Below are 72089 nucleotides of genomic sequence, written 5' to 3' on the forward strand. Positions count from 1 at the left end.
ATAATTATTGTTTATTTTTTTATTAAACGATAAATTTGTTAAATTAGACATTAAATTAAAAAATTTACGGAATAAATTTCACACCGTGTGATGTAAGAATAATTTCCTTCTTCACTATTGTAGTAGAAGGCCATTTGTTAAATGGAAATTGGAATGGGAGTAAGTGAGTGACGAATGAGTCAGAGAGATTGTAGGTTCTGCACCGTTTGATACCCCCAACTTCCTTTTTGGGGCTCAAAACATTTTTTCGTTGGCGGCAAATCCAAATATTTCTAATAAAAGTTAATAAATGAATTCTGATTTGACCAAAAATAAATAAAAAATTGAAATTAATTAAAAGAATGACACCTCATTTCTTTTGGGTTTTTATTTCAATTTATTTCAACGGAATCCATTTAACTTTCCATCCATTTATGGTTGTATCATATATATATACTAAATTTATATAGGAAGGTTAAGTGAATTGAATTTTGCCTGGAAGCCATTGTAGCGATTTAATTCGATGGAATTTCTACTTCTAATTTCTAACGTTAGGTGAGTTTTTTAATTTGAATTTTCTTCCCGTTGCTAAAAAAAGGATATTATTTTGTGATGGAGTCAATAATTACCTACTACTTTTTGAAATCTTTGTGAGTGAACCAAAACCTCTAAACTCCTGTCTTTTTAATTGCCTTTTTTATATAGTATCTGCTAGTTTTGTGAATTCTCATCGTTTGCGAAAATTTCTCATAAAACATGAAAAGATAATTGGATCGGCTAGTTATTTGAACTTATATTTTAGCGGGTAGACTAAATTTGTAAATTAAATGTTATGTCACTAATTAAAAGTAAGCACGTTAATCAACAGTTAAGTAATACTCCAATCATCAACTTCTATGTCGTTTATTTTATAAAATTTCATCTATACATTTAATCTTCCTAACATTATCAATTAAGTAATTCCTTTTCAACGCATTTATGTCTAGGGTGTTAATTTGTTCTATTGACATATAATATGTGTCACAACCCGTCCCGGAATTTTAATTCCGAGGACGTGAAGTTATGAAAATGCCCTTAAACGGGACTAAGGGGCGTAAAATGTGTTGTAACTTGATGATTTGGGGATTGGGTAGGATCCCACCTCCCTCAAATCCCTCCCTCATTCCCGTGCCTTGTCTCTCTCTCTCTCCTCCCTCACAAATCTCTCATTCTCTGAGAGTTCTCTCTCTCTCCTTCGAACTCACACAGACCACCCACAAACCACCCCAAAATTATACCAACGAAGGATCTAAGACCACCATCGTACTCCTGAAGACCACACGAACACGATGGTACCAATTTCAGGTGAGTTTCACTTCGGAAAACCTGGATTTCAATTTCACTGTGCGTGTGCACTGTTCATGCACACGTAAAACTTGATGTTTTCTGGGATTTTGAAGCTTGTAGGAAGCTTGGTGAGGTCCTAAGGAAGCTCGGAGTGCTTCGTTTGAAGGATTTGGACATCGGGATCACGAACTGTAAGTTTGGCCGAATTTTCGTATTTTTGGAAAAGTTTGATTCCGTTGTTTTTAGGCCATAAAACTAGTCCAACGTGGTAGATTATGATTAGGGCTTCATTTTGGTATAAATTACGTGAAAAATGGACGTAGGAACACGGAGAACGATAAGTTCAAAGTTTGGCCGGAGCTGTCGGGGCTTTTTCCGGCGAAACCACGGCGAGTTAGGGGTCGAGACAGGTATGGATGTGTTCGTCTCGTCAATACCTTCATTTTGATATATAGTACGTTGAAAATGGTTAAGAAATGAAGAAGTTATGACACTTTGAAATTTACCCAGAAATTCCGGCAAAACACCATCTCCGGCGAAACCAGTCCGACGACGCGAGGAAGAAGACGCGCGCGTGGGCAGCGCGTGAACAGTGCGCGTGGGGGCGCGTGAGAGCTCCAAATTGAGTTCTGAAAATTGTCACGCGTTCGTGATGTCGTGTAGATCACCGTGGTATATTCATACACCCAAATTGAGCAACGTATGAGAAAGTTATGGACGAATGTTTGGTGTATGTGCGTTAAATAACGTCAATTTGGTTACTTTTTGTATAGGTGAAAATTGTACAGAGGAAGAATGTAACCAAGCTAGGGGAGGTTCAGGGACCTATGAGACGTCGATGTGATCAGTGAGTGGGCAGTTATTTTTCAGTATATATATATATACGTATGCTTGACGTATTTCCCAGAAAACGTATTTTAAAAGAAATACGAATTAAATATCTTGTCATATATGCATCATATTTTAATATGTGCATTACCATAATTATGCATACTGTTGCATGGTGCTGAGGAGGCCCAGGTAAGCTACGATTGAAATACTATCATCACATGCATTAGTAGTGGCATACATTTATATATGTGTATTTGGTGTTGTGGACGCACAGGTAAGTGCCAGGTAAGTGGTATTCATGTTGTTATGCAGTAGTAGTTTGAGATGTTTAGAGAGCTCATAATCTGCACCCCCGGTGTTAGTGCTCCCGCCCAGGGCCAGGGCACAGTCCTTCACGTGATGTTCACCAGCACCACACGCTCGCCTTGGATCCAAGTAGGTGCAAGCCTTGTCGTACAGACCACATTAGGTGGTTCCGACTCGTAGGTGACCCGCGATTATTCGCACAGTCTTCACGTGATCGTAGCACTAGAGCGTATATATTACACCCAGTCCTGTCGTACAGACCACATTAGGTGGTTCCGACTCGTGTGCAGATTCAGATATTGAGTTGAGATTGGAGCTCTAGATGCAGCCGTACAGGTCACGTTAGGTGACTCCCGGCTACTAGATTATATGTTATTGATGTGAATTACGCTTGAGCATTTATATTTGATTATGAGATTCTGTTGTGGCATATTCTCAAGCATGAATGGCATATTGTGAGCATGAATGGCATATCGTGAGCATGAATGGCATATCATGGAGCATGATTGACATATCTATACATACGTATATATGTTTATTTTCTGGGAAACTATATTTGTTTTACGGCGAGGGGTTAGTATATTCAAAGAGAAAAGAAGGTTTTGAATACGTACGTTTTGCTGACCCACTCAACTTTGTTTTGCGCCCCTCCAGGTTCAAGAATTGCAAATGTGTGGTGACTACGAGGAAGTTCAACGGTGTTCTGACAGAATGGACCAAATGAGGACTCACCTTCGGGTGTTTCATCTTAGAAGTTGTATATTTTAAAGCTTCCGAACTGTGCAAATGGTTACGTCACTCTCACGTGACGGCCAGCATGCCCTCCTTCGGGACGGGGTGTGTCAAGTTGGTATCAGAGCCTAGTTTCAATCTTGGACATCTTGAGAAGTTCTAGTGAATTCTGTCAGAACTACACCGCCTCGTAGCAAACCACGTAGTTAGAGGAACTTAGTCTCCCTGATTTAGCTATTAGGGGAAACTATTATTTTGGTGATTCAGTATATTATCAAAAAGGGACATTTTAAGATGGGTTATGAGTTGAATTTGAATCACCTTATGAAATGATGAACCTGAGGGAGCAAAGTGATGGATTAACCAATTGGAAAAGATGTTTTAGATTATGCAAGTCAAAGGAATCTTCCTTTTGACAGAAGGGTTGAGACGACTACCTGGTTTGAGTTATGAACTTGTATCCTGGTGGAAACAGGAGTATAATTTGTTGTCACCGGAGGAAACAGCCGGTTGAGAATTGTTTAAGGACTTGTTTAAAGAAAAGAATTATTTCCTTCGGCATCTTATGATGGTAGAAAGCAAGAATTTGCAAATGTGAGACAAGGAAAGCTGATGATCAATGAGTATTATAGAAAGTTCTCAGACTTGCCTCGTCCCATTCAAATATTGCTGCTATTTTGATTGAAGTGTTATATTGTGTTAGGATGGGTGGCATAAGGCAGTGGTATTTTGGGTGACCACTATCCATTGTAATTCTTACCAGGAGTATACAAGATGTTGTTGAGTCTTGAGGACTCTGAGAACATGTTCAGCGAGAGTGAAGAAGAATAAAGGAATGGGAATCAGAGGAATGATGACAAGGATAAAGACCAGTCATCTCGAGAACCTCGAAAGATTCGGAACTTCAAAAGAAGTGAAGCTAATTCTAGTTCTTTTGGCAAGGGTTTTAATGCCATTGATCAGAGGTGAAGTGATAGATGTATTGGTAATCCCAGATCTCAGAGACAAGGTGATTTTGGTAAAGGAAATGTACCTTTGGGCTGTAGGTACAATAATGGACACCTTTGAGAATGTAGGCAAGAAAGCAGTGGACACTTTACAAGTGGATAGATGGGACATAGAACTGCAAATTATGTCCAAAACCAACAGAAGCCCTAGCAGTTTTCTTTGCCATAACTGGCGCCGATCCAGCAAGTTCCTGGATCTATTAATTATGGTCAGTTAGGCCGTGGTGTACACGAGCGAAGTATTTACACTAATAAAGGTTGTGGGAGACGACAATAAGCCCAGGGATGTGTTAACCACACATCACTGCAAGATACTCAGAATTATTTGGATTTGATTAGGAGTACGATAATTATTCTTAATGACTTAGCTAGAGTCTATTTGGTAATAATGTAGAAATTTTACGTTATTAATGTTATTGCCTAGAAAGTATTAATTAAACGCGGTTGAGACGTGTGTATGTATTTCCCAATGAGTGGCAAAATAGTAATACTACACCCTCGAGAGTTGTTGCTTACTTATCGAGACAACGATGATTTATCAGTATTGCGGGCTGCAGACCGTAATATTAATAACTTATTCGTGGATTCGTTAAGCAAGTAAACCGATAGGTTATCCTATGTTAGTATCGTACTTATTTAGAGTGCTCAGTATTAGTAGAGTATGTATTGTTGCCAGCTATTTTTGTTTCATTAGATTGTAGATTTCGATGTTATTCTAGAGCATATTATGTTATATACATGATATGATGAGTTATATATGCAGCCGAGGGCTGAGTTGATTAGAATGAAAGAGTATGAGCTATGTTTATAGCCGAATGTTGAATTGATTATATGTTATTTTCCATCGGTCTGGATGACTAGAGATTACTTTTGTTAGTATGCAAAGTGAAGTGAGGCAGACCGTTAATTATGCTGTGAGAGCAAAGAGATTATTATCAAAAGGCTGCCAAGGATACTTATCTCATGTGGTGCTAAGAGATGTCACTTTTAGTAGTGTGGAAGAAGTGGGAGTAGTCAAACATTTACCGGACGTTTTCCCTGAGAATTTACCTGGATGGCCGCCAGTTAAAGATGTAGAGTTCACTATGGATTTGTCTCCAGGTACAAACCATATATTATAGAATGTTACCTTTTGAACTAAGAGAATTGGAAATTGGTTGATAAAGGTTTTTATTCAACCTAGTACATTACGTTGGGGGAACCTCAGTTTATTGGTGAGAAAGAAAATGGACGTTAAGACTGTGCTTTGATTATAAGCAGTTGAATCGAGTAACAATTGAAAACCGTTATTCGTAACCTCACATTGATGGTTGTTTGATCAGCTTCTAGGTGGTTGTATATTTTCTAAGATGGACTTGAGGTCTGGATATTATTAGCTGAAGATTATCGGTGAGGATGCCCTTATGATAACTTTCAGGACTCGTTAAGGTCATTTCAAGTTTTGGTGATGCCATTCGGAGTGACGAATGCATCTACTACTTTATGAATTTGATGAATGAAGTATTCCAATGATATCTAGACCGATTTGTTGTTGTTGCTATTGAAAAGATTGATAAGACTAGAGCAAAGTATGCTAAACATCTTAAATCGATATTGCAAAGATCGAGGGAATGTCGATTGTATGCTAAGTTTAGCAAATGCCAATGTTGGATGAATCAAGTAGCATTTTTGAGATATATTATATCTGCTTCAGGTATTCAAGTGAATTCATAAAAGGTAGCAGAAATTGAGAATTTAGAACAACCACGAATCGTGATTGGGATTTGGAGTTATCCTAGCTTAACAAGCTATCATGGACGGTTCGTGAAAGATTTTTCAGTCATTGCTTTGTCATTGACGAGATTGTTGAGAAAAGAGGTTATGTATGAGTGGGAAGGAAATTGTGAGCAAAGGATTCAACAACTGAAGTATTTCCTCACTCATGCACGTATTTTAGTATTCCCAGAGAATAGTGGTAATCATAAATTTTTAGTGATGTTTCTTGAATGGTATTGGATGCATGTTGATGCAAATGTTAGGGTGATTACATACGTTTCACGACAAAAGGAACCTCATGAAATGAATTACCCTACTGGTGCTTTGGAAGTCATGATTACCATTCTTGCTGTGAAGTTATGAAGACATTATATTTGGTAAGAATGCAAGATTTTTACGAATCCAAAAAGTCTCCAATATCCATTACTTGGAAGGATTTTGATATAAGGCAGCGAAGGTGGATTGAATTGTTTAATGAACATGATTGTACGACCAGGGTGATCGTAAAATTGTTCTAGCTGATGCACTTGGTGAAAAGACGGTGGTAAGAGTTGATGTCTGGCACGCTTGCCAAGATTGTCTTCTTGTGGATTGGAAATCAACTGAAGTAAAGTTGAGAATGGAAGATTGAGAAGAAGTTGTAATTGCTAATTTTCAAGTTAAGTCTTTTTAGTAAGGTCGTACTCAAGACTCAAATGGTTAACGAAGAAAATTAAGAATTAACCAAGGCAAAGAAAGAAGGGAAAAAGAAAGATTGCTGAGTTCGAGAATAGGATGGTTATGATTGAACTTGAAGTGATAGTTGATCAATGTACCAAGTTAGTACATTTACTCCAGTGTTGAGTAACAACCACAGTGCAACAATACTTATATGTTTTATGGAGAAGAGATTTGGGTTACGGAACTGCTGAGTTTCTTAAGTATGTTGGTTGCACAGTTTCCAAAGTAACGCCATAAGGACCATGAAATGTGTCGATTTTTGTTGATTTGTGGAAGAAATACTTCTGGATAGAGAAGATTCGATCACGAAAGAGTTTTGGTAGGCCCTGAAACTATGGATGAGTCTTCTCAAAGTATTCAGGTGATTAAGTTTAACCTGAAAATAGCCAGGAATGGCAAAAGAGATTAATAGTTGAACATGTCACTAATCGAGTGTTTAACGTAGATGATCTTATAATTTTGAAGTTTTCACTTTAGAAAAGTATGATACGGCTTGGAAAGGAAAGCAAATTAAGTCCTAAGTACATCGGACTTTATGTGATCATCGAAGAGTAAGCGAAGTTGCTTGAATTACTTCCAGAGTTATTGTAAGAGCATGATGTGTTTCATGATTCAACATTTTTTAGAAATTTCATCACGAAAAGAAATAGTGAGATTTGGAAAGGAGACAAAATAAGTCTTAAACACATCAGACCGTTTTTGACCACTAAAGGAATCGATGAAGTTGCATACAAGTGGTGATGTCTTCAGAATTGGCTAAGGTGCATAATGTATTATATTTCGATGCGTTGTCACTAGGTGGCAGATTCGTCACATGGAGTTCCGGTGCAACTGTTGAGAATTAATCCGGATTAAACTGGTTGAGGAACCAAGGACGACTTTGGATTGGAAAAAGAATGTATTGAGAATTAAGACAGTGTAATTGGTGAAAGTTTTGTGGAGGAATCATTCAGTCGAGGAAGTTACATGGGAGACAGAAGATTGGATAAGGGATTTGTATCCTAGATTGTTCTTTGACCACTAGGGGTTGTTGATTGGATGTTTTGGAATTTCGAGGACGAAATTCTATAAGGAGGGAAGGTTGTCACAACCCGTCCCGGAATTTTAATTCCGAGGACGTGAAGTTATGAAAATGCCCTTAAACGGGACTAAGGGGCGTAAAATGTGTTGTAACTTGATGATTTGGGGATTGGGTAGGATCCCACCTCCCTCAAATCCCTCCCTCATTCCCGTGCCTTGTCTCTCTCTCTCTCCTCCCTCACAAATCTCTCATTCTCTGAGAGTTCTCTCTCTCTCCTTCGAACTCACACAGACCACCCACAAACCACCCCAAAATTATACCAACGAAGGATCTAAGACCACCATCGTACTCCTGAAGACCACACGAACACGATGGTACCAATTTCAGGTGAGTTTCACTTCGGAAAACCTGGATTTCAATTTCACTGTGCGTGTGCACTGTTCATGCACACGTAAAACTTGATGTTTTCTGGGATTTTGAAGCTTGTAGGAAGCTTGGTGAGGTCCTAAGGAAGCTCGGAGTGCTTCGTTTGAAGGATTTGGACATCGGGATCACGAACTGTAAGTTTGGCCGAATTTTCGTATTTTTGGAAAAGTTTGATTCCGTTGTTTTTAGGCCATAAAACTAGTCCAACGTGGTAGATTATGATTAGGGCTTCATTTTGGTATAAATTACGTGAAAAATGGACGTAGGAACACGGAGAACGATAAGTTCAAAGTTTGGCCGGAGCTGTCGGGGCTTTTTCCGGCGAAACCACGGCGAGTTAGGGGTCGAGACAGGTATGGATGTGTTCGTCTCGTCAATACCTTCATTTTGATATATAGTACGTTGAAAATGGTTAAGAAATGAAGAAGTTATGACACTTTGAAATTTACCCAGAAATTCCGGCAAAACACCATCTCCGGCGAAACCAGTCCGGCGACGCGAGGAAGAAGACGCGCGCGTGGGCAGCGCGTGAACAGTGCGCGTGGGGGCGCGTGAGAGCTCCAAATTGAGTTCTGAAAATTGTCACGCGTTCGTGATGTCGTGTAGATCACCGTGGTATATTCATACACCCAAATTGAGCAACGTATGAGAAAGTTATGGACGAATGTTTGGTGTATGTGCGTTAAATAACGTCAATTTGGTTACTTTTTGTATAGGTGAAAATTGTACAGAGGAAGAATGTAACCAAGCTAGGGGAGGTTCAGGGACCTATGAGACGTCGATGTGATCAGTGAGTGGGCAGTTATTTTTCAGTATATATATATATACGTATGCTTGACGTATTTCCCAGAAAACGTATTTTAAAAGAAATACGAATTAAATATCTTGTCATATATGCATCATATTTTAATATGTGCATTACCATAATTATGCATACTGTTGCATGGTGCTGAGGAGGCCCAGGTAAGCTACGATTGAAATACTATCATCACATGCATTAGTAGTGGCATACATTTATATATGTGTATTTGGTGTTGTGGACGCACAGGTAAGTGCCAGGTAAGTGGTATTCATGTTGTTATGCAGTAGTAGTTTGAGATGTTTAGAGAGCTCATAATCTGCACCCCCGGTGTTAGTGCTCCCGCCCAGGGCCAGGGCACAGTCCTTCACGTGATGTTCACCAGCACCACACGCTCGCCTTGGATCCAAGTAGGTGCAAGCCTTGTCGTACAGACCACATTAGGTGGTTCCGACTCGTAGGTGACCCGCGATTATTCGCACAGTCTTCACGTGATCGTAGCACTAGAGCGTATATATTACACCCAGTCCTGTCGTACAGACCACATTAGGTGGTTCCGACTCGTGTGCAGATTCAGATATTGAGTTGAGATTGGAGCTCTAGATGCAGCCGTACAGGTCACGTTAGGTGACTCCCGGCTACTAGATTATATGTTATTGATGTGAATTACGCTTGAGCATTTATATTTGATTATGAGATTCTGTTGTGGCATATTCTCAAGCATGAATGGCATATTGTGAGCATGAATGGCATATCGTGAGCATGAATGGCATATCATGGAGCATGATTGACATATCTATACATACGTATATATGTTTATTTTCTGGGAAACTATATTTGTTTTACGGCGAGGGGTTAGTATATTCAAAGAGAAAAGAAGGTTTTGAATACGTACGTTTTGCTGACCCACTCAACTTTGTTTTGCGCCCCTCCAGGTTCAAGAATTGCAAATGTGTGGTGACTACGAGGAAGTTCAACGGTGTTCTGACAGAATGGACCAAATGAGGACTCACCTTCGGGTGTTTCATCTTAGAAGTTGTATATTTTAAAGCTTCCGAACTGTGCAAATGGTTACGTCACTCTCACGTGACGGCCAGCATGCCCTCCTTCGGGACGGGGTGTGTCAATATGTGCATGTCGATTAATTTTCTAAAATATTATATATAAATTATATGCATTAGATATCGCGTACTATTACATATAAATGCGATCTAAAAACATGATATCCGTAATAGTACTATCAAACCTAATACATTTTTTTTTTTCCTTTTTGGAAAAGGGTTGAGGAGTTTGAAGAGCCATAGGAGTTAGGGGTGGGCATAAAAACCGCAAAACCGCATCGAATCGTAAGAAAAAAAACCGAAAAAAACCGTGTTGACCGGAAAAGTCAACTTTGAGTGAAAAACCGAACCGAACCGTTCAAACCGGTTCCTGTTCCGGTTTCGAATGACCAAGAACCGGCCGAACTGAACCGAACCGTTTTATTAATAATAAATAAATAAATTATATATACACACACATGTCATGGTATAATAGGTTGAAAAATTGTGTACAAGAGCTGCTGCTTCTTGCTTGCTCTCTGAAGTCTGAAAACTTGCAATTTGTTTCATCATTTTTTTGTTTGTTGACTGATTGACCAGTGCATATGTATTTTAGTTGTCTCTTTTTGTTGACTTGGTGCCACTACCAAAGACATTTGCATTAAAAAAGATGTGTTGTATGCAACTTTATGTAATCAGTTTTAGAAGATGTATTTGAATGCATAATGATTTGGTGTTCAAATAATTTATTATTAGGAACCGTAAACCGGCAAGAACCGAATCGGAACCGGTGTAGACCGAACCGTAATGTTCTAGTCATAAATTTAAGTGGAACCGCACCGAATCGAACCGTTAATATATTTCGGTTCCGGTTCCAATTTAGGGGTGGAACCGCACCGAACCGCACCGTGCCCACCCCTAATAGGAGTACATGTAGAAGTAGCTCCCTCAAAGTGAAAGCCACACATGAAAGATGAGCTTTATTATCCTCTAAATCTCATCCCATTACCACCCTAATCACAAACCAAAACTCACCCTAACACACAAGCCAATATAAAAGGATTGGACTGAAAAGACCAAAGAGGGCCTCTCAAACTCTTTGCCTCTTGATCCGTAGCCGCTATTCGTGAGGTTTGCATTTGTAAAATTTTAATTGTATAGATAGATAGGAAGGAAACAAGAGACAAAAATTTGCCAGAGAGACAGTGATATGATATTGCAAAGGAAAATGAGAGCTCATGGTGATGGCCCACCTTTTGCTTCTGTCCCCACCACAATCCCAATAATAACCCTGGACCACATTGTGATATTACAAAGTGTCATCTCCCACAAGACATGGCCCAAATTTGTCACATATCCCAAAATACAAAGGTTAAAATGTAATTTTCCCAATTAATATATCACAGAATTAACACGCCTGCTGCGCCGCGCTGCGCTGCGCTGCTATATGTTAAATCCTCAAATTTCAATGATGTTCATATCATACAAAATTTATTTATTTTACCAGTCTGAGAAAATCAGAGGTTTTTATTACTGATCTTCTTTCCCGCAAATTGCAAAAATAAAAATAAAAACCGGAAAAGTTGGGCTTCTAAAAGAGGAAGGGAAAGAACATGAAAACAATTCACATGCGCGCAAAAAGATAAAAAGCGAAAAAGCATGAAAATTGCGGCAATATATCGATTTGCTGGTCAAAAAATGTGAAACATCGTTTTCCCAAGTGTGGATTTGTTCCGTTACTCCCAAAACCCTAAAAATCCTTTTGGTTGGTTTTTGTGTAAATCGATGCCCTTCCTTCAGTTTTATCTTGATATCTACAGTGTAACCACTTGTGTATTATAAAACATACACATGGTATTGTTTCATGTTTTACTTTTACCTCATCATCTAATTACCTCCTCTTTTTACTGTCTTCGTATGTCGAATCACTTACAAGGCCCAGTCCATTGACTAAATGCCCCAGTAGATTTATGGAACAAATAGGGTGGGTAGGCCCAACCTAAACAAAAATAGCCCAGCCCCGACGGGCCGTACAAATGGCTTTCTTCCTAAAAAAACAGTTGGTGATTGAATAAATCAGACGAGATCAACAGACACGGTTAAACAAACCCAAGTGAGACAAATACGGAGTAAAAAACCAGAGGTGAAACTTTAAACTACACTCCAGGTGTAAAAATTGGAAATATGGGGAAAAATAGAATACAACAATCACAAGGTCATATTACTAAAACACCACTAATCATTTTCCTTGCAATACACCAGAAAATGACTTCACCTCTATATTCACTTGACAAGGCAAAACAAATCCCCGACTCTTCAGAAAAATTAAATTACTCGTACAAACCATTGACTCCAAATTATAAAACTCGATGCTGCATTCGAGCAAACCCTCACCAGCACATTCGTTCAAGGGCCCTGTTCATGCAGCAACGAGCCTCTACGACACTTCCATAGTATTTCACCACTCCCATAGTATTTCACGGTAAGAGGCAGTGATGATGACCCCTGCCGACCAAACTTCATGTGCCACAACTGAACCCACCCATGTCTTCTTATTCGGTCATAGTAGAATAAACTGACCCACCTTGTCATCTCTGACGACAATGGACACCGGACCAGACTGAAACCAGACACACGAGATGCCCCCGACCCACTCCAACTTGACCTCAACTTGACCCCAAACTTGACCCTCATCAGAAACTTCTGCTCCATTCAATCAAAAGCTCCTGCAATTTTTGGAAACCAAAACGGTAAATAACAGGGACACAATTACGTCTGAACCTGTCGCGGTATTTAGGATAACCATCTATCTCAGACTGGTTTTGCATACCTTCAGCTAAAGTTGAATCCACCAGATGGAACCTGAACCTCACTCCCTCCAAAGCGGAAGCCTGGCTGGGTTCCGTCTCCTGCTGGTAATGTCTCTTCGTCTTCCTCCAACCAATATGTCTCCAGAATTTTTACAGACTTCTCATAGATCTCAGTGTTGTCGTGACTCTGTAGATTTTCAATCTTTTCTAGACCCTCAGCATCATCAACCAGCTGGGCATACAAATTAACTTCACTGTTACCCACAGCTTTTTCAGCTTCCCCAACCTTCAGAATGTTCTCCAACCCCTCTAAACAAACAGTGACGATCCTTGGATCAGGGCATACAAGAAGATCACACAATGGTTTTATACAGCCTTCGCCAACCAGGTACCTGAGACCCATTAAGAAAAATCAAACATAATAAGAACCCATACAGCTAGGGAACCAGAGGACCAAAAGAAGGCAATTACGAGATCACTCACTTGATTTGATCAGGAGTGCCACCAGACGTAGCATTTGAGATTGCCCATGCAGCTTCTTTCTTTATGTCAAACTCCGCATGTTGGAGTAAGTTGACCAGAGGACCAATCAAACCAGCTTCAATTACAGACTGCGTCATTTTAAAATGTATTAGTAAACATGGGTAACTAATTTTCATGAACACAAATTTAAATGATAGCTTTTCAAAGGATTCACTTCTATAAGAGATGACCTTTGCATATTTGCAGCAAGTTATATAATTAAAGTTCCCACATAAACTGAGAATCTCATATTTAGTTAAATAATAGTATGATGAACTTTTCCTCCAAACTTGAACGGAAAAGTTGATACTAGTAAAACAAAACCATCAGTTTCAATGTTAGAGGGACATGTCATGTTCAGCACTCAGGACAGCAGATACTGACAAAATGCTAGAATGTCCACACAGAAAACCCCAATATTTTAACAAGAGATCTATTGTAACAACTAACATGCATAAAGCAATAATACACAAGAATATTCTCAAAACATACAATAATAGAGTGTAAAGACATCAGTAGCCAATATTAGCAATGAGGATAATCAATACAATAACTTATTTTACAATGATTACCTGTATTTGATCCCTGTTTCCAGCTGTAATGTTTGAGATTGTCCAGCAAGCTTCTTTCTTGATGCTCTTTTTATGATTATGAGTCAGCAGGCTCAGAAGGCATGGGAGCGAACCATTGTTGATGATACACTGAAGAAAAGAGTTACTTGTCATGGTCATAAAAAATAAAAATAAAAATGGGTCACATAATGAGAACAAGATGACATTACATAATGGTAAAATCAGATTTAGTAATTAGTACAAAATTAATAACCTTACAATCACCATGATTCAACCACAAAGGGATTTCTTTTTCATTATAAAGGTTTAAACTTAAAACGAAAAATCCTTCAGATTCACATGTTGAACACACATAAGATGTAAATAAGTTATTCAGAATTTCAGATTCTAGACATGATCAACTAGCACCCAATTTTGTATGACATGACCAACAGAGTTTTCCAATTAGGTTCTCTCTTTACCATAATTTCGAATTACCGAAAAATGCTTAACATTTTCCTGACATAAAAGAAAAATTCATAGTTTAACGCTGTCAGGTAATAGCCTTGACCAAACAATCATTGCTGTATGATTCTAAAACAAAGTTTAAATAACACAAGTAATGAAAATGTAAGTGAAAAAGAAATTCAAGGTCCGGATACCTGAGTCTGAAGATCATCTCCAGTCACAATATTACCAACAGTGCGAAGTGCAGGAATGAGAACAGAAGGAGATGGGTGTCTGGAACAACAGAACAAACCATCAGTATCATGGGCGAATAAAAGATAAGTAAAAGCACAAAGATGAAGAGTGTAACACTCACAAGAGGAGCTGCACAAGTCGGACACAGACACCTGCCTCAATCACAGCTTGGATTTTGTCATTCGTGCCATCCGAGAGATACGAGAGTGCCCAGCAGGCATCTGTCAAGACTTCTTCATCATTGGAATGAACTAAACGTTCAAGGGCTGGAAGTGCTGGCTTCACCTGATAACGAGACCCTAAAGTTTATAAAACGCCAGAAAGATAAAACAAAGAATTGTTGAATTCCAAACAGTGGGCAGTACAAGGCACAAACCTGGTCAAATGGAGGCTGTGGCTTGCCCCTGCAAAAGTTAGACAGTGTCCATGTTGCATTTCTCAGCATTGAAAGCTTTGCATGCTCATTCAACTGAGCTAGCAACGGCATCAAGGCTCCACTGCTGAGGACAAGATCACGACATCTAGGGGAATCACCAGCAACATTTCCCAATGCCCACACAGCCTACAATTTCGGAACAGAATTTCAAAAACAGTTTAGTATAACTATAATCTATGTGGTAAAATACAATCTATACATTGACCAACAGACAGCGCCAATAAGTATTAACATATACCTGCTCCCTAACATCATCACTCGGAGAAGCAAGAAGCTTTACAAAGATTGGGACTGCCCCCTGCTCAATCACCACCTTGGTGTTCTCTGAGGTTCCTGACGCTATGTTGGTAAGAGCCCAAGCAGCCTCGAACTAGACAAAATCAAATACATCAGCAACACAACTAAACAAAACACAGACAATCATAAATAACAATGCAACAGAGAAAAGAATTCGGACCTGAAGTTGCGGAAAATCCTCCCTCATGAGGAATGCCACAAAGCGGGGAACAACTCCTGATTGGATAACTTCCTCAATCGGAGGGCTTCGTTCTACAAGTTAAAAATTTAGATTATATCAGTACTACAAATTTTTCATGTAAACTAAAAACATTAAACACAAACACAAAGGGAAAAAAAACTCAAAAAAATCTTAATCACGTATATTACCAATCGAAAGCAGTTTTCGGAACTGCGTAGTGGACTCCAGCTGCAAACTGTTGTCGTCAGACCAAACCCCAGCAACCATGGCAGGTAGACTCTCTAACTGCAATCATATACAAACCCACATAAGTACCGATAAGTTGAATTTTACCCTAACCTATTGCTCAAAACATCAAATCAAACCCTAAATGTCCAATATCGGATCCATTCAAAGCCACAATTGAAGAGATCGGCGACAAAAAACCCCTAGCAAAATTGTTACCTTCTTCTCGAGATTTGATGGCTGGAGAGATGGCGCGAATTGTTGGGCTTGGAGGCCTTCGCGACGCTTCTTCAGCAAGCTCTCTTCGCGCTTGCTCTTCCGGATCTCCACCATGTTGTCCTCTCTCCTGCGACGACCCTCATCGGCGTCCACCGCCACCTTGTAGCGGTTCCGGCGGACCTCGGTCCTCGCGCTCGGCCTCAGCGACATGTCGTATGATTTGATTACGTCTAAGGGAGATTGATCGTGATCCCCAATGGGTCGGAGACGGAGAAGGAGAGCAACAGAAAACCCTAGAAATTGGACTTCTCTGAGTATTCGAAAGAGAGAGAGGGACTGAGGAAAAGAGAAGGGTTTCTATAGGCCCCCCCAATCGGGTGTTTGAAATTATATTATTTTTTTCTTTTCGGGATTTTATAACCGCCGGTTACTTAACTAATTATGGTTTTTCATAATTGTAAAATAATTTTTTATTACTCCAAAATAGTTAAATTTATGCTAGTAAACAATTTCACATTTCATTCTTCTATTTTCTGACGAATAAATTTTTTCACCAACTAAGAAATCGTTGGAAGTGTTTTTAAAATGATAAAAAAACGCCTTTAAAAATTTATATTTTTGAGGTCCAGAAGCATTAAGTATTTTAAGTGTTTGTTAATAATTTACTTTCATTTTTACTAAACATTAGTTTTAAAATCATTTCATCAAAAACACTTCAATCATTTTAAAAACATTCTCAAATGAGCTAAAAAGTCAATGTCACTTGTTAATATTTTTTTGTTACTAAAATGCACAAAATATTAATTGACTTGATTTTATTTTAGTGTTTAAAATATTTTGTATTTTCAAACAATTTATCCCCCGTTACAAATAAGAGAGAAATTTATGACACTCTTCACTTCTTTAATTATAAATACGTGTATTCTAAACAAAATTATAAATACGTGTATAGCTGAAGCTCTTATAATTAACTCTCGGGGTGAGAAATGATAAGGTATTAAATAAGTCAATAATTAGATTGTAATTTCATAAAATTTAACAAAAGAAAATTACCTTTTTATAAAAGAACAAAATATAATTGAAAGTGTGGGCTGCCAGCTATAAAATAATTCATACTTTGATATTATACATGCATATTTTATTCACTAGATTTGAGAGACATTTGTACATCGAACGGCAATTGGCAGAGCCGCAGAGTCATCAAATTTATGCAAATACCAGATTTTGATCTGATCAAAATCAAACTGCATCCGATAGTAATGTACCCGAGTTTGAATTTCACTCTTTGTAAATTAAAGAAGCATTTTTTTTAATGCAAAACTATATTGCGACATTTTCTTTTGTCAACAACTGTCGTTCACGAAATTTTTACTCACGATACCGGAAACGAAGTGCTGTGGGCCGATTGGTCATATACATTGGTTTTCACCAACATCAAATTATCTAGATTAAAAATTTAACTGTTTGCTAAGAGCCGTCGGATTCACAATCAAGGGCGGCTGATCAATGTGACTTTCTCTAAACAAGGAGTTCTCCCTAGGAATGGTTGTGAGAGGAGGTGACGTTGGCGGAGATGCATAAAGTACGGAGGCCTCGATCGCCCCTCTCCCCACAGTTTCTTGGTGTTGGGAGATTCTTTGTGCTCTCAATGCAGTCAAGTATAACCCAGCAGCAAGGAAAACTGTTGTCAAAGCAAACACCCCGGCAGCAGATAACACGCCGTCTCTGAGGACAAGGCAACTGGGTCTTGGTGTGGACCAATTTCTCAAGTGCCCTGACTCCACACTCACCCCGATCAATAGCAAGATCTCTCCAGTAGCAAAACAAACCCTAATTAACACAACCACCCACATATGCAGTTATAAGCTATAACTAGTGAATTTGAGACGGTGTTTAAAATATCAGTATCGGTGGAAATATCTATATGCAAATTTGTTGAAATATCGTTGGATGTATCGATATCGGGTGTTTATAATGGAAATTATAAAGATTTAAAATGAAACTTTAAGGAATGTCAAACACTATTAGACAATATATAATAGTTTCTCTGATATTTAACTGCTGGAAATATTGACGAATCTGTCTATTTTAGCCGAAATTTAAGAGTTTATTTGATAGGTAGTGACTTTTAGACTTCACCCCTCCTTTTCATATCTTTTTCTGATTTTTCAGATATTTCCACAGAAATATCTACAGCATCGAAGAAATTTCAAACATGGATTTGAGAGAAGTAAATAAAGAAAAATGAATTTGTTTGACATGTCCAACTTTGTTTTGGACCTTATGGTTATGTTGATGACGGTTTTAACTAATGGATGTATGGGAGAAGTTATTAAATTGGCCTGATAGGCCTCATATTGTATTGGATCTAGTGTTTATGTTGACGACAATATTGGAGCAATTCCTACAATTAGAGAAGAGCCAAGTGGAAGTGAGGCAAAATTGAAATATGAAGGACTAAGAATCAGAGGCATACCAAGTTGCAACAAAGAAAAAGGCAGCTTGCCATTTCAAGCTCTTTGCAGGACCAGAATAATTAGGCTCCCAAAAAACCAAGGCTGATGGAGGTGAGTTACTAATTACAAACAACATGTATCCATGTTCCACCGCCATGATAACCGAAAGTCCCAGAAATGCAATGATCGCACATAGCAGCGGCGTTTTCCCGCTGCCGCTGTATACACATTCATTTACGCCGCCCCCCTCCCCTTCATCACTGCTCAACCATGTTACCTACAAAATCATCATCAACCAGCAAAATTTGCTTAGTTTTTTTCATAGTTGGTAATGATATTGTTATGTCTGAACGCATTTTTTTCGGCGTACCTTGGAACGGGTAGCTTCAGCAATTAGAGATAGGATGAAGCAGAAGAGGCCGCAGAGAATGGTTAAGACCATGATGAAAGCGCCGGTTTTGCTACCTAAACCGGTGGTTGGACGACTTGGTGAGAGGTCTGCATGTGTGACTGCCATTCTCTTCGGCATTTTGGAGTCTACAATTATTCATGCAGGCTCAGGAAGTGGAAGAGAAATAAGAAGTTTAAGTTTTGGAATGTATGAGAGAGGGATGGATGGAATTGTTTGGAGCAAAGGTTGCTTTAAGAGCTCAAGATTCTTGGGTTCTTGAAAGACCTCATGGGAAAGGTATCCTGCTCGTTTGTTCATATTTGAACTGATGTGGAATTGCATTTTGAGTTGTTCATTAAATGGATTAGAAAGCCAAAAGCGCGTTTGCATGAGCATTATATAGTGCTTTTAGAAGAAATACCACAACTAATTTTATGATTGTATTTGATTGAAAAAATTAAAATGCTTCTAAGTCATAGAAGCGTTAAAAAAATCAACATTTTTCTACACACTTCTAGTAAAAATGCCTATAAGCAGAAGTGCTTTTGCATAAGTGCTTCTTACAGAAGCATTCCCAAATGGACCAAATATACTAGGTGCTTCGCTAGAATGTACTTTAAAGTGATTTTCTAAATCGAAAAAGCACTTGAATTTTTAATTATTGCATTATAACACTTGTTTTAGCTAAACTCGTACATTACTGATGTGGAACAAACTCTTCACACACCATTAACTCTCAACAATAGATCCTCCACTAAATCCATGAAAAGTTATTTATTTCTCAAATGTGAAATTAATACTCTCAACAGTATAAGTGTTTTTTACATAATCATTTTCAAATAACCTAATTTTATTATAACAACTAATCTGTCATCAACCACACACTATTTATAGTACTTTTAGCATCTACAAAATTAATTCTAACCATATATATGTGAGAGAGACATGTTCAATAACTTTAATTTATTATAGGGTAAAAACGAAAACGATTTGGTTCTTTTTCTTTTTCTTTTTCTTTTTTCCCGAAAGATGTTTGTATATATTTTTGGCTAATCATTTAATATTGTTTCATTTCTTTAGACCCAAAAAAGCCTTTACGTTAATTAAATTAATTGATGCCAATGCCAATATGTCATGTCGGTCGATTAAGTATATATTCTTCCACACATTGTTTCTGCATGGCAATGGAAATGGAACACCGACTAGCTTCATCCTATTATTATATTTGTCATAAGCTTTGAAATTCTTTTATTTTTCAAATAATATTCCTTAAAAAAAAAATATATTCCTCATTAGCATTGAAATTCTTTGATTTTTCAGCCATCAAATATTGACAAAGAAGAAGGGCATCAAAACTCCAAAGTTGGAAAAGCCAAAATCCAAAAGTACTTGCTAGTAAAGAAAAGGAAGAATATTTGGATGTTGGTTGGCAATCGCATTATGCGATGTGTTTTATTTAAAGATAATGTTAGAGAGATTAAAATTTTAAACTAAATAATGTGTCATCAATAATAAACAAGCATTGTTAATTGACACTTAATTAATAATCCAATTATGTATAACCACATTATTTGGTTTTTAAATTTGATTTAAAATTTTTAGCATTCCCTTTATTTATTTATTTTATCTAATGTTAGGGAGACTAAATTTATAAATTAAATTTGCAAACTAAATGATGTGTCACTAATAAGAAATGAACACGTTTACCAATATTTAAGTAATAATCCAATCATCGACTTCCATATCATTTAATGTACAAAATTTAGTCTCTCTAGCATTAATGTGATTCAAATTCGCCTTTAGCGGGAATTGAACATAATACCTCTCACTTACAAGTGAAATGAATACTACTAAACCGTAGTACTAAATGACATCATTCCCTTTTTTTTAAATCAAAGAAAGTAACTATTCCTTTTAAACTTTTAGGTGTGAATGGTAAGACCTGTTGTTTTGATTTTAACTTAACACTTTTTTTGTTCTTTTCTTTTTATCGGCCACGCTGGCCTTTGTAAAAAGCATAGCCTTTTCTTCTGGCGATGCAAGATAAAATACAAAGCTTTTGCTTGAACAAAGTTTTTGTTTTGTTTTCTTTATTTAATTAGTCTCTTGGACACGCGTGCAAATAGATTTTTTCTTACCGCATAAAATACGATTCGATGAATGTTTTTATTTTGTCCAAAATATTAATTTCAGTTAGCGTTAGTCAAATGAATTTAATCGAAGTGCAGATAACCTATAGTCCATGAATGTTACTCATGTGTGTATGGTAAGAGTACCTGATTACAAACTTCCATTTTGTTTCTTTAGGCATAAGGTGTCCCCCTTATTAGGGAACATTACGGTAACTTTATCACACAAGATGAGACCAACGTGGCACCTCATAAAATTAAAATTTAGAATCTCCCATTTTTGCATAAGGCGACCTCAGACAATGTGATTAGGCCATCTATCCAAGTTTTCTCGGCTCTTAGCTTAGTTCCGCAATCCACATTGATGGCTAACAGATTCTTGTCATCGTCGTTTGTCTTCGACTGACATTTGGTTCACCAAAACAAAAATACAAAGTTGCTCCACAAGAATGGACACAAGTAAAGAAGGTTGGGAAAAGTATAATGATATTCCTTTGTTACACGTTTCCTAGTATTTCCGATCTTTTACTCTACAAGTACCCTACCATTGTAACTCCATTCAACATATTAAGCAAACCTCTCACTGCTGGACGATCAGACAGCAAGGCCCTGAGCAATGCCGTCGCTTTTTACTAATTTCAACCATATCTCTTGGCCTTCTTTCCTTGAGCTTCCCTAGAGTAACGGATTCATGAGAATTACCAATCGTGAAACGAACGATTCCATCACCGTGATCTTCCACATCCGGCAGAATCAATGAATCGGATGGACAATTATATGCAATGTCGATTGCATTATGTGTTGTCCTGGGCAGGTCTTTAATGCGCGATAATACCATTGCAATTTGCTCGCAGGCAGCATTGAGGCGTTCCTCCGTTTCAACTGACTCCGTAATAAGTGTTGAAGCCATGGACTCCAATAACTGAATCTTCTCAGAATTGTCTGTAATGGTAGCAGTCTCAAAGGTGTTGGTGGAAGATGAACTGACAGAACACCAACGGGTGGGTAGATATTGGTTCGGAATATGAAAACAATTATTAGTTGACAAGACACGAAGAACATGCCTGCAAAGGATGCCTGAGAACTCGAACTGATAGCAGGTACAGCTAATGTGCTCTTGACAAGGAATCCAAACCACTTTGCAGCCTCCATCTGCCTCAGTATGGTGTCTGACCTGGAAACAACCTTCATCTACCGCAAGAGATGCATATTGTGGAGCCGATACAAGTTCCTCTTGAAGTTTTCCAAATGCATAAGGAGTAAGAACAGAGGCAGCGTGTGATTCAATTGGTGAACCTGTCTTAAGGCAAACTCTCTGCAGTTTCCTTTCGATCTTTTGCTTTGCCCCAACCCGATCATTATAATCAACGACATCAGCTGCCTGTAAAAGTGTTTAGCATGGTAAGAATTTCTACTGAATGTATGAACCAAAAGGCCAGAAAAATAAAACATATAAGAAAAGTTTACAGACTTGCTCTACAAAACGGTCTAGTTGAGACTGTGCACTCAAAAAGCGTTGGATAAAAGCATTAATCGACTCTGACTGACTTGTACTCATGATTCCTGCAAAAAAGTAATTCCTCAAATATGCTAGAGCCCAAAAATTCCGCAGTGCGTATAAGCTGATTACATGCTTATTTGCCTGCAGTCCATATTCATTAACCATTTCCCTCCATCTATCTTCAAAATCTTCCGCCAAGTCCAGATTAAACAGCTGGTGAAACTCCGCTTTCCAATCATCATAACGAGGACCAAGAAGTACAGAAAACCAATCTGAGAACTTTGCGACGATGTGCCATATGCAAAAGGCGTGCTTCGACCGAGGCATTTCAATAGCAACAGCCTCTTTCAGCCACATGTTATGGTCAGTTAACATTGTCTGTGGAGCCTTTCCTTTCATGAAGCCCAAAAATGTCTGTTTAAATGCAACAGGTATTAGGAACAAATAGAAACCATAAACAAGACAAAGTCAGTAAGAAAAGGGTACAAACTCGGTTACAAATTAGTTTGTGAGCCAAAGACTGTCGATGTTCATATGTGCTGGAGAGAATAAAAAGATTATGAAGATCATTCCATAATGAATATGCCAATAAGATTCTTACCTTCAATGCCCAGGAAAAGGACTGCATATTTTCATCCCGCAGAAGCGCACACCCAAAGAAACAAGTCATTCCATGATTATCCACTCCAAGCCAAATGCCTAATAGCATATCATAGGCGTCCAACCGATGAGTTGTGTCAAAAACCACTGAGTCTCCAAATTCCTCGTACAATTGAACTGATGAAGAATAAGACCATGCAATATGTTCCAGTCTGTTGTGACCATCTATTTTAAATTCATACTTGAAATTAGGGCTTTCATCTTTCATCTTTTTGCACATTGCTATAAGATCAATTGCATCATTATCTCTATTAACATTTCTAAAAGACTGTAGTAGGTTTCTCACGTCTATCTCAGTAAATGGCAAGCAACCTAGTTTAACACCTTTCTCCATCTCCATCAATCTTAACATTTGCCGCACTGACATCCCAGCTTTTGCAAACATGCAAATCCGACTCTTGTCATCAGTAGACATGGAACAGTAGGCGGGAAGGAGACGCACTTCATTGGATTTCAATAATTCGTGGTTATGGATGTTGCTAAAGCCTGTAACACGCCATTCAGGGACATCAAAGTCTGCCCGCTTAACAATCCGCATGTATGCTTGACAACCACATCGTGATGATTTACGATTTCTTTGCATCTTTCCATCTTCGGATGGCTTCATCTGTGGATATCCACCACGATGACAAGTAAAATCCCTCCTTGTCACTCCCCGACCAACACCATCCTTGCCTCGTGTACGATGGCGCCTAATTGAAAAGCCACACTGTTTTGCAAAACTGCAATAAAATTCATAAGCAGCTTCTTGGGAAACAAATCTTTGTCCGACAAAGGGAACAAGATTCACCGAAGTCTGTCGTGACAAAATCGTGTCTTCAGCAGTTTCCTCTATTGTGCCAATGTCATCCTGGGATAAATCTTCCATCCCTAGACTTGTACCTTCTGACGTTTCTTTACCCAATCCACGAATTAAACTTCAGTTATAAACCTGCAAGAAAAACTTCAATTGCTTAACAGAATGAATAGATGTAATCCAAAAATAGCGCGGTCACAAAACCTAAGTCATGCTACCCTAAACCCTTCTACTCCTAAGGATGTAGGTGATATCATAGCAAAATGATAAAGTTCTGGTAGAGACGAACATATAAAAAGCATTTTCAAAAGAGGATGATACTTCAATGGCTTCCATAAACCAACTTAAAGACATACAAACCCATACACAAACACATAAAGGTCTGCTATTACTCGATCAACTTTTCTTTCTTCGTATCTGATATTTTCGCCTAATTATTCATCTTTACCAATGTTATGACTAGGCAGGCAAGAAACTCAAGCTCAACAAAGTACTCAATTTCTGCTTTTTCTATCGGTTAAACGGCTGTAATCTGCATGAGTTCAATCTGCAAGATGTATACACCATGGCAAATGCAGCAGCGGAGAGTTCAAATGAAACTCCATAAGAAAAAGCAATAACACTTGCAACAAATAATTATGCTCAACAAAATCAAATTAAGAACCCAAAGCCAAAGTAGCATGATCTTGATTCAGTACATCAATTTGAATCAAATTTGATGATTACCAAACTCAGACACGGGCTTAGCCAAGTTGGCTAGCGCAGTGTGCTCCTCTCTCTAAACACAAGTTCGAATTCTCATCCCCCTAGTTTAGATGAATTTAGTGCAGATTATCGCTTGTATCAAAAAACAAAATTGTTGATTACCAAATAAACTTACCTGGAGCTATGATCTCCTACTCAATTAAATTTCTCCAAACTCCCAAGAATCTCAAACGGGTCTCTTCAAAAAATTTCATCCCACACATACAAGCTGCTCATCTTCCACCTCACCAACACCCAATCATATCTCCAATGCACCTGAATCCAACAGAAAATTTTAATCACGTTTTACCCATGAAAAGTAAAGCCACCAAATTACAAAAAATTCAATCAAATTTATGACCTCGAGATGCATTCGTATACGAAATAGCTTTACTTCATCAATCGAATATAATTTAATTTAATAAAATTGGGGAAAATATATAAGTAAATACCTGAAATATGAATGTAACGGTCAATAACTAACTGAAAATTAAAAGAGCGATAGTGAAAAGAAGAAAGTGGCGGGGAGGCAAGGCAGGGGAGAATAGAGCGCATCCAAGGGAGAACGATAACCATTTAGGCGGAGACAAGCTATCGTGCGCTGTGTGGATGCACGAGGTTATCGAGCGCATACGGCGGTTCTCAAGCCGTTAGATTGGCGAGCGATTGAATGGGCTTGTCGTAGGTCCATGATTTGCGCGGGTTTTGTGTGCTTTCGTGCGCACCGTGGTGGGGGGGAACGGAACCAACGGCTGGTACGACGAGCCTACGAGATGTGCGTGTTTTAGTGTGCGCTTTATTGTATTCGGCGTATGTTAGAATAAACCCTAGATGTTTGGTAATCTCTTATGGGCCTCATTGAAGGCCTGGCCTTGCATGTTTTTATTTTAGTTTATTTGTACCATGAAAAGCGATTAAGGCCCGGTTTAGTATTATTTTATTTTTTTTAACAAAAAACTACTCCACTTTAAGGCTAAGTAATAAAAAGTGTTTGGTAAAACTAAAATGTCTTACTTATTTTAAAAGCAATAGTATCTAGACATCAGCTTTTGAAAGCACTCTGTAAATTGCTTTTAAAAATTTCTTTTATTAAAAAAAAGGAATTGAGCCTTTAATAAATATATTCAATTCATGTAATACCCTCACTAGTTTCGAAAAATAACATTATTTATCCTTCTGCACACATTTTATTCAATTTCATAGCAAAGTGACTGCCCTACATACCACTATAACCATTACCTTACACCACCATCATTGGCACCATCACCGCCACCACAATCGTACCATCGCCACTACCAGGGCGGATCCACCTTGGGGTAAGGTGGGTCAGCCGACCCTCTTAAGCTTTAAAGTCTTTCGTGGAAAAGTTGGGTGCTAGACTTTGAAAATCTAAGATGTCCTTGAAAGATGTCTAACTACTCGACAAATTGCCTCTATGGACAGTTAGGTAGCTGCTAGCCTCATGCCTTTGTATGCACTGATATGGCCATCTGTCGATAGGCTCATTCGGCCTACGTTAGCATTTGTTGGCATGCTCACTCGAAAGTTATTGGCATTTATCAACAGGCCTTCCAAGGCTCAACAAAATGCCAATTTGCATGCTATTTTGTTCAAAAAATTTTGCACACTAACGTTGACACACCCCGATCTGGAATGTCCACCTGGACTCCAAATCGACCTATGTTGGCCGACACCAGGAGGGTGACGAAGCCATAAAGTGCAGTGAAGTGGAAAATGTGAATGAATTTAAACCTAAAAGTGCCTAAATATAACAGTGCGCTTGTAAGCCGGAATGAACCCATTTCACACGTGATGTCAGAGTATAAGTAAAGTATAGTAAAATTATGATAAAACTTATACCATTGGGAGTAGTCTCCGATATCAGTGTTTGCCAGAAATCCTCGTTGACACGAACATTGTCACTAAAACCTGGAGGGGCAAAAAACAAGGGTGAGTGGGCCTAAAAATAAAGTTTTATAAAAACCTTTTTGAAAAAATTATAACCCTCGCCGTAAAACAAGTATAGTTTCCAAAATATACATACTACGTATAGTATGAAAATACTTACCATAGCCTGCAATATCTCAAGAATACATTACGTCACAAAATTCGTAAATAAATACATGAGGTCCGTAATCACATAATCTCGCATAAGCAAACATATCATATCAAGTGCTTATTGACACATGCTGACACACGAGTTCATGCAGAGGTATTCTGACCTAAACATGACTGGATGTAATAATGATATATGCTCTAGTACTACAATCACGTGAAGATTGGTGCTAAGTGCAGCACATACGAATCCTAATTGCCTATAGCAATCTAGGACAGGACTGACACCTACAATGGATCCAAAGTGAGTGTACGGTGTGATGTGCACATATACGTGAAAGACTAGCCCTGGCCGGGGCGAAAACTAACACTGGTGCAACAAATGATGAGCATATAACATAAATATAGTCATGCAATGGTAAGTCGATAATTCAATAATTCAATAACCCTAGTCCGTGAAATACTATTCATAATCGTAAATACTATTAAAGCATCCATACTAATACACATACATGTGTGCCCCGTAGGACGTAGTATAATTGCATGAATTTCGTCAATACAATAGTTTTATATATGTTACCCTAATCCATGTGTAACGTAGAAAATTCTTCATCAAATATATAAATGGAAACTAACAAATATATATATATATATATATATATATATATATATATATATATATATGCTACATAAAAGAAAAGACTCACTTACAGTTACTTGCGAGGTCGCATCCATTCGAACTAGGATAGTCGGAGTCTTCGTTAGTAATCGCACCTAAGCATAATATTGGGACCCATTAGTAAAACTCCACTAAGACAATTAAATTTAAGAAAACGGAGTGTGGATTTGGAATCAGGGTGTCAAAATACGATAAGGAGAGTCCCCGAAAATTTTTGTAAAAAGTCATCGGTCAACCCTAAAATGTCAACCGAGACGCCCTGGTTATCAATTATGTTAAAACTTTGGAATTTCATTAAATGGATGTTAAAAACGGAGTCGGGACATCGAAATTAGCCTATAAGGGGTTTCGAGAAAATTCTGAAAAAGTCAACACAAAGAATATTCTAGGAATATTCCCATAATATTTTGAGCCATTTCAAAACTGGGCCGGCTGGAATAATGGCCCAAAGGTTTGGGCTAGGCTTGGATCAAGGACTTGGATTAGGTTTTGGGTCGAGTTTGGGCTTAAGGCCCTATTTTTTTTTTTTCCTTCTCTAGAATTTGGGAATGAGATGGCCGAAATAAATTCCGGTTCCGACTAATTGAAAACTTCACTAAACCTATCCATGTACTATACCAAAATGAAGATCAAAGACCAAGGATTCGAATTATAACCTTGGTTTCCTCGGTCATGGCTGGATTTCACCAGAAAAAGGCTGCAACACTCCCGAGTTCGTTGGAAAATATGGGCAAATTTTCCCCCATGCTGTTTCTATGCCAAAACCTCCACTAAAAACCTTAGAAAAGCTAGAAATATAAACAAAAAACACGACTAAGTTTTGGGTTATTTTTCGAGACTCACCCACACTGAAATCCGCGAGGTTCTCATCGGAAAATATGGAGGTCACGATCTAGGTTCACATTGTAATCCTAGGCCTAGATATTGTTTTCACAACCCAGAGGCGAGGTGATGTTTTCGATTTGGGTGGTCGTGGGGTTCGTCGGAGTAGGAATGTGTCGGTGATGGTCCTAGCACCAATATTTGCATAGGGAGAGAGCTTGGGGAGAATATAGTGAGAGAAGAGAGTGTTTGAGAGAATTAGGAGGGGAAGCCACACGAAAGAAAGAGAGTGGTGACTTGATGTGAGTGTGGGTCCCACGAGTCACATATAAATTAATAAATATTTAAAATATTCAAACAGAAAGTATTAAAATAATAATATAATAATTTCAAAAAAATATATAAAATATAAAATAGTACTTTTTCACAAAATTATTTCTCGGATTCGTAGCTCTGTAAAATCTTCATCGTAACTTCAACTTCAATTTTGTTTGCGCCTACGTGTCGTAACGTCGAGTACTTCGAGAGTACGGTAAAGTAATAGCTCATACACATCACGAACTAACAGTAAACGAAAGTCAATTATCTCGCCTCTAGGGCATTTTCATCAATTCACACTTTTAAAATTAATAAAATCGTAAAAGTAGGGACATGTCACAATTTACCCACCTTAAAAATAATTTCGTTCCCGAAATTTGAAATCTCTTGCTATACATAATATACTCCAAAAGATAGGAAGAAAAAAAAGTTATATATATAAGGAAGAAATCAAGCTAGAGTGGTTGCATAAAAAAGAATGTCATTCCGTCGCGATCGGATTGCAATGATTCATCTTTTATGCCTCCAAAGTCAAACTTTCATTCTCCTTCAATACAATACTAAAATATAAAATCCTTTCTTAAAACATAAAGTCAAAAAATAGATATATAGTAACATATCGTCAAAATATGTATATAATAGAATAAAGTTAAAATAATAGTACTGAAGTCAAAACCGAACATAGAAAGATTTCACCTACGCACTTGTAGCGTATCGTACTCTGAGAATAAGTGTGTAGTATCTTTGGGTCAAGCCCAAACAACAAATAAATAAATAACTAAAAATACTAATGTAAAATGACCTACTTGTTTACTTGCTTAACGAATCCAACAAATAAGTTATCAATGTTATGGTCTGCAGCCCGCAATACCAACCACTCACTGTTGTCACGATAAGCAAGCAAATAATTCCCGAGGGTGCAATATTACCATCTTGCCGCTCATTGGGAAATACATATAAATCAACTGAATAACACCAATCAAGCTCACATTCTACCCTCTTGGATAATAACGTAAATAGCACACAAATTTGCTACATTGTAATCTCTATCCTTTGATATACCTGTTCGCAAAATTCTTCTGTTAATCATGTATTATGTGTAGAATCTCTATGCCAAATCTCAAATGGTGCCATACCAAAAATCGAAATAGTAATTGTAGTTACATGCAACTCTAACAGAGATAAATGTCTATTATAATCATGCTAAAACTATAGAATGAATAAACACATCATGTCCACGAAAGTTCAGATAATTCGTTCTGACTGGCCGTTAGTTCGAAGGTGAAGTGTGGTATCGTACAATAACTTTGTACTCCTAGCCTTCAAAAAGACTTTTCAAGGCTTGCAAGTGAAACACGTGTCACGGTGAGATACAAGAGTGACACACACACACACACACACACACACACACCATATAGCTGAACAATGTAGTTCACAACACTATAGTGAGCAGATTCATATTGAATTTCTCTCGAATTTAGCGAAAAACTATGTCGAGAAGGCTAAAAGAACACTCAAGAATCTGAGGGTCAAAACAAGTCTATCAAATCTAAAATACAAGATAACGCTACAACGGTAGCTTCCAGAATATTGAATCACCAACGATAAAGATTTGTTCAGCAGAGTATTTGTTAGGTGATTGAAGAATTAATGGTCACAACTAAAAATTAGATGTTCGAGCAATTTTCCTAAAAGATTTGTTTGCTTCAGAAGCAATACGAAGTCAAGTAAGGTAGACATGTACTCAAGGTTGACTGGAATGCCTTCCAGCACCAAGAGGTGAATATAGAATCACAATCAGAGTAGATGTTGACTGAAATGCCAGAAAATATTATGAATTTAAGAATGGGTAATTTTACCAAATGGTCTAAAGTGTGGTCACTCTGGACCAACGAAGAGTGAGCTGACTTGTCAAGTCAATCGATAATCATCGGAACATCACCATAATCTCCACATGTACAAGATACCTCATACTGAGGGCTTATGGTGATACTTCTCAACTCCAAACAGATCCAGGAAGTGATTATAACCACTCGAACGATTCTTGCTCATTTGTAAGTGACGTCAAATCGATACTTGTGAATCCTAACTAGAATGGGATAGGATAAGCTAAAGATGTTCAAGGGTAAATATGTATTTGCTGCTGTAATAGTAATTACATTTGCATAATTGGGTAATACACGACAGTGCAAGCGTAGACGTTGATCTGGTTCTTCCATCCTCGTTGTCAGAAATTTAGCTCACTACAAACGAAAATGTATTTGAGAATTCTAAGGTTGCTAAAGATTTTGGACACGCTTCCCCACATAGAAGTGTCATCTGTTTTCAAATAAAGATGATAATTGTTGACTCTAGTTCATGAGTAAGGTGGTTTATTTCATACGATCCTATTCGTTGGAAAACATAAGTGATACACCATCACGGTACATAGGTACATAGCCAAAGCATTTAGTGGAACATCATAGTAGATTTCAAAATAATCAGTGTTGATCGAGAAGTGCACAAACAATGGTTGAAATAAACGTCACCTCAGTTGTCACAACTTTTATCATATTCCATGTCTCAACTAAATTGATTTTCCTTGGCCGACTTGGATAGAAAAACACTACAGCTGAAAAGTCGCTAGCGGACTACCGATAAAATTGATAAGGCCAAGATATCTCCCATTTCACAATACTTGTGAGAATTTCAACTTTCTTTCTCTACAACCTTTTGGGAAAAAGAAAAGGATATCGCCCACTAAGATCACATCCCCCAGGAAAAGTACCAATCTAAACAAGGGTAACATTAGAAGAATTTGGTATAAAGCTGACTGCCAGTGATTAGAGAATTTAATCTTGTTATTGAGATAGGTGAGAACGTCGTCGACAAGGCTACTACAAATTCGTGAGGTTATGAAAGAAAACTCTGGCTCTAAAAGTTGGTTGAAGAGACCATCAACTCGAAGTAGGGGCTAACGGTTTTTTTTTTCGTCGTCACTCGATCAAGTTGCTAAAGTTTAGGTACAAACCTAAAGTTCGGTCTTTCGCCTTTGATGTTGGGTTTGAGGTTCCCTAAGGTGAAATGTTTGGTTGGGTGAATTCCTAATCGGCAAGCTTTAGTAACTAAGTTCTCTCAATGATGTAAGACTTGTTTGAAAAGACGCAAGAAAAATTGGTGTAGTACAAGAAAGTGGATCGATGGTGTACTTCACTTCACCACTTGGTGATATCCTAGGTAAAATTTTGAGAAATGACGCCAAATGTATATATCCTCGAAACGTATCATACTACTTCCTTTCACTACGCCAAATGTATAAGTCTTCACAACTTCCTTTATACTCAATTCGCTCTTATAGCGGGAACTAATTCGTGCTTCAAACTAATATTTACTTGTGGAGGTGATCGGAAAGATGGCTGGTTGAAGCAGTTTTGGTTACCTAGGCGAAAAATATGGTTAAAACAACAAGAAGTTTATTGTTCTCCAACAAAGTTTACTCATAAGTTTCCAAGATTTAGTTTCTTTGACTCAAGTAGTCACTGTTAATCAATCTATCAGTGGCACCATTAATTAACGCATATATGATACTTTTGATATTATTCGTTACCCTGAAATAGTGAACCGACGTTCCGGCATAATGATATCACTCCCATATACTAGCATTTGTCCGATATCAGAAATCATACCGTCTGAATACTGGTTAACAGTTCCTAGATATTGGACAACATCGTGAATTATTAGTGCCACCGTAGGCTGATTATAAGTTAGAGCCCGCTCGGGTGGATGGTTTCAAATTATTGGTAAGGAACTGGTCCTGTGAGGTGGTTCGATTAATTCTAGGGAAAATACTTACTACTTCGAGAATTTCTACTGACCGTAGGTATAACAACTCGTACATCTGTGCCTATGCTCGTCGAAATGATGAGTACAACACCAAAAGAAATTCTAGAAACTAGTATTGGTTGGAATGTCCTAAGGCCAGAAAAAGAAATTTGCTAATAGCCTACTTTCAATGGACTTAAACAGAAATCGATCTTCCTCTTGAAGATCCAGAATGAACACCAGTGTGTTTGAAAAGATTAGTGCTATCGGGGACCAAAAATGGTTGTCCCCCAGATGTTCCTCCGTCTAGTGCTACCATTTTAGCACCAGGTTGTCGCTCAAGACATTTCTAGAATCTTGATGAAGTAAACTTCATAAGAGTTCTAATAGGTGATATTCTAGTGGGTACTGCCAAGGAATCAAAACTACTTCTAGTTTCCTGTCTCGAAAAGGTTGGTAGAAATGACTAGATGGTAGTGGATTGATTGGTAAATCTCTGGTGGCACACAATTGTCAATACATTAGCCCTGCTTCAGGGCCATCATTTGTCTCAATTCGGGATTTTTCATTGGCAGGGAGGTTCTTAGTTTAAGTATAGAGGCATCCAGCAAAACGATGTCCTAGAATGTTGATAAGTCATCTAAGTCAAAACTTAGAAAAAAGTTAACACTTTTTTTGTACTCCACGAGGTGGCAAGATTTGGAAATTAGCTCAAGTACCAATAATGCTTACATCACGCGTGTGATGAACGCAATACTGTCCAAACTTATGCTTTGATACCAAACTGACACACCCCAACCTGGAATGTCCACTTGGACTCTGAATCAAGCTGTGTTGGCCAACACTAGGAAGATGACGAAGCCATAAAGTGTAGTGAAGTGGAAAATGTGAATAAATTTAAACCTAAAAGTGCCTAAATATAACAGTGTGCTTATAAGCGGGAATGAACCCATTTCACACGTGATGTCAGAGCATAAGTAAAGTATAGTAAAATTAGGATAAGACTTATACCATTGGGAGTAGTCTCCGATATTAGCGTTTGCCAATAATCCTCGTTGACACGAACATTGTCACTAAAACTTAGAAGGGTGAAAAACAAAGGTGAGTGGACCTAAAAATAAAGTTTTATAAAAACCTTTTTGAAAACATTATAACCCTCGTCGTAAAATAAGTATAATTTCCAAAATATACATACTACGTATAGTATGAAAATACTTACCGTAGCCTGCAATATCTCAAGAATACAATACGTCACAAAATTCGTAAATAAATACATAACGTCCGTAATCACATAATCTCGCATAAGCAAACATATCATATCGAGTGCTCATCGACACATACTGACACACGAGTTGTCACATCCCGGCCTGGGGTCCACCACATCCCGGGCCCGCTCCACTACCGTAGCACGATATTGTCCGCTTTGGGCCTCAACCACGCTCTCACGGTTTTGTTTCTGGGAACTCACACTAGAACTTCCTAGTGGATCACTCATCATGGGATTGCTCTCACGCGCTACTCGCTTAACTTCGGAGTTCCGATGGAACCCGAAGCCAATGAGCTCCCAAAAGGCCTCATGTTAGGTAGAGATGAGAATATACATATAAGGCTTACATGATCCACTCCCCTGGATGATGTGGGATGTTACACGAGTTCATGCATATGCATTTTGACATGAACATGATTGAGTGTAATAATGATATATGCTCTAATACTACAATCACGTGAAGATTGGCATTAAGCGCAGCACATACGAGTCCTAATTGCCTATAGAAATCTAGGACAGGACTGGCACCTACAACAGATCCAAAGTGAGCGTACGGTGCGATGTACACATACACGTGAAAGACTGGTCCTGGCCTATGCGAGAGCTAACACCGGTGCAGCAAACGTTGAGGAGATAACATAAATATAGTCATGTAATGGTAAGTCGATAATTCAATAATTCAATAATTCAGTAATTCATAACCTTAAATACTATTAAAGCATCCATACTAATATGCATACTTTTGTGCCTCATAGGACGTAGTATAATTGCATGAATTCCGTCAATACGATAGTTTTATATATGTTACCCTAATCTATGTGTAACATAGAAATTCTTTATCAAATATATAAATAGAAACTAACAAACACACACACACACACACTATATATATATATATATATATATATATATATATATATATATAAAAGAAAATACCCACTCATAGTTACTTGTGAGGTCGCAGCCATTCGAACTAGGATAGCCGGAATCTCCATTAGTAATCTTACCTAAGCATAATATTGGGACCCATTAGTAAAATTCCACTAAGACAATTAAATTTGAGAAAACGGAGTGCGGATTTAGAATTAGGGCGTCGAAATACGCTAGGGAGAGTTCCCGGAAAATTTTGTAAAAAGTCAACGGTTAACCCTAAAAAGTGAACCGAGACGCCCCAGTGATTAACTATGTTAAAACTTTGGAATTTCACTAAATGGATATTAAAAACAGACTCGGGACATCGAAATTAGCCTAAGAGGGTTTTCGAGAAAATTCTAAAAATGTCAACACAAAGAATATTCTAGGAATATTCCAGAGAATATTCTCAAAATATTCTAAGCCATTTCAGAACTGGGCCGGCTATAATATGGCCCAAAGGTTTGGGCCAGGTTTGGGTCAAGGACTTGGATTAGGTTTTGGACCGGGTTTGAGCTTAAGACCCTTTTTTTTTTTCCTTCTCTGGCCAATTGCCACTGCAACTATCGGAATTTGGGAGTGAGATGGCCGGAATAAATTCCGGTTCCGACTAAATGAAAAATTCACTAAATCTATCCATGTAATATACCAAAATGAAGATCAAAGAACAAGGATTCGAATTATAACCTTGGTTTCCTCCACTGTGGCTGAATTTCCCCGAAAAAAGGCTGCAACACTCATAAGTTTGCCGAATCTCCCCTAGTGTTGTTTTTGTGGCAAAACCCTCACTAAAATCTTAGAAAAGCTAGAAATATAAACCAAAAACACGATCCACTACATTTTGGGTTATTTTTTAGACTCACCCACACTGAAATCCGCGAGGTTCTTGTCAGAAAATATGGAGGTCACGATATGGGTTCGCATTGTAATCCGTGGCCTAGATATTGTTTCCACGACCCAGAGGCGAGGTGATGTTTTCGGTTTGGGTGGTCGTGATGTTTGCCGAAGTAGGAATGTGCCGATGATGGTCCCGTCACCAATATTTGCAGATGGAGAGAACTTAGGGAGAAAAGAGTGTCTGAGATAATTAGGAGGAGAAGCCACGCGGAAGAGAAGGAGTGGTGACTTGATGTGAGTATGGGTCCCATAGGCCAAATATAAATTAATAAATATTTAAAAAATTCAAACATAAAGTATTAAAATACTAATATAATAATTTCAAAAAATATATAAAATATAAAATAGTACTTTTTCACAAAAGTATTTCTTGGATTTGTAGCTCTGTAAAATCTTCATCATAACTCTAACTTCGATTTCTCTTGCGCCTACATGTTTGTAACGTTGAGTATTTCAAGAGTACGGTAAATTAATAACTCATACACGTCACAAACTAACGATAAACGAAAGTCAATAATCTCACCTCTAGGGCATTTTCGTCAATTTACGCTTTTAAAATTAATAAGTAGGGACGGGTTGTCATAAGCGAGCGCTATTCTTACTGACCCTCCAAATAATATTTCCTAAGTACTCCACTGACCACCACCACCACCACCACCAAAACCACGACTGAGATCATTGTCACCATAACAACCTTCACCATCACAATTGTCGCCACCATAGTTGCCGCCATTGCGCCATAATTGTCACAACCGTCATTGCCGCCGCAGCCACCACAACAAAAAACGCCACTATTGCAACCATAACCATAACCATAACCACCACTGTCAGGACCCTACCACCATTGTCCCTTACGCACTCCAACCACCAAACCACACTATTGGCACCCACCATTGTCATTGCCATCACAACCGCCGCCCCATCGCCACCGTCACGTTCGTCGTCTCTACCACCTATAACTGCATCCACCAACCTTACCCCACTACTGACATCACCACCACCACCACCGGCAACGACCGCTACCATCACCACTACCCCCACTACCATGTCTATTTTTGTCATTCTATACATTATATCACTTATTAAAATTTACAAAATGCTTTTACATTGTTTTTTATACTCACAAAATTTTAAAAATACAGTTTATCAAAAACTCAATTGCTTTAATTTATAGTTGATTATTCTTAAAGTACAGTAGAAGCAGTTTATTTTTTATTTATTTTTAAAGCAATCCCAGTGACCCTAAACCAGACCCGTTGGTCTATTATTTTCTTTCAAGTTTTGAATTCAGTGGCAAAATCAAATTGAGCTAGCAAAACTGTTCCAAGATTCAGTTCATAACTTCTAATTCGTAATTTGGTTGTATCAAACCGATCAAACTTCTGGTACAAAACATACTTGCAAGTGATTATCGATATCATCACTGATTAACTACTAGCACCAACTATTGAGTATGGAATTTTATACTAATGGTCTTGATGCAGTTAATAGTGAGACCATTCTTCATAAGCCGTTATTCATTTCGATTAGGGTCCTAATGTTAGACTGTAGATTCTTCAAGATGTCATCTTTTTTTTATTCTTCCAGGTGTCATCTCTTTTGAGATCACTCTTTAGTGTACCTCATGTGTAGCTAATTCCACATTGGTAATACTATTTGATTTGATTTTGTTCTAGTGAATTTGATTCAAGTTTTCAATTTGTGGTCCAAACTTGTGACCCCGAGGTTTTCAATTCGTAATCCCAATTTAGATTTAATCGGTTGAGAGTTAGCCCACTCTGATACCATGTTAAAGTTTCAGAGTCAGTTCAGTGACCCATAATGACATTGTTTTTTTATTCCCAACTAAACTACATGCACATAATAATGGGTGTAAAGTTTTTGTACAAAATATCTTGATATAATTAGTAATGAAACTAAGTGGATCACCTCGACCTATGGTACAAAAACATGCAAAGTCTTACATACACATACCGTAATTATCTTATAATCCTAGGTCGAAAATTCTAGTATGTTCATTATTATCTTATACTAATAGTTAAAAAAATTCTAGTATGTTTAGGAGATTTTCTACTCGAGAATTTTTAACAGTTACATCTGTATATCATTAAATCTTTGACTGAAAGTCTAACATCCATAAATTATCTTGAAACATACTAAAAGTAAAAGCAACCATATATTTTTCTGACATGAATAGAGTTTTGTGTTATTTTGTTCGCATAGTTAACTTTGCATAGTTAACTCGCAGAGTTTTGTGTTAGAGAGATTATATTCACACCTCAAATTACTACTTTTGCATCTTTTTAATCTTTTAATATTTTTCTATCAAATGTTAGTGATGTGTAAAAAATATTAAAAAATTAAAAAGATGTGAAAAAAATAATTTAAGATGTGTAAATATAATCTCTCTTTGTGTTATTAGTTGGTGATTAGAAAGAAGGATGATCAGCAGGTCCATACATTAGTTGGTGATTAGAAAGAAGGATGATCAGCAGGTCCATACATATCCGATCAGAGAGTATTCCACGTCTGCAACCCTACCTTCCACAAAACTAGAAACTTGAAAAGAAGCCCCTGGGGACCAAATTTAGCGATTAAATATAGACAGAGGAATCAAAGCTGACGAGCATAATTTTACCCAAAAAAAAAAAGCTGACGAGCAGAAAACATTGTCCGTGGGATCTATATGATTGAACCTTGTAAAAAATACCATAACAAAGAAATGACTACCTAGGCCGGCACGGCTTCGCTGCCTCACCATTTGTGGACGAGACGAGGTGAATTTGGTGGACCATATCTTCGAGGTTTAAGTTCTTTACACATGGAAATCTTTGGATATTACATGCCAAATATTGGTAATGGTGCATTATTCATGTTGGTTTGGGCTCCACTTAGTGAGAAGTTTTGGTGCAAATTTTTCTGACAAGTGACATATTAAACGAAATAAAAATTTGTCACACATGAGACATTCTGTACAGTTATATTTAAATTTGTTATTAAAAGATTTGTGACTAGTGGTTGACGGAGATTAGAGAGAGGAAGTAACAAATGTCCCATCCAAAAATTGCTTTAGCACCTCAGTGGACTTGCAAGACCCATGATGCTGAGTTACTTGCTCAGAATAAGAGAATTGGATCCCATCCGGATCCACTTTGTAGGGATCCTCACATTTTAGTCATTCATCATGTATCGTGTGGTTAGAAATTATTATTTTTTATTTAAAATTAAACGCAAATAATATTTGACGAAAACTAATCGTACGATGTACGATGAAACACTAGGATGTGGGGATCTTTAGGATCCCCACAAAGTGGAAACGGAAAGGATCCTTTCCCTATAATAAGGATCACCTAAAAAATTTAAAGGTCTTCCTTTTGGATGTTAAGTGACTGCTATAGATTTATCATCTTGTTAAATCGGAAACACCCATTTATAACCACGATGCTGGGGTTTTTAGCAGCACACCAACGTTCGAACTTGGACCAACAGGTGTCATGCAAGTCCACCTCACCATCAGGCTGGGAAGAGGTTGGTGTGGTTGGGCTTTTTAGAAATTGAAGATATATGCTTATGCATGCAGCCTTCTTGGAAAAATGGCTTCTTTACATAAAACATAATAATTTATATTAAAAGTGGTTTGGTCTGGTTTCTCTAGTTCTTAGTATTTCTAAATTGGAACTGAAACCGATTTGAGACGGTCCAGTTCGATTTTTGTCCTGGTTTTGACTTTTTTGGTCAATGCAATTTTTTATGGTTTTTTATTTTATTTTTTATCATGGTTCAATTTGGTTTTCTAGTTCAGCAGTTTTTGTGCCTACCCCTAGGCGTATTTTAGAGCAAACCCTTATGAAGGCCTAACTTGTGTTTTTGTTCTTTGGAAACAAAGGCTTGGCATGTTTAAGTTCTGAAAATCCCAGGCTTGACCTAGTACAAAAAAATTTGGGCGGTTTCATGTTATATAACCTAACCAGTTCATCTCTTAAATGGGTTAGGGACAAATCTACGACGAAAAGTGACTAAAACTCTATTTGGTATTACTTTTTCTCACTAAAACTACTTCCCTTTAAAGTTAATTAATAAAAATTGTTTAGTAAAACTAAATATTGCTTATTTTAAAAGCAATGGCCTCTAGAGTCCAGACATCAACTTTTAAAAGTAGTATGTAGGTTGCTTTTCAAACTTGCTTTAAAAAAAAGGAGTTGAGCCTATAATGAATGTATCCAATTTATTTAATACCCTCACTAGCTTTTAAAAATGACATTATTTATCATTCTATACACATTTTTTCCATTTGAGAGCAAAGTAACTGCCACTACCTACCACTATAACTACTAGCCTTACAGACCATCGTTGGCACCATCACCGCCTCACAATCGTCACCACCACAACCACGACTGCGACCACTGTAACCACAACAACCTCCACCATCGTTGCCGCCACCATGCCATAATTATCGTCACCACCACTCTCACCAAAATCATCACTGCCTTCACTGCCACAACCATAAACGCTACCACTACAACCATAACCACTACCACAGCCACAACCGTCATTGTCGCCACCTTCTACCACCATTGTCACTTATGCACCCCAATCACCACACCCCACTATTGGCATCCACCATACCCCTACCATTGCTTATGCCATAACAATTGTCACCCCCCACCACCGTCGTCACATTCCTCGTCTCTACCACCTATAATTGCAACCACCAACCTTACACCATTATCGACATCACTACCACCAACGTTGCCACTGTCACCGCCAACGATGCCTCAACCACCACCACAAATGTAACCACTACTGCAACCACCACTATCGTCACCACCACCCCTACTAACATGTCTAGTTTTGCCAATGTATACAATTATATAACTTATTTTAGAATTTATTTATACTAGTTTTTATACTCACATTATTTTTAAAAATACAATTTATCAAATGCTCAACTAATTTAATTTACAGCTAATTATTCCTAAGGCACAATATAAGCAATTTTTTTTAAAGAAACACAACAATCCCAACTAAACCTTTGGTTTAGTTTGGTCCAATTATTTTCTTTCAAGCTTTGAATTTCACTGGCAAAATCAAATTAAGCAAGCAAAACAAGTCCAAGATTTAGTTCATAACTTCTCATTCATGGTTTGGTTCAACCAAACCGATTAAACTTTTAGTACAAAACATACTTGTTCGAGCGGTTATCGATATTGTCATTGATTAACAATCAGCACCAACTACCGGGTATGGAGTTTTATACTAATGGTCATGATGTAATTAATAGTGAAACCATTCATCATAAGATGTATTCATTTCAATTAAGTTTCCAACGTGGGACTTTACATTCTTCAACATGTCATCACTTTTGAGACCACTCTTTTGTGTACCACATTTGTAGTCAATTCCATATTAGTAACCCTATTTGATTTGATTTGATTTGGTTTCGTGAATTTGATTCAGGTTTTTCAATTTGTTGTCCAAACTTGTGACTCCAGGGCTTTTAATTCGTGATTCCAATTTAGGTTCAATAGGTCGAGGTGTGAAACCCCGTCCCTGATTTATCATATTTTGAATTATTGAACTTATGAAATTACTAAATTACCCTTGACTTGACATCATTGACCGTCTCGTTGAAATGCGTATTACTAATTTTCTTAGTTTATTCTTATTGTACTTATTGCCACGAACGTGTAGGCATAAATAGATTTGAGTTTGGAGTTATAACGAAGATTTTATGTTACGAAACGTTGAACATTTTTCAGATATTTCGTGTTTCGTTTTTAATGTTCTTAGATTGTGAACCGTGGGACCCACATGGGGATTATTGTCCCCTTATCCTTGTCCCTATCCGGATTCCCCCCATCTTTTTCAGATTTTCTTATATCTCTCTCCCCCTCACTTTATCTCATTCCCTTTAACTCTCCCCGAGCTCTTTATATTATACAAACTCTAACTCCCCTACCTGAGCTCAACAATAACCACCATAATCCTCACCAACAGGACGTGGTGACCTCAAAGCCTCAGGCAAGCACTACGGGTCACTATTCATCACCTCTCCCGACAAACTCTGACGTGTTTTGTGGTTTTTCCAACGTTCCTAGAAACCTTTGGGGTGTTTTAAGGTTAGATTGAAACTTGTTTTAAGTTGTATACACTTGTTAAACGCATAAATAGCTTAGAGTGAGCTTTCCCCAGATTTCGGCGAGAAATCGTGCATTCCAGGAGATTTTCTGACCGCGACACATCTCGAATTTGGTACAAACTTCTTTCTCTCATCCTAAGCTTCATTTCCATAGCTTGTACGTTGAAAATGGTGAAGAAATAAGCTCGAACGAAGCTCTAAAACTTCTGCCCAGTTTCTGGCCGACCCATGACCTGAAATCTGGTTAACCCGACCCGATACCCTTAAACCGAATCCAAACCCAACTTGCTATCCAGCCCAACTATGCAGCCAGCCCAACCCAAACCTTAGGCTCATTAAACCAAGCCTAGACCTAACCAATAAACCTAGAACCCATATCCGACCTAATCGAATCCCAGGTTTCAGGTCAGGGTGTAGGCGCCTATCTTGGCCAGCACGTGGAGTACACGTGCCTCCATTGGAGGTATTATGCTCCGCTGCAGTCCACGGTAGCGACCACGATGGCATTGACGACTTTTCTAGCCAACTTTCTGAGGACCCAACGCGACGCGTGGCGGCGCATGTGGGCATCCAAGGTTCCCCCTTAGGTTTTTCGACATCCTGAATCCATTTACGACGTCCATTTTCTGAAATTCAACCGTCTCAGTAGAGTTTTATTAATTGGTCCCTTTATGTGCTTAGGTGCGTTTGTTAGTGGCGTTTCCGTTATCCCTAGTTCGCATAGCTCTTCGATGACGGAGTATCTGTGAGTGAACCTCTTCTAAAATGCATGATTTTATTATTAGAAATGCATACATGGAAAGCATGATTTTATGATTACGTTTTATAAAACATTTATGAGTAAATCGGATTTACACTTTATGATATTTCATGCTTTATCGAATAACTGTTTACCGAGATATTTATGATATGATGTTCGAGCTATTGAGCTCCGATGAGATATATTTTGGAAATATTATGTTCATGATTTTATGTGCTTACTTAGTGGTTATTCATATTATGTGCCTATAGGTGAATGATATTTATATATGGCTTCGGTCGAGTAATGTAGTGGCTTTGGTCGGAAGATATTTATATATGGTTTCGGTCTGGTGATGTAATGACTTCAGTCGATTATGATACCATTACAAGGCATATTATATATATGATATCTGTTTTATGAAAGGTTTTATGGCATGCTAGGGTTTTCGAAAAACCTATTACTTATTATATTATGAGTTTTTCTAAATTGGGTGTTAGTACGTTGAAGAATAACTGTTTTAGTATTATTATATATAACTTGGTCCACTCATGTTTTGTTTTGCGCCCCCTCAGGACCTAGGAACGAGGCATACAATCCGAGTTGTGAGGCATTCCCATATTAGTGAACTTGTGTCATTTTCTCTACGTTGGACATCTCTTGTAATAACACCTTCTATTTTTCTTTCCGCTTGTATTCTGAATTAGTAGTATGCTCTGAACATGTCATGCATTTTCACTATTATTTTGTTGGCAGTTGAATATTATTATATTATTTTGTAAAGTTTGTATTTGAATATTACATTGCGTAGTTACACGCTAAATTTTTATGCATGTTTCACATATTCTCGGTATATGCATTCATTAAAAGGAAAACTAATGAAAAGGGCTTGAAAACTTTAAGTTTTAATGATAAGGACAAAATAAAGGGTAAAGTGAAGTACCATGATTGATTTTTTAGTGTAAAAATGTGATTTTTCGTTAAAGTGAACAATACTGAGAGCTTTTCATTAAAGTTCCCTTTATTAAATGGCTTGCGTCACTCTCGGGTGTCGCCCAGCACGTAGCCATCCCGTTGTCCTTTGAACACGGGGATCGGGACGTGTCACGAGGGTTCGCCCACTGATAGGAGCATATTTATGCGACTTTGTTAGCCTATTTCCTTGTATTTAGTGAGTTAGTTTTTATTTATTATAGTGATAGTGATTTAAGCTATTTTCGTGTGTTTGTAGGTTCAATTGGCTAAAGTGGCAAGAAAATGCAATTTGGAGCATTTTAGAGCAGTTTTGGGCTTGGAATGGATAGCACATGCATGGAGCAAGGTGAATTGACGAGTTTGAAGTTCAAGAAGGGCTAAGAATATGCTAAAGAGATGGATGAATTAATTCGAGACAAAGAAGATATGGAATTCAACAAAGAAAGAAGGAACATGAGCCAAACTACCTTATTTTGTCTTAGCCAATCCTAATCCTACACTACTTAAGTTTCAGCTGCTAGGGGGATCCCTAATTATATTAGGACACCTAAATATATGATTCTAGAAGGCTTAATCCTAATTCTACAAGGGTGCCGCACCTATTCCTTCTAGAAGAACCATGCCTTGTTGTGCACTTTTTTTCCCTTTCCATCCAAGATCCTGCCGCACCTTTCTTTCATTTTCCCTCTTGGATTTTGATTTTAATTAGCCTTTTTCCTTGAGGATTTGGAATGTAAATCTTTCCCCCAAAAAAATTAATTAATGTTGTGCCCTTCTTCCTTTATTTTTATGTTTTTGCCGCACCAAAAAGGGAGACCACTAATCCATACCTCAACAAAATTCGCACCACACATTCATCATGCACAGAAATCTCTCTAGTGCCACAGCCTTGCAAGGAGAAAGGAGAGGAGACCCTTGGAGCCGTGCCCTGCCATTCAAGCTTGGATTGTTGGAACGTTCTTAGGTGTATTCTATCTTTTGTTTTCAATGTTTAATTTAAGTTATTTTTGTTTAAGTGCGAACATGAGGAGCTAAACTCATTTTGGCTAGAGGAGAATTCAAAGCCATGAGCATATATGTGATATAAATTGATTTCTCCAATTATTGTTTCGCAAAACATGAATGCAATTTACTTAACTGTCTGTTTGATAACTTATTCTTGTATGTTGATTGAGGGTGCATACTTAGTTTGCATGCATGAATTTGATGCTAAAATATAAGGGAATTTCACCTAATCGTTATGAACTTATATTTATAAGTAGTGGAAGTCACTAGTCATGATTGTGTTAAGTAAATCCATGGCAGAAGTATCATGCTTTTCATAGTTACGAATGCCTTGTCAATACTTATAATTTTCATAGAACTTAATGATCTTTGATATGTATCTCTATCATGTTGTTCATATAGGGAACTTGATAAGAATAATTTGATTGCGTCGCTGAGTTCAATTCAATGACATTAAGAAAATTTGAGAGTTAATTTGTGCAGTTCACAATTAATTTGGGGCATTGTCATTCATGGTTTATTGGAATAATACTTGGAAATCGATTTGTATGCATATGTGTCATGTGTGGAGAAGGACCCTCTAGCTAGCCTATCACCCATCAATTCACCCAAATTCGTATTAATTTACTTTGTTTCTGTAACTTGTTTGTTTAAGTTTTAAATTCGTCAAAACCAACTCTTTTTTTATATTTCATGTTTACTTAGCTAGGACCTGTTTTAATCTGTTTCTTTTAGTGTTTTGAGTCAAAGTAAGTTAGAATTCGTCCAAAATCACCCTTAGTTTTTGTTTTGAGTCAATTTGCTTGTTTTGTACTGTTTTGAGTCATTCTAGTTTGTTTTATGTCATTAGAGTTTAGTTTTCTGTTTTTGAGTCTAGGTTAATGTTTTAGAGTTTAAAATTGAGAGATTAGCATCCCTTCTAATCCCTTGCCTATAACGATCCCTACTTATTCATATTACAACTACATAAAAAAGGTTTAAATTTGTGTGCTATTTTATATCACATCACCCACTCTGTTGCCATGTCAAAGTTTCCGAGTCAGTCCAGTGACCCAGAACAATATTTTTTTTTATTCCCAACCTAACCACATGCATATATTAATGGGTGTAGAGCTTTTATATAAAATACCTTGCTGCAATTAATAATAAAACTATTTCAACTATATATTTAATTCATTAGGTTTTCGATGAAAGACTTTGCATTCTTCAGTATTATGGTGCGTCACCCCAACATATGGTACAAAACATACAAAATCTTACATACGCATATCATAACTATCTTATAAAACTATTTCGAAAATTCTAGTATGTTTAGAATTATCTTATAATACTATTTCTAGTATGTTTAAGGATATTCTCCACTTCAGAGTTTTAACAGATCTATATATCATTATATTTATATCTACTAAAGCTCAGCAGATTAACGCTGCTCATCATGTGAGAGGGTGCACTATTCACCAACAGTGAAAGGATGGAAATGCCTTGGTTTCTACTTTGTTCCTGTACTGTTTAGTGTTTACACTTTGCTATAGGAAATAGTCCGTTTTATCCATCCCAGCCTCGCGTCTATCATCAGCATTGGATTCGGTTTGTATTACCTGCTTTGTACAGTTAAAGGGATAAAGTAATGGATTGTTGGACAAAAAAATAAGATTAAAAAAAAGGAAATTTTATTTGAACCCACCTAACTTCTTTTTACACCCAACTTAAATTTTAAATGTGAAGTTTCTTTTTTACCTTATTACAAAATTACCATAAGGTACAAGTTAAAATTAACTATAAAACTAAAATTTATCAATAAACCCACACCTTATATTACTATCACACAATCTTTCTCTCATGTTCTATTTTGCCTAAAATCCTAGAATGCTCTCAGATAAAATAAGCTATTTTTGGTTGTGCAAGTTTTGTTTTTCAATTAATTCTACATTAACTCTGTTTGTAAGATTTGAAGGTATAAACTCACTAGAATCTAGACAAAGTAAAAGTGGAAGACTAGATGATCATCGGTAAAATATTTCTTTTTTCTTCGAGTGCACGTTCGTGTCTCTCTTGGTACAGCTTGATAGGCAAAGTTTATATGCTTTCGTTGGAGTTGTACTAATATTTTTTGGTTATGTCTGTAAAATTGTAGAATTGGTGATTTTATTGATATATCTTTGTACATCGAATACAATGATTTATACAAATAGCTGTAAACTATTCTAGGTAAAAGAATCCTAATTGGGGATTATGTTCAGAGTGGGATTGTGATAGATTCATTTTCTGAACCTTTTATATACTGTGATTTGGTCAGTTGTGTTGCTCTTTAATCTCCGAACTTTAAAATCCTAGCTTTATTTCGTAGTAGCAATGGGGGATTAGAACTTCATTCATTTAAACCATTTCAGTTTGTCTGTTATTCTTCTCGCTTCCGAAACTTGCCTTGCTTTTGTTCGAAATTTTGGCATGATTAATCCGCCATTCTGGGTTCGTATAAATTGGATTGATAATGGTATGCTGTTTCTTTTATCTAACTAGTCCGAATTCAGTTTTGGCTTCAAAAGATTCAAAACCTAGTCCCCAAGATTGTTTTTGCTTGCCACTTAGTACTACGGTCTAGTGATATTTCTATTCACTTGTAAATGAGAAGTCTTAGGTTTGATTCTCTCCAAAGACAAATTTGAACCACATTATTGCTATCCCATTGTAAGGTTAAGCCCACCCCTTCCCCTTAGTGTAGATAAGATCGACTGTTCAAAAAAAAAAAAAAAGATTGTTGCTGCTTGTTATTGTCCACATGGACAGTTCAACAATTTTAAATTCTGATAAATTTGTGTTTGATGCTAAGAGTGGTGTGTTCTTGCAAAGCGACGAAAGATTGAAAAAAAATATGATGGATATGCTGAGGACGGAAAAAGCTTCAGAGGAGAGAACGTATGCTTTGTTTTATTTTATTTTTTTGAATGAGTGTAAAGATAATTTTACATATTGATTGGGTTTGTGAGTATAATTTAGGTAGTAAATTTAGGTTTAAAGAGATATTGATAGTTTAATTAAAAATAATATGGGTGTATAAAGTAAATTATGTGTAAAAACAGATTATGTGAGTTTAAATAAAATTTCCCTTAAAAAAATGTTTGGGTTCCCATCCCGTCTGTCGCCCCTCTCTCTCATCTCATCTGGGAAAGGAAGAAGGGTGGAAAAGCAGAACTCTTCCATTTGCTTCCACAGATTTCTCGAGCTCTCTCCCAAGCCGGAACCCTAGCCTCCGCAAGCGAATCAGGTTCGTCTCTCGCTCTATCTCGCTCTCACATTTTTTTTTCAATTTGGGACGTGCTGTCTTCTCCTTTTCCATCTCCATCTCTGCGCAACTTGCCAAATCTTACCTCGGAACCTTCCACCCTGTCGTTTTTTTATCCGCATCAGTGGCTTCTTTTTGGTTAGCAGAGGGACGACTATTCAAGGATTCACCAGATCATTTGTGCTTCAGGTATATAATTTTAAGTTTTCCTTTTGATTTTCTATTGATGAGAGTTATGATTTTTTGTGTGATGTGAAGGTTAAATGTGTTGGAAACTAAAATTACACATTTTGTTTTGTTTGGATTTTAGGCAAGAATCACTCACCAAGACATTGCAGGGCATGATGGTACAATTCGGACTAGGGATATGCAGGTATATATTGATTTGATTTCTGTTGTATTGGTTGAAGCTTTGTTAACAGTACTAGAGTTGTTAAATTTGTCCACCATATATATTCACCAAATTATGTCTCAATGTTGTTGTTGCTGTTACTCGGTAATGGGGTTTCTTAAGGTAGACTGTTATCAAGTTGGAATTTTCTAATTTTCTTTTTGCAAATTATTTTTTGTTTTAGGAACTGCAATTGTATAATTTTAAGTGATTGAAAATTGGATTTGGTGATTCTTTGTTTTTTTTTCTTTTAATATTTTTATTAATTGCCTTATACAGCTTTTTTTGTAGATTTATGTTGCTGTAATTTATGTTGAATTGAAAAGGGTTTGAGGGTTGCTACTTCGAGCCATGAAGAACACGGTGTGGAGCCATTTGCTGCTACTAGGGTGCTTGGAGAAATCATTCTGGAGCATATTCGTGAGATTAGTGGGTATTTTTCTTAACCCCTTTTTTTGTTTGAAAAGTTGTGTGTTTATAAAATATGATAAAAGTGGCTGTAAGAATATTGATTTTTTTGGGAATTTTTTGTCAATGTCGTTTGAATTAACTGCAGGGAATACTTTGCCTTTGGGTTGTATATTTTACCAATTTAAGTTTTTAATTAAGGCGAATTGGTGGTGTTAATTTATATCTTGGGTAAATGATTTAGTTCGTTATTTTTATTGTTCAAATTAGTTCATATGAATATTGATTTCTATTCGACATTAAATTATATCTTGGATAAGCTGCAAGTATATATTTGTCAAGAATACTAATTAATTACATACTACTGCTCACCGATTTGTTAAATTTGTTCAAGTGTGTTTAATTTTTTTTGTTAATTAAATTACAAATAAGTATTAATGGCCTTCATTTGGTACCAATCAATCAAGTGAGAGATGAGTTGTTTGAATGTTTGATTTTACTTGAATTAGAGTCTCCAACTGGGAGAAAGAGAATGATCCGAATGGGAGCAAGGCAGAACATGAAGTAAATGAGCGCATGAGAATTTTATGTTCAGTGGATTTGGGGAGAGGGTGGTCAATCATTTGAAAAAAAAACTCAGGTATATGGTTGTTCCTCTTTGAATTACATGAAATGGCTGCATATTTGTTAGTTTTGTGTCAATTATTAGAAAGAATGCACTGGACATGGACATTCTTTTAGACATAATTAACAGGAACATCAAAATGGTTAATTATACTCTGCTCTCAGTTATATTTTTCACCTCACAATGTTACTTTTCCTTCTCTTGGCATGGTAATTTAAAATTGTAGTGCATTATAGTAATAGTTATATATTTGATTTATCACTTGGAAATCTGGTAATTATTTGGGCAAACAATCGCGAGGTAAGACTAAAATGGGTTCGGTTATATGCTCATTCAATAATTTCAATAATATTTTTCTTCTAACACTATTAACTTACTGTGAAAACCTGAATTTTTTTTTAATTATTTAGTAGTACAAGTGTTTGATTTAACTCTCTAATTTATATAGTTAGACTAATATATAAATTGGTTCATATTTTTGAGATTCATTATACATATATATATATATTATGTACTATATACTTTAAAATATAAAAAAAAAGGACAAATACAATACTTTGTTATTAATTTATTGATTTTTATTGTTTCCTCCTTCTGGACGACAACAGCCCCCCTTCCCCCCCCCCACCGCCCAAAAAAACCCCCAAACCCCCCCCGGGCCCAAAGAAAAAAAAAGGAGTTCACAATCTCCTTATCTCCTTTAGTCTGAAAAGGTGAAAAAGAAACCCTAGCTTTTCCTCTCTTCGAATTTCAGAAGCAAGAAATAAGTTTTTTGTCTTTGAGTCTTTAATTCCATACTTATCTAGAGTCAAATAGGAGTAGCCAACAAGTAATTCATGAGGTAAGTTTGTTTTTGTTTCTTTATGACTGTACATTGAGCTTGTGTTTTACATGCTTCTTTCTCTCTTACCACCATGTAGGAATTTGAAATTAGGAGGTGTGTTATTTTCATTTGCTAGGATTTTCATCTCAATCTAGTTACCACGTGGGTAGTTAGGTAAATCCTCCTCTTAATGCTAGCAAGCAGGAGGTGTTCAATTTCTGTGGCTTGGTGGCTTGTGTCACCTGAGTGTTAATTCCAGGAGAACTTGTGGAGTCTATGGAAGCAGGAGGTGGAGGTCTAAGAAGCAGGTGGTGAAGAGTCTAGAGTTAGGCATCATGATTGTTAGGGATAAGTAAGAGTTTTTAGCTAGTTAAAAATAAACAAAAACCTGTATAAATAGGGAGTCAATAGTTCTCTTGAGAATCAACAGTAATAGAAATGCCAGACAAAAAGCTGTATAATTTCATAAGGCTAGTGAAGGAGAAAGGGTGCTAAGAGTTGAAGTATTTTTCTTTTGGTTAGACTTCTCATTCCTTTTATTTGTTTCACTTTTATTTTATTTTAGGGGGCTTTGAAGAGGTTGGTTAATCAATAGTCAATCTCTTTCAGCCAAAAACCCTCATAATTTTATTATAGAATGTTCAGTTTCCCCTTTGATTTCAAAATATACTTATGTTCTGTTACTGTTTAAAACAGAGAGCTTTCATAAACTCAAAAAGAAAGAGTCTTTTATGTTGAGGCTTTGGTTATGGATTGGTATGAAGGAAGGGATTTCAAGGTGAATTTTTGAAACATGAAACTTTTGAACTAGTCATCCAAAGTCAATAAACAAATTTTGGTGTTGGAAACGAGTTCTGATTGTAATAATATATTTAGATATTATTGGTGGAATCGTACAGATGTCCAATATTAATTTTGCGTAACAAATTTCCACCATACAAAAACTTTTAGTTTTAAAACTATTTTTACTGGAAAACTGAAGTATGTTTTGTTTGGATTATTATTATACATACTTATTAAAGTATGTATTGTACAAAGTCTATTTATAATACGAGTTATATTTTAAATTGTATGCTTAAATAGTGATAGTTTATACTTTGAATAGGAACTTACAAATTGGACCAAGATACTTGATCAGTTTGGCAGTTACATGGACTTATGTTGTAGCTTTGTAACCAGGTAGGGGGTGCTTAGGAAACCTTATAAATATTTATTCTTTTATTATCTGATTAATACATATTGATTGATATTTATCTATGTGGTTGGATTCATAAACTCATTGCCTATACGATTACTTGGATGGATTGATATACATGTTTTTCATTCATTTGTTAAACAATGAATTGATTACCTTGAGTTGAGATTCTTGTGAAAGAGATGGGGAAATGGGCATTGAGGAAGGATTTTGTGTAGTTGAGCCTAATTCTTGGCAGGTACCAGGTCTCAGGTCAGCTCCAAAGTGCACAATAATTTATGGGTAATACAGGACTGGCGAAAGGGAATTAGGCAAGAGCACTAACAAAAGGGAAATATGGCGTTTGGGTTCATGTTAATGTGTTTGAAGAGAGAAACTTTGTGCATTCATGCATATCATTTTTCTAATGTGTTTTAACTACATAAAAATAATACACTCATGTTTATATATATATATATATATATATATATATTGAGGTATAATGTCCCTACTGAGCTTTATGCTCACCCTAATTAAATTTGTGCAGGTTTGGAACCAGAGAATTAAGTCTTGTGCTAGAGATGTTACTTACTGTCTGATATGTGTAAATAGAAATAAAATAAAGAGCTTGGTGGTGTTTGCTCTTTTGTTTGAATATGGAACAAGAAGTTTTATGTAAATTTATTTAAAGTGTGCTTGTAAAACTTGGGAATTACCTCTTGGTGAATGAATGTGAATTATGTTTGAACATGTTTATATCTTCTAATTTTTTTTTCTTTCTTCACTTTTTGACTATGGATTAATCTGTTCTTAAAGATTTTATTCCATATTAAATTGTGAATCATGCTTTAAAGTTAATTCTCCGATTGGGGTGTGACACTTACTGTGGTGCTTAAAAGATTGTTAAGCATGTAGTTTTCAGTGATCTCTGGTCCGTATATATGCACTTTATTTGTATATTAGTTTCACTTAGTTGAAGATTTTGAAAAACTCCATTTAATAAATTCAAAATGTGTATTCCTTTAGGGGCAGTTTAATAACCATTTGGTTTTTAGTTTTAAGATTGAAGTGATATTTCATTTTTTAAAGCTTTTAATTGATTCATGTTTATGTTTGGATCAGGAAAGAAACGTTGCTAACGGTGTACCTGTGACGATGCAACGTTGATATGCTTCTGTGTCAATTTGTTCCGACTATTTACCATACTATATGCTGATTTTATTTTATAATTTTTGGTTTTTATTTGGTTAGCTGGGGATTTACAATCAAATGATGAATCTTCAGTTTACTTGGGTAAGCATTTTTTCACGTATAATTTGGCTGACGATTTTAAATGTCAAACCATGTTGTTTTAGTTCATGCTACTAATCATGCATTCGGTAGATTTATATATACAACAGCATTTAAATGCTAATCGATTACTAACATAATGCGGTCTTTACAGGAAAAGCAGTGGATTCTCAAGAGGGGCTTCAATGTACAGAAGAATTACAAGGTCTTATTAGCTATTCATTATTTTATATAATAATTTAGACAAAATATCGATGAGAAATAATATATATACCAAATAAAAATCTCTAAAATCTCTTTGTTTTGTTTCTTCTCTGTTTATATTATAAGACTGTTTTAATTGCTTTGCTTTGTTTTTCTCAGTTTCTATTAGATGTTCTTTGCAGATATGAATAGTTTATTTATTTATTTATTTTTGGCTTTTACAACGAAGCAAGTGATTTTTAGCAAGTTTTTCCAGCTGTTGCAGGTTTGCCTTTTGTTGATGAGATATAGGTTTTTAGGGATTTCTGGGTTTTTTTAGCTTTTGACTGTCGGGGAATTGTCGGTTTTTTTTTGGAATTGTTGTTTGCAGCTCTTGGATTTTTGAATTGTTAAAATTTATAATTCATCTTAATCGTTTTTAATAAGTCAGTGTTATCACTTAGACCAGTTTACATAGTGAAACTTTATGTTGGGTTTTTTTCAATCGTTCTTATATTATATTTGTTTTGACTTTTGATCAATTTGAATAGGTCGAAAAAGCTGCCCATGATAAATGGAAATTGCTCTCAGAGGCTGCGAGTAATTCTCTGCTTTTAATATTATGTATTTAGGGGTGTAAATTTTAATTTATGAAAGGGTCTTTTGTTTAAATTTTGTTATTGTGATTTTGGGGGTTTGTTTGTAGTTTCGGATTCCCAACGTGCTGTTGAATTTTGTTTTGTTTTTGGCTTTAGGAAGTCGTGGTTCCAGCTGTTTGAGAGGCCAGCATAAGAAAGAAAGCACCGGACTCGGCTAGGTGAGAGGTTAAATTTTTTTTTTTTCAACCCAACATCATCATTGCTGTTTTATGAAAAATTTTCCCCAAAACAATGAAAGCATCATCATTGCTGCCTTCTTTTTCACTGAAAGGCTCCGAGTTTCCCAAAATTTTTGTTTGTTTTATGGCTTGGGATTTTTGCCTTTTAATAATGGATTCTCTTTTGTATACTCCAAAAGAAAAGGGGTTTCTGTAAAGTGGATCCACAAAACCTGCAAAGTGCTTCCACAAAAATCTGCAAAATGGACGTTCTGTTGCTTGCAGCAGTAAATTGTTCTTTTATATTTAAGTTGTAAGCTTTGTTTTCAGTTGATAACAAGAGAAAAAATTGCAGTGTAAATCCGTTTGTATACAAAACTTATTCCATGTCTCTTAACATTCCCTTTTTATCCTTTCCAATAACACAAACTCAGTTGTCTACAGCCGCTGCTCCAAGAAATAAACATTTGGTGCTGTACTGAACAATGTTCTCATCCATTGTACAAACAAGATTAGTGTTCCATTATATCCAATGGGGAATAGCAGGCTGACCATTTCTGATAATGTTCTTTGTATAAATTGTATAATATCCAAGAACATAGTCTATTGTGTTTGGTTTTGTTTTGTGATGCATGTTTGTACAGTAAAAAACCTCGGGATTAAAAACTTAATTTATAAGTTGTGAATAAATTGCATTGGTTGGATTAGCGTTTGTAAATCAATTTTTCACTCGAACATTGTTTATGAAGATTGCACTTTCATAATCTTTAATATAATTTTCAATTTTGCAGCAACTTGCGGGTGCAAATTATAGTCTTTAAATAAAATTCTGACATCCAAAAATTTTCCATGTATAAGACAATTTGAAACATAGTGTAAAATGTCCTAGCACACAGGCGCGATAATATCAAACAATTATGCTTCCGTAGCTAGCACCGTATTTATATATTATATATAGAGAGAACACAAAAGGTGAATACTGTTTTGGTGTCACAATGCTTTACCAAAATAACTGGACAAAAATGCCCTCAAAACAAAAAACTTCGAAGGCATTTCAAAATAATGCATCAAATAAGACAAGGGCATTTTCGTCATTTTAATAGTTTTTTTGTTTTTTTTAATAATTAATGATTTTGTGGTTTTTTTAATTTTTAATTAGTACCTCACAATATGCTAGCAATAATATGATTCAATTTATCTATTTTAAACGCGTTCAAAACATCTTAATAAGCGTGTAATGCAGATTATAAATTTGCAGGTGGATACTAATGTGATTAAATTAGTTGTCAAATGATTATTTTATTTTTTTTATTTTTTATTTTTGTAACAAACGATATTATCTATACCAAGGAAAAAGGAGGTGAGTTTAGTCTCATAATGAGCTAGCGATAATGTGATTCAATGAGTTGTTTATTAAATATTATTCTCTCTATTTTAAACATGTTCAAAACATCTTAAGAGACTTGTAATGCCGTTATAAAAAAGTCTTTCGCACGCGGATACTAATGTGATTAAATTAGTTGTCAAATGAGCTTATTTTTATTTTTTAAAACAAACGATATTATCTACACTAAGGGGGAGGGAGTGGGCTTTGCCTCACAATGAGCTAACAATAATGTGATTCAATCAATTGTTTATTAAATATTATTTTCTCTATTCTTAATGTAAATTCTATAGAGACTGATTTTATTATGTGAATTCAGCTGCTTTAATTGGTTTATGAGGGGTTTCTTCTAGCATAATCTAAAATTATTCATTTACTTCAAATATTTGACTTTTCTTCTAACATGATTTAAAACATGTAAGTTGTGTGTAGCATGCCGTGATTCAAAAAATGCCTTCTGCATGCGCGTGAGCGCGTGCGTGAAGGCTAGTATTTTCTTAAGTGAATAGGGTTTTGTGTTATTCTGTTCGCACAGTTAACTTGCTTAATTGGTCAAAATATCAGAAAGAGATTTTCTTTGGATCTCTTCCTTCAAAGTCCAAAGATCAAGTGATCCGGACATTTAAAACTTGATTCAATGGCCCGAATCACTTAATTCCTTAAAAGTTATAATAATTTTTTGCCGTTGAATCAAATTTCAAAGGCTCGGATCACTTGACCCTGGGCTTTAGAGGGAGAGATCCAGAAATGATCTCTTTCCCAAAAAATATCCACCACCTTACCAGTTGGTGATCATAAAGTACTGCAACCCTACTTTCCACAAAACTAGAAACTTGAAAAGAAGCCCCCGGAAAGGGATCCTCTCTGGATCCCTTCCACCTGAGCCTCATCTGGACCCTTAAAATTTGATCCAACGGCTAAAGTTATTATAACTTTTAATGGGGCCTCCTGTTTGTAGCCGTTGGATCAAATATCAAGAGTCCGGATTTGTGGGTCATGAGGCTCAAGTGGAAGGGATTTGGAGTTGATCCCCTTCCCCTGAGAACCAAATTTAGCAATTTTTATTTTATTTTTTTATTTTTTGGAAACTATCATTTAGCAATTAAATATGGAAAGAGGAATCAAAGATGATGAGCAGAAAACATGGCTACTAATCGATTAGTTGCTTCCAAGAATTTAGAGATGAGCGATTTTACTTGAGTCAAGAGACCTTCATCTTCGATTATGCATATATTGAACAAAGATGGTCTACCGTGTCCACCTTAAGCTGTGTTTTGGTTCGAGTGATTTAGGATGACACAAAGTTGTGGTTTGTATTGGGTCTTTGTTTCCTTTGTCACTTTTTCTAGTTTTTTGTGTTATGTAGGTCCTTGATGTGAACTCCTTTGTAGCTTTGTTGGCTTTACCCTGGTTATAAATCCAGTATACCAAAGAAAAAAATGATGAGCAGAAAACAATGTCAGTGGGATTCATATGATTGAACCTAATCAAAAATACCATAACAAAGAAAAGCAAACAATTGACTACCTAGGCAGGCCTTGCTTCGCTGCCTCACCATTTGTGGACGAGACGAGGTGAATTTGGTGGACCTTATCTTCGAGCCATGAGTTCCTTACACATGGAAATCTTTGGATGTTACAGGCCAAATCTTTGTAATGGTGCATTATTCATATTGGTTTGGCTCTAATTGGTGAGAAGTTTCAATGTATATATTTTTGACACGTGATATGTTGGGCGATATAAAAATTCGACACCTATGATATGTTTTAACGGAATAATATATGTCATTCAACGTGTTATATGATGTATGTTGTTTATTTGAAGTTTTTCGCAGAATTAGTTGAGAGATTTACATGCATCCAGTGGCAGATTCAGGATTTAACATCGGATGGTCCTAATATAACATCGGTATGAGAAATTATTTTGTATGCTGCGAACACAGTTTGGTACAGCAAGTGCAACAATACAATTGGTTGGAAACTTGAGAAATAATTAATTGTATCATTACACTTAGTATATTAGGCCGTGTTAGTGGCACACTAAAGAACTCTCTCCATCCAACGGGGTAAGGAGTGGGGATAGCCAATTTGGAATTAGAATTTGGTAAAGTGATATGGGATTGGGTTTTGGATGAAGTGAAATTGGGATTGGTGACTTTACTCAAAAGTTGTTTGGGTTTTATGTATTTTTATTTAATGGTTTGAACTTTGAACTTTATAACTGAATTAAAAGTTGCTGTTGAATGCTCTCTCATGGTGGTTGTGCATTTAATTTTTTTAATGGCTTGGCCCAAAACAACATCGTTTTGGTCAAGTTCATTTACAAAAAAAAAGTCTTCTTCTTTCTCTTTCTGGGCATAACCTACAATCTGTAGACATTGCTGCTCTTCTCCTTTACCACAATCCAAACTTAGATGGTCATCAGAGGTCCTCACAGGCATTTATCCGAGCTTTCGAGTGGTCCGCAAACCACCTCTGTCCCTTAGTAAATCCGTCTCTGCATGCATCCCAATGAATCCATTAACGTGTCTAAACCAATAATACAATATCAAATAGGAAAGTTAAAACACATAACATTGTGTTAATAACTTGAAATACCACATTGACATCCTGAGAGAAGTATGCATATCCTTCCCCAATTAGTCGGCAAACACAAAACTTAAGAGAAAACCACATAAGAATCTCTCAATTTATGCGGAGAGGACAAAAGGCTAGACCTAGCTAATTTCAACTTGCATACATTTTAGAACAAGAAGTAATCACACATTACAAGAACGTACATACCAAAATGATAATATAGTATCATATGAGAATGCTGAAACACATAACATTTATGATATTCAACCGAGATGCAACTGCAACACCCTAGAAATATAAGAAACAATTACAAAAAAAGGTCTCTCAATTAAGGTGGAAAAGAACAAAAGTCTATACCTATTTAATTAGTTGCAACTTGCATTTATCATAGTACGATGAAGAGTTTTTATTACAAATGGTCCCTGAAATTGACTGTCCTCATCAAGATGGTCCTTAAAATTAAAAATCAATCAATGTAGTCTCTGAAAATAGGTGTTGCAAATCAATGTGGTCATTATGTTTAAAATTTCATTAAATGCTAATGTGGCACATAAATGGGCCTCATAAGATTTACGGGTTTTTATCACAAATGGTCCCTGAAATTAATCCAGACCCTCAATATGGTCCCTAAAATGAAAATCAATTAATGTAGTCCTTAAGAATTGGTGTCGTAAATCAATATGATCATTCTGCCATAATTTTGTAAAAAAGTTTGTTATGTGTTGATGTGGGTTTTAATAATTAATTAAAAAAATTGTTTAAATACCTTTTGCACAATGGAATTTTTTTCTTCTTCTTATAGCCAGGCCTACTTCAAAAAGAGCTTGCTACCATAAATTCTCAAAGGCACAAGGCTTAACCAACTCCTAAAAAAGCTACAATCTTTTCTAAAATGAAGAAGCGAAAGAGACAACATAAAAAGAAAACTACAATATAAATTAGGAATAATAGAAGAAAACTATTTTTTTTGTGAAAATAGTTTTCAACCAACAATGGATGCACCTCGGTTATAACCTCATTATCTCAAGGGAGATCTTGTCGTTCTTTGCATCACTAGACCACCAGGGAAGCACCGAACAAGCTCTCCAAGATTATGGTTGTGTGGATGTTGATCGCCTAAATGTTAACGGTGATGTCTCAGTAGTCGTTGTTAATGGGCCAAGCCGTCATTAAATGTGATCTCGATCCAAGTTTAATTGGATTAAGGGTGTCAAAGTGTGTAAAAATGGGTGTATTGAATTTTTTTTAGAGAATAGAGAGTGAAGGAGGTATAGAAATGTGATATGGGATCAGATGTGATTACATGACTCGGTTTTTTGGGTTGACAATTTTTTTATTAACTATTAAATTATTAAGCCTATTTGTAATATTTTAAATTTAATTACACTTGTGTGACTCATTTATGTGTTACATCAGCACATAACATAATTTTTGACAGAATTGTGACGAAATGACTACATTGATTTGAGACACTTACTTAAGGGACTACATTGATCAATTTTCAATTTAAGGGACCATTTCGATGTTGCAGGTCAACTTCAATGAATATTTGTGAGGAAAAAAAAAGGACTTATGAGACCTATTTACGTGCCACATTAGCACTTAACATATTTTTTAATAGAATTGTGACGGAAGGACCACATTGATTTGCGACACCTATTTTCATGGACCACATTTATTGATTTTCAATTTCAGAGACCATCTTAATGGTGAGAGTCGATTTTAGAGATCATTTGTTATAAAAATCTTACATGAATGAAAGATAGCCAATTACACACCTCGTGTCTACAACGGTTTATGATGCGTGCTTACGTAAGCTAAGGGCAGACTAATGTCCAAAAATTAATATGGGGGAAAACAGAAAAAGTAGGGGACTGTATTCACCTAAAAACAAAAAAGTAGGGTGTACTATTATCTGCAGAGCCGATGGAAAAGCTCAATTTTCTGGGCATGGAAACACAAATATATGGCTTGATCCCTCCGGCCCCTACCTGCACGAGGTGCAGGAGGCTGCAGCAACAGCATATAGCCTTGCCCTTTTAGCGTTTTGTCGTATTTTGGCAATTGCTTTCAACCCTTCTATCGATTCATGGCCAATAAACGAGATAGGATTGTGCTACAAGCTATTTATGGATCAAATATAGTACTATGCACAGTAACCGAGTTAGAGATTTTTCTTAATGGGGTGTGCTACATGTGAATAGGGGCATTCGCCCTAGTGAGCCTATGGTGCCTACATTCCTGCATTCCCACCAATAGCATGCATATCATGATCTTATTACTTTTTTTGGATGATGTTATCCACATATTCACTTTTATCTCTCACACACCCATCTTAATTTTCAGTCGTCAAATCGAATGAATTGAAGAAGATCATGGATAAAAATTAATAAAAGTGTGTAAAAAGTAAAAAAGATGTGTGAATCGCACTACCCATCTCATTTTTTTTCGGGTTAAACATGTATCTTGTTTTTAACTATAACTAGTTTATAATTACGTTATCACGTTTCCACATATGCATGTGTATATATTTAGATCAAATATTGGTACGTTTAAATTAAAAAAAGAGTACATTTTACTATGGTGCATTATAAATAAAAAAAGTGAATAGATTTTACATAAAGAAGATGAGTACATTTTACAAACAAAAATTGATACAGTATACGTATATATAAAACAAAGTGGTACATGATAAATAAAATGGGTACAAATAAAAGATTAAAAAAAATTATGGGTACAAATAAAAGTTTAAAAATATGGGTACAAAAACATAATAATTATATAGGTGGAAGGTAAAACCAAAAGAAAAAGAAAAACTAATGAAAAGAGTTTAAAAACTTTAAGTTTTAATGAAAATGACAAAATAAATAATAAAGTGAATAGCAACAGGATTAACTTTTTAGTATAAAAATGTGGTTTTTCGTTAAGTGAACAATACCGGAATCTTTTCATTAAAGTTCCCAAAAGAAAATTGGTATGTATTACAAAATGGTTGCAAATTGAAAAATGGGTAAAAATCAAGGGAACTGTTATAACACTCCAAAAATCTCGTTCTACACTCCTTACAAATGTATTTTTCTTTCTAATTATAGAAAGTTTTGAGTGTAGAATGAGAATTTTGGAATGCTAATAACAATTTCCAAAATTGAACTCAATTAAATTGAAATCACAAATTTGAAGCAGATCTTCACATGCAATAAGTATAGGACTCGTTTGAAACCAACTTCGAGATCGGCCGTTACGGTAATCATCTGGAAACACGTCGAAAAACTTGAATCTGGGCTGAGCTCGTAGGTTTTAGGGATACGATGTTGATGTGGACTTCAACATGCAAAAGGTGAGAGAAAGAAAATTGAATTGGAACCATCACAAACAAAGTTGCTCCTGAAATTTGGTGAAGGGGAGGAAATTGAATTGGGGCATAAACTTTTTTATTCGAATCAAAGTCGACCAGGAAAGAAGAGATGAGGGAGGAAATTGGCGAGTACTATCCCACATGCCAAAAGAGGTATCGTCAGTGGCAAAAATGAAATAAAAGAACCTTAACGAGGCATTCATAATATAATGAAATAATGGTGAGCCTAGTAGAGTAACAAACACGGCTCAAGGGTTTCTATACAAAGTCGTTCTCTTCAAAATAGGAAGCATACTAGCTTATGTACAATGATTTATTCAATTTTGAGTTTTATATGGATTGAATTTTGTGGCTTCACCATTAGAATTGTCTTTTATTTTTGTTGTTTTTTTTTTTCAAAAATGAAAAGTTAGATATGTTCTTTTTAATAATTCGTCTATTTTTTAGGTCTCATTAATCACCCCTTCAAGAACTAAGTCAAATTAAAATTATATTCGTTTAGGTCAAGAATGTCTTTGGACTTTCTAGCTTAAAGACATCTTATTTTAAAGAGGATGAAAGCTGATATTAGTTATAAAAATTTAAGTTAATCTTGAAAAGCACTCATTTAAGTGTTTCTGGAATTCAAAAACATTTTCTATAAAAGCTTTCATCATTTTTTTTAAACAAACGAAATTATCTACACTAAGACCATATCCAACCTTTGGTGTAAAACCTAAAATTGTTAGCCCAAAAATTTTAGATTTTAATCCATAAACAGCTTTTATACTCCAACCCTTTAGGCTAATTTTTTAAGTAATTTTTTTTCTAAAAAAAATTATGTAAAGTATCCTAATTTAATTTTATGAACATTTTAACCTTAAAATATTTAGATTCCGATAAATATTGAAAAATCATTAAATTTGGGTGAATTTTGAGTTAAATATATATTTTTTAATTATTTTAGCTGTTAGATTTAAATTTGGGCTGTTAGATTTTTTTTTATACCGTTGGATTTGATCATATTAGATATCAACCGTTTGATTCAATGAAATTATAAATATAAAACAAAAACATTAACTAAATTAAATGTTGACCGTTGGATAACCAACGGCCCGTTTGAATTTCAACCGTTGATCATCCAAAAGAGCCGTTGACTCACTTTTCTTGCCCAACAATTACTGGACACACCTACGTGGGTGAGGCTACCCTTTGCAGCAATGATAAATGCTGGAGCAATGCTAGGGCGCGTCCTTCATGTGGAGCGAGTGGTTTTGAGCGCTTGTCGTCCAACTCCCTCTCTTCCACTCGCATAAGTGGGCTCCTCTACTAACCTAGTCCTATTTTCTGGCTGGTATTTGGCCCAATTTTAGCTTCTAACCCAAAATCCCAAATTGGCCCAAGGGTTGGAAGGAAATGGGAGGGGAATAGATGGTAAATTTTAGGACTTACTCCAAGGGTTGGAGTTGGTCTAAGGAGAATGAAAGTAGACTAACGCCTTGCAATAGACTATCAATAATATGGTTCAAAAATCTTTTGCCTAAGAACTCTCAAATTCGCCTTTCAGTTATTTAATTCACTTTCCAAACGAATCGTACATATCTGACAAATAATAGTAAAAGCAATACTAGAGGAGGCCCATGCAATAGTGCTTTAGTAGCTTTGGGTATGGTTGGGTGTTTCTAAGGGCGCAAGTAATATATATAAGTTTCATTAGTTTTCAATTTCCATGAACCATATTCTTTCATCAGAAAATGAAGCTATTCGGGTTTTCGGTGACAGATGACAGTGACCAAGTTGCCATGATCATCGAGAGCAAGAAGTTTGAGTGTCACTACTGTGGCCGGAAGTTTGAAAGCTCTCAAGCATTGGGAGGTCATCAAAACGCACACAAAAGAGAAAGACAGCTTGAAAGGATGGCCATGTTAGAACATGTTCAACATCTTCGTCATCCTCCTCCTCCTAATCATGATCATCGTGATCAAAATCAACTGGTAGCAGCAAGTGTACCCATATCCGTTTATTCTAGTGGGTCCACAAGCAATATCAATGGTGATCATGCTGGTGTTGCTCGGGTCCCGTCTGTTGTAGCTCCCAGAAACCCTCACGACCCGTACTTTAAAAGGATCGAGCAGGTTGTTCCCATCACAGATGAAGGAAATTATGTTGATCTGCGTTTGAGACTTTGAGTCTTAAAATTCACTAAACTGGTTAATTAGAAAGCTTTTTCTGTCATTTCGTGTGTAGTTGAAAACTTGCGTGTTCAATTATATGGTTCAGATGCCATCTGAAGAACCCTAAAAAGTTGCATGTTCGAGCTCATACATGGGCAAGCATTGTTTTACAATGCATCAAACGATGCATAAGCTATGAAATAGATGTTTATGTCTTCATTATTAGAATCTTAATATTGAGTACCTTACTTAAGAAATCATAAAGTCTAGCTAGCCATGTGAAGTTTTATTTTCCTAATCAATGGGAAAGAGAGAATTCTAATTCGGGACATTTTTCAATATTAAGAAAAGATACTATTAGACTGAGAGTTAGTTCATAGCCATGTAAAGTTATATAGATGCATGAATTTTCTTTAGCTTTCATCTTGTTAATAGAGTTAATGATCGTTCAAAATCAGAGATTTAAAAGTTAAAAGTCTATTTTTGAGAGTATAAAACCTAGAATTTAAACTCTAAATGGTTATACTACAGTCTAAATAATCAACGATCTAAATGAGATTAATATAGCCGAAGACAAATTAGCAACAATGAGATTTTCCAACGTCGGTCTCATTGTTTATAATTCGTTAATAACCCAATAATGTTAATTTGGGGGGGTGGGGGGTTGTTTCAAATTGTGGTAACATGTTATGATAATCTCTAAAGTTGCAAACCGAGCAGACTATGCTAACAGCCTGCTGCAACCTCAGCTAGTCAAGGATAATGCATCTACACACACACACACTGTATAAGTTCGCATTCGTGTCTCCTCTTTCGTTAGTGTTAGTTTTCTCTGGGGACGGGCTACCATGCGTGTCAAATGGTGAAGGAAAGGATGAAGTTGTTCCTTGTGTGATTAGGTGGTGTTGCATGTAGTTCTAGGAGCCATTCTTCTCCTTGCTTGTCCTGGAACCTGTATATATTCTTTCAATCCTTTGGAAATCTTATTTTTTAGTTTGCTTTTAGTATTAGGGTTTTACTGAAACACACACATCGCCCAGAAATGAAAATATTTTTTGTCCAAATAATTACACATATATTAAACATGTTTTTAATTACCCGGGCATGCAAAACTCATATATAATTGATTTAATAGCTCAAGAAAAAGCTAGCTCTTCCATTTACCTATCACAGTGCTTTGATAAGTCAACGGTGTTCCTATAATACGAGAGATTTTCAATGTGACCAGAACACGGGATGGTACACCACATGTCACTATACAAATTGTGGAATACGTGTGTTAAAAAGATAATAACTTAAAAAATAAAATTTCGCATAACTTATATAAAAACACGTGATGTATCTCCAATGTTCTAGGCACAATGAAAAGTTTCTCCTATAATACCAAGTCTCCTCTAACAAATTGGAAGGTAACATGAATAGAGTATGCTTCTCCCCCCTCCAAACCTCGTTCTCTTCCTTTTCCTTCTCTTTCACTTACTCTTTGTCTCTCCCGCTCTATAAAGAAATCCAACACTTGACGTGGCTTAATCGTCACCGTTCAAATATGAAGGGATTGAAAGGGAGAGACGTTTGTGGGGAGAAAACTGTACTTCTAAAATACCACTCAACAATTTACTCCCATTTTTTTTCCAGTTGTTTTTTGCTTTTCTCTTTCTCTTGGTGAAATTCTGCCTTTCGTTTGTACAGTTTTAACGCATCCATAAAATTTCGCATTTTTCTGGAGCCCCAAATATTTATAGCAAATGTAAATAATGAGAGTTCTGTCTTAGACTGAGTCACAAAGTACATAAATCTAGAAGAGTATCTATGGAAGGTTCCAAGTTAGAGAACAAATTAAAACTAGCCTAAGCCCACACATTGTGTTGAAGCAGTTTTTTATTTTTTTGGAAAATATATGAGAGAAAGAAGTTTGCAAGAAATGTGAAAGAGAAAGGGAATTATTTTTTTCGGGTGCTCACCAATTATCTATTTCTAGATGCTCATTTTTTTGTTGGAGTAGATTTCTGGATGCTCATTAATTTGGCAAAGAAACCCTCTTTAAGTTTGAGCGGTTTCACGAACCGTCTCGTTCTTTCATTTTGTTGTTGTTGTATACTCGTCACGTCCTCACAAATTAAGACAATGGTTTCCCAACCCTTATTTAATCAACATCATCTGAGAGACAAATGACAGCAACGCAAGTCCCCCTATAAGAATTCCTCGCTCTCCCTTCAAAACCAAGTTTTCCTCGTCCACCTCTCTCTCTCTCTCTCGTTGCTCATCAACCTTGATTGGCAAGTGAGAAAGATGAGAGAGATGGATGAGATGCAATCAACTTATCGATCAGCATATATGCCTGATGGTGACCGTGATCATGAAGGTTATCCATGGGAAAATCAAAGGTATTCACGAAAAGCGTCTTCGATCCACAACTCTAGCCAATCAGAGCTCAAGAGACAACGTTGGGTGGCCAACTACAAGTCCTACGTCGTTGAATCCAAATTCAAGACTGCTGTAAAGAATGGGGTACGTTGGTTCAAGAACAAATATCATGCGCTTGTGTATGCGTAGTTTGAGAGAACGTAAAGGAATATATCTCAAATTTGAGACTTGCACGTAAACTCTAGCTAGCTAGATTTGCATGCATTTGGCGTTAGCCTCTCGAATTAAGGTTGTGTTTCATTCTTTCAATTTTTGTGCAATCGATCTGTCCATTCATATTTTTCTGCCTTTCGATTTGTTCAATTTGTGGTTAATAACGTGAAATCTTGTAAGACATTTGTGATCTATTTCTATGCGATGAATGCCTTGTTCTTCTTGAAATTTTCGCCGAGTCTTCTTCTCTTTGTTAATTTTTCTGGATCTGAAATGTTTTCCTTAACATTAGGTTTATAAATTCCAGCATAACAGGATATATGGGATTTTACATATAAACTAGGACCCAAGAAACTTGAGTTTAATTATTTTTCACACATGATCATGAATTCCATGGCGTTACCAGTAAATGATCGACGTACAGCTAGAAATATTCAATCTAAAAAACAGTTATTATCTTTCATGAAATTGGAATTCAAATCTTTCTCTGATAACCTAACAAATGATTATGAGAGGATCTACTCTCCCAATAAAAGAGCACCTTAGTGATAGGTGCATTATTTATCATATTTTCATATTAATTATCCCTAAGGAATTGATTATTACTTTCATTTTCCAGTTTCAGCCATTTCGTGCACTTAGGACGTTTTTGGTGATAATTCGACTTTCTGGAGGAGTTTGATGCAAGGCTAATTGGAGAAGGAAGGTAAGAGGCTGAAGATCGTTGTGTCCGAATTTCATAATTTTCCATGGAGCCATTCATTCCAGTTTTACAAATCAATTCCGAAGAAGTTGTTTTCCCGTCAGAATTGCACAGCTGTGGGAGAATAGAGATTTGAAGGCTTTTCCGATTTTTCCTAGTGGCGTGCGATATATGCCTGGAAAGATAAGAGATAAAGCTATGTTTTCCATATTTTTACAGAATTTTCCAGAAGATAAATCGACCCCAAAACTGGCGTGCAAGATAGATGACGTGTTTCCCAAGTCAAGAAGGATTCTTTCCTAGTTTGTGTAATTAATTGTTTAGGAGTTTGTTTTGTTTTAGGAAAATTTCTCCCAGACCTTTTAGGATTTTTCTAGTATAAATAAGTGCCCTAAGCTCTCTCTAAGATATCCATCTATCCATCCATCATCCATCCACCCCTGCATCCCTCATATTACCACACTATACTATACCATTCACCATCTCCGCAATAAGTGAAGAAGAGCTTAGGGACATACTTTGCCATGGACTCCGGGTTCTATCTTTCTTTTATTTTTATTTCTATGTGTAACTAAGTTATTTTCTAAGGTTTATGATGAAGCCATGACATGAATATTTGCGAAGTACTTTGTTAATTATTATCTGATTATATGCCATGTTATATTCCTAATCTTTGTGGGTATTTTATTCTAGGTTCGAGTTTCTAATGATTGATCACCTTTAGGAATTTTGCATTTAGATAGTTAGATATATCTATGAGGATGACCAATATCAATTAGGTTTATTGGAACTAAGATTAAGAAGAGTAGATAAATTAGTGAGGATGACCAATATCAAGCTAGTCCTACTTGGTTGACATGATTCTTCTACACTTAATGGGTTTTTATGTGTTTAATTGTATGCCTAACCAATAGGATATAATTATCATGTAGAGATACAAGAGTTGATGCCTGACACAGATTAATTCATACCTTAGAAAGAACAACCTTTAACATTGGCATGGTAATTGGATAGTAGTTGGCTCTAGGAAAAGTAAATAGGATTGTTGTTGGTGGATTCATAACCTTAGATTTCCATTATTTCTCAATTTCTTCTTGTGTCGTGTGTTTATTTTAATTCATTGTCATTTATTTTTCTTGTTAATTTTAATCTTAATCAATTATTCAATTCAATCTATTCTTTGTTTGTTTAATTAAGTCTAGCGTGATTAATCGGTTAAATTGGAGTTAAAGCAATCCCTGTGGGATCGACCTCGTATTTGCATATATTACTACAATTGATTCGTGCGCTTATGAGTTTAATTTGGTTTAAATTAATCTATTATTTAGGTTAGTTTAAATTTACCTCACTTAGTATGTTCAACACATCACTAGTAGATAGGTCCTTATTTTAGCAAAAGAAAAGAAAACATGGTTCCTTTTGTGCTATACCTAAATAGTTTGCACTAGTAAGAGATGTCGGCGCGATGCTGAGGGATTGAAAATTGTATGAAATTTTGTGTATAGCACTACGTACATACAAAAATACTTGATTTGTATGTACATACTATTTTACGCGCAAAAGATTTGGTAGATAATCCTATTTACATACAAAAGAGAATGCTTGATGCATATGTATATAATATTTACATACAATAGATTTACGAAATTGTCCTACTTAAATACAAAAGATGGTCGAAAGATACTATGATAAAGAAATCTAGTGAACTATTTGAGTTTTAAGCGAATGGGATAAAGAGATCATGTTTAATAGGTCGTGAATAATTGAAAAAGTATAGAACAATGAAAGGGTATACATACTCTGTTTTACAGCCATAAATATGGTTTCAGAAATGATTGGGGAATCTGATACATTTCTGGTTGGAACCTTTGGAGTAAGAGTCGTGTCGCTAACAAAAAAGTAAATAGAGGAAAATAAAAGTGTTATTAAATATTGAGTAGTGTGGAATTTCGAACAATGAAAAACTATGAACTTGATATCAATGTTTGTGAGATGAATAAATTTGAGATGAAGATATTACATATTGTATTTTGGGACACAGAAAAATGATTCCGGAATTGCTTGGGGTTGTTTTGATTTTCGTAGAGATGATAGGGGCACGGTCGAAATTTGAGTCAAAAGCTGATACATTTTCTATGGAGCTTTTGTGTCATCACTGAGATGTAAAACGAAGGATAATTAAAGGCATTAGTGAACATTGAAAATACAAAGGTTAAAATTAAAGGTATTATATAAATGTAAAATACACTCGCATTTATACGTAAGTAATAATGCTAACATGACACTACAAATGTAAAATTAAAAAATAAAAATAAAAATAAAAATCTTGTCAAAACCCACTTCATGTCAGGTCATAATTTTACAACCACCAAAAAATAACGGAAGGGCATGCCATGATCTCTAGAAAATGATAATCGCATTTTTTTTCTGAAATTGCTCACCTTCCTTAATCTTTTCTAAAGAAGCAATGATTCGCATCCTGTAACCAAATCAGAAAATAACATATGATCACCCAAAACCCATGTCAGGTAAACTAATCGCAATAAAATTTAAAAATTCATGCATTCAAATTTGAAAGAGCAAACAAAATTAATAATAATAATATTATTAAGAAGTGAAAGCAGACAGACCTTGAGATTGAAGAGTTCTGTATCATTGATGGAGCTATTAAAGTTCTTCACTTTAACATCTTGATTAAATAACAAAATGGCCGTTGATGAAATCATAAGGTATTTATGTGAATGATGTGATGACTTAATGAGGGCTATCTTGTATGTGTTAATATATTGAGAAAGAAGAGTTGAAAGTATAGTCAAATAGATTAAAACGTTTAACTTTTCGTTGCTGTAATTCTGTTTTTCAGTCATGTTGAATAACAGCTTCTTCTATATTTGGCTTCTCTGAATGTTTTAAGGTTGCAAGTTTCCCATTTGATGATCATAATTGCCCCCCAATCGAACTCATAGAATCTTTTTGTCGCTCATTCATGGTTACAGGAGGGCGTCGAAAATGTTGTGGTGGTTCATTGTAAAGCTGGTATCGCAAGGACGGGAGTAATGATTTGTAGCCTTCTCTTATTTCTTAAGGTAAGATCAATAATCAGCACCTTAAGACCTGGGGTTGTATGGTGGAAATGTTGGTGCTTCTTTTGGCTTTATATTTCTTGCACTTATGACTGTAACTTTTTCTTGTTTGTTTTTCCATGTATCTGCAGTTCTTCCCTACGGCTGAGGAGGCCATGAATTACTATAACCATATAAGGTGTTTTTCCATGTATCTGCAATGCTTCGAAAACTGCACACAAAAGCCCAGAGAAACGTAGAGCAACGTCTCCTGAAACAAAAAACAGAAGCAAATCATACACACTCGGACGACGAATCTAACGATATAAACAGAACACCCAAAATTACATAAACAAAATTCATCCGCAAATTTTCCGAAACAAAGATGAAATTGTCACTGAATTCATAATAAGAAACATTAAAATTAAGTTAAAAAAACCCTCGAACTCCTTTGCTCTGCTTTCTTCCGTCTGTCTCTGCTTCCTTCCTTCAGACCTGCTGGCCTATTATTTTCTTTCAAGTTTTGAATTCAGTGGCAAAATCAAATTGAGCTAGCACAACCGGTCCAAGATTCAGTTCGTAACTTCTAATTCGTAATTTGGTTGAATCAAACCGCTCAAACTTCTACTACAAAACATGCTTGCAAGCGGTTATCGATATCGTCACTGATTAACTACTAGCACCAACTATTGGGTATGGAATTTTATACTAATGGTCTTTATGCAATTAATAGTGAAATCATTCATCATAAACCGTTATTCATTTCGATTAGGGTCCTAATGTTGGACTGTAGATTCTTCAAGATGTCATCTTTTTTTATTCTTCAAGATGTCATCTCTTTTGAGATCACTCTGTAGTGTACCTCATGTGTAGCTAATTCCACATTGGCAATAATATTTTATTTGATTTCGATCTAGTGAATTTGATTCAAGTTTTCAATTTGTGGTCCAAACTTGTGACCCAAGGGTTTTCAATTCGTAATCCCAATATAGATTTAATAGGCTAAGAGTTAACCCACTTTAATACAATGTCAAAGTTTTAGAGTCAGTTCAGTGACCCACAATAACATTGTTTTTTATCCCCAACCAAACTACATGCACATATTAATGGGTGTAAAGTTTTTGTGCAAAATGTCTTGATGTAATTAGTAATAAAACTAAGCGGATCATCCCGACCTATGGTACAAAAACATGGAAAGTCTTACATGCACATACCATAACTATCTTATAATATTATGTCAAAAATTCTAGTATGTTCATTATTATCTTATAATAATAGTTTCAAAAATTCTAGTATGGTTAGGAGATTTTCTACTTCAGAATTTTTAACAGTTACATCTGTATATCTTTATAAAGAAGGATTATCAGCAAGTCCATATATATCCGGTCAGAGAGTACCGCAAGTATGCAACTCTACCCTCCACAAAACTAGAAACTAGAAAAGAAGCCCCCGGGGACCAAATTTAGCAATTAAATATAAAGAGTTTTAACGAAAAGTTCGTGATACTGTTTATTTTAACGAAAAATCATATTTTTACATTAAAAAATCAAACTTGATACTATTCATTTTACCTTTTATTTTATTCTTATCGTTAAAACCCAAAATTTTTATATTATTTTCATTAGTTTTTCTTTAAATATAGATACAGGAATTAAAGCTGACGAGCAGCAAACATTGTCCGTGGGACCTATATGATTGAACCTTGTCAAAATACCATAACAAGGAAATGACTACCTAGGCCGGCATGGCTTCGCTGCCTCACCATTTGTGGACGAGACAAGGTGAATTGGTGGACCATATCTTCGAGGTTTGAGTTTTTTACACATGGAAATCTTTGGATATTACATGCCAAATATTGGTAATGGTGCATTATTCATGTTGGTTTGGGCTCCACTTAGTGAGAAGTTTCGGTGGAGATTTTTTTGACACGTGACATATTGAATGACATAAAAGTTTGTCACACATGAAACACTTTATGTAATTTCATTTAAATTTGTTATTAAAATCATACGGTTTGATTTATGTTACATTTCTAACCAAAATTATATTATATATGTTTTCAAATCTTCTACTTCCACTACCAAACACATATTTCAACAAAAAATTCAAACAAATTTGAGTTTCTACTACTAGATCAACAAGATTCATGACCAGTGGTTGACGATGATTAGAGAGAGAAAGTAACAAATGTCCCACCCAAAAATTGCTTTAGCACCTAAGTGGACTTGCAAGATCCGTGATGTTGAGTTACTTGCTCAAAATAAGGGAATTGGATCCCATTTGGATTCACTTTGCGGGGATCTTAAGATTCTCACATCCTAATTATTGATCGTGCATTGTGCAGTAAAAAATCATTTGATTTTTTTTAATTTAAAATTATACATAAATAGTATTTAACGAAAACTGACTGCACAATATACGATAAACGATAAGGATGTGGAGATCCTAAGATCTCCACAAAGTGGATCCTTTTCCCATAATAAGGATCATCCAAAAATTTTAAAGGTCTCCCTTTTGGATGTTAAGTGACTGCTATAGATTTATCACCTTGTTAAATCGGAAACACCCATTTATAACCACGATGCTGGGGTTTTTAGCAGCACACCAACGTTCGAACTTGGACCAACAGGTGTTATGCAAGTCCACCTCACCATCAGGCTAGGACGAGGTTGGTGCGGTTGGGCTTTTTAGATGTTGAGAGTATATGCTTATGCATATGGTGAAAAAATGGCTTATTTATATAAAATATAATAATTTATATTAAAAGTGGTTCGGTCTGGTTTCTTAAATTCTTAGTATTTCTAAATTGGAACTATAATTGATTTGAGACAGTCTGGTTCGATTTTTGTCCTGGTTTTGATTTTTTTGATCAACGCGATTTTTTCTGGTTTTTTATCATGGTTCGATTTGGTTTTCTGGTTCAACAGTTTTTTTGCCCACCCTGACGTATTTTAGAGCAAACTCTTATGAAGGCCTAACATGTGGTTTTGTTCTTTGGAAACAAAGGCTTGGCATGTTTAAGTTGTGAAAATCCTAGGCTTGACCCAGTACAAAAAAATTTGGGTCGGTTTCATGTTATATAACCTAACCAATTTGTCTCTTAAATGGGTTGGC

General features: G+C 36.1%; 4 protein-coding genes and 2 long non-coding RNA genes across 34 annotated transcripts; 3 read left to right on the forward strand and 3 right to left on the reverse strand.

Annotated features, from left to right (window-relative positions):
• Positions 1–12086: 12086 nt before the first annotated feature.
• Positions 12087–16295, reverse strand: LOC137737219 (importin subunit alpha-2). Its single transcript, XM_068476642.2, has 11 exons — positions 15886–16295; positions 15630–15726; positions 15421–15512; positions 15202–15333; positions 14904–15089; positions 14649–14812; positions 14488–14566; positions 13847–13975; positions 13236–13363; positions 12773–13144; positions 12087–12668 (listed from the first exon to the last, which is right to left on the reverse strand). The coding sequence occupies exons 1-10, from the start codon at positions 16093–16095 to the stop codon at positions 12775–12777; spliced, it is 1587 nt and encodes a 528-aa protein (XP_068332743.2). The 5' UTR covers positions 16096–16295; the 3' UTR covers positions 12087–12668; positions 12773–12774.
• Positions 16296–17218: 923 nt separating this feature from the next.
• Positions 17219–19072, reverse strand: LOC148691944 (uncharacterized). Its single transcript, XM_088683181.1, has 3 exons — positions 18712–19072; positions 18362–18618; positions 17219–17715 (listed from the first exon to the last, which is right to left on the reverse strand). Exons 1-3 carry the CDS (start codon positions 18868–18870, stop codon positions 17334–17336), a joined length of 798 nt encoding a protein of 265 aa, XP_088539307.1. The 5' UTR covers positions 18871–19072; the 3' UTR covers positions 17219–17333.
• Positions 19073–21222: 2150 nt separating this feature from the next.
• On the reverse strand, positions 21223–25384 carry LOC137737694 (protein FAR1-RELATED SEQUENCE 11). Of its 3 annotated transcripts, XM_088683350.1 has the most exons (6): positions 25015–25349; positions 24699–24838; positions 22964–23953; positions 22333–22776; positions 21934–22242; positions 21670–21811 (listed from the first exon to the last, which is right to left on the reverse strand). In XM_088683350.1, exons 3-6 carry the CDS (start codon positions 23888–23890, stop codon positions 21794–21796), a joined length of 1698 nt encoding a protein of 565 aa, XP_088539476.1. In that variant the 5' UTR covers positions 23891–23953; positions 24699–24838; positions 25015–25349; the 3' UTR covers positions 21670–21793. The 3 variants fall into 3 exon arrangements, with proteins under 3 accessions (XP_068333340.2, XP_088539475.1, XP_088539476.1); XM_068477239.2 differs by having other exon boundaries at positions 21223–22242; positions 25015–25384; XM_088683349.1 differs by lacking the exons at positions 24699–24838; positions 25015–25349 and adding an exon at positions 24545–24682 and having other exon boundaries at positions 21223–22242.
• Positions 25385–47265: 21881 nt separating this feature from the next.
• Positions 47266–53869, forward strand: LOC137736194 (uncharacterized). 27 transcript variants are annotated; one of them, XR_015955043.1, is made up of 11 exons: positions 47266–47436; positions 47580–47643; positions 47765–47827; positions 48137–48278; positions 48763–48893; positions 50398–50479; positions 50807–50880; positions 51423–52168; positions 52320–52370; positions 52900–52948; positions 53104–53869. It is a non-coding gene; the product is annotated as an uncharacterized LOC137736194 (long non-coding RNA). The 27 variants fall into 27 exon arrangements; XR_015955046.1 differs by lacking the exon at positions 50398–50479 and having other exon boundaries at positions 53104–53172; positions 53366–53869; XR_015955051.1 differs by lacking the exon at positions 50398–50479 and having other exon boundaries at positions 53104–53172; positions 53371–53869.
• An 8344-nt stretch (positions 53870–62213) lies between these two features.
• LOC137736195 (zinc finger protein GIS2-like) lies at positions 62214–62648 on the forward strand. Its single transcript, XM_068475516.2, has one exon. It carries the CDS (start codon positions 62214–62216, stop codon positions 62646–62648), a length of 435 nt encoding a protein of 144 aa, XP_068331617.2.
• Positions 62649–64809: 2161 nt separating this feature from the next.
• On the forward strand, positions 64810–66536 carry LOC148691945 (uncharacterized). The gene is made up of 2 exons (XR_015955066.1): positions 64810–65141; positions 65830–66536. It is a non-coding gene; the product is annotated as an uncharacterized LOC148691945 (long non-coding RNA).
• The last annotated feature ends 5553 nt before the right edge of the window (positions 66537–72089 follow it).

Source organism: Pyrus communis, chromosome 13 (genome assembly GCF_041283825.1).
Source record: "Pyrus communis isolate YQ-2024b chromosome 13, ASM4128382v1, whole genome shotgun sequence".
NCBI classification, from domain to species: domain Eukaryota; kingdom Viridiplantae; phylum Streptophyta; class Magnoliopsida; order Rosales; family Rosaceae; genus Pyrus; species Pyrus communis.

Coding starts and splice junctions, on each gene's coding strand:
- LOC137736195 (XM_068475516.2), top strand. CDS start 62,214: ATGAAGCTATTCGGGTTTTCGGTGACAGATGACAGTGACCAAGTTGCC.
- LOC137737219 (XM_068476642.2), bottom strand. CDS start 16,095: ATGTCGCTGAGGCCGAGCGCGAGGACCGAGGTCCGCCGGAACCGCTAC. Junction 15,727..15,885: donor CATCAAATCTCGAGAAGAAG/GTAACAATTTTG, acceptor ATATGATTGCAG/TTAGAGAGTCTACCTGCCAT. Junction 15,090..15,201: donor GTGATGATGTTAGGGAGCAG/GTATATGTTAAT, acceptor CCGAAATTGTAG/GCTGTGTGGGCATTGGGAAA.
- LOC137737694 (XM_068477239.2), bottom strand. CDS start 23,890: ATGGAAGATTTATCCCAGGATGACATTGGCACAATAGAGGAAACTGCT. Junction 22,777..22,963: donor CCTTTTCCTGGGCATTGAAG/GTAAGAATCTTA, acceptor GCATTTAAACAG/ACATTTTTGGGCTTCATGAA. Junction 22,243..22,332: donor TAGACCGTTTTGTAGAGCAA/GTCTGTAAACTT, acceptor ACACTTTTACAG/GCAGCTGATGTCGTTGATTA.
- LOC148691944 (XM_088683181.1), bottom strand. CDS start 18,870: ATGCCGAAGAGAATGGCAGTCACACATGCAGACCTCTCACCAAGTCGT. Junction 18,619..18,711: donor CTGAAGCTACCCGTTCCAAG/GTACGCCGAAAA, acceptor ATGATTTTGTAG/GTAACATGGTTGAGCAGTGA. Junction 17,716..18,361: donor TTTTTCTTTGTTGCAACTTG/GTATGCCTCTGA, acceptor TGTGTTAATTAG/GGTTTGTTTTGCTACTGGAG.